Source organism: Gouania willdenowi, chromosome 15 (assembly GCF_900634775.1).
Source record: "Gouania willdenowi chromosome 15, fGouWil2.1, whole genome shotgun sequence".
Classification (NCBI taxonomy): domain Eukaryota; kingdom Metazoa; phylum Chordata; class Actinopteri; order Blenniiformes; family Gobiesocidae; genus Gouania; species Gouania willdenowi.
In genome coordinates, this window is record NC_041058.1 from 24,538,720 (window position 1) to 24,610,808 (window position 72,089).

Consider the following 72,089-nt stretch of genomic DNA (forward strand, 5'->3'; position numbering starts at 1 on the left):
TTTAAATATGAGGTTTTATCATACACAGAGATATCTTTAGACTCCTGTAGTAAGTTGTATTGATTTCACCTTTATCTCCTGATGAATCAGCACTGTGTTTCCACTGTTGGCACCGTAGTTTGGAAAAGTAATTACAGAACTGAGCCTCGCTCCAGAACGCAAGAAAGGGTTTCAAACAACAAGTCGTGCTCGTTGTTGGACGGCTTTAGCTAAACCCCCACAGCATATCCCAGGTAATGAATAACAGGAGTTCACAGTGTGATGCAGCTTCATTTCATTAACTGGATGGTCATTTCATGATGCACACACCACTCGACTTGATGATGAAGGACAAGCTGATGTGTGAATCCTGACATACTGTGCAGTAGAAGATGTGTAAATCACTGAAGTGGAGTGTCACTCACTCGGAAACCTGCAACAAACTGTATTTGAGTGTTGAATGTGTTAAGGGCTCAGGCTTATTAATGGGGCTTGTCTGATGAATTGGATTTGGGTAATTTCCTTGATTTTCCAATACAATGAGAGCAAGAGGCGGCGGTCCCATTAGTGACGCTCCTTTGTGGGCCCCGTGCATCTTGACCCCTATTAAAGCACCGTCACTTGGACAGCAGATGGTACCCACACACGAAGAAACAAGGACACAAAGAGGAGAAGTGGCCATGGCAACAGACTCAGATGTGTAGTGGAATCACTTGTTCTAATTTGTTAAGTACCGCCGTGTTTTTAATTAAATCCGTCCATTTTGTGCACAAAATCAAGAGGCATCAAAGAAATAAGCCATCTGCCCACAATGACGGGAAGGCTTCCTTTTTCCAGTGGTAAGATGGTTTAAACCAGACATTGGCAACTGGTGGCTCAGGGGCCACATGTGGCCCTCAGCCTAATTTTTTGTGGCACCAAAAGCAAATCCCCTAAAATTGTAATTCAATAAGTTGGAAGGAATATGAAACCCAACATAGTACACAAAAACACACAATAAAATACACAAAATGACTAAAACATGAAATGACAACAAAGACAGACACAACAACCACTTGAAAACAAACAAAAACACACGAAACAACAACACGCTACAGAATATCTCCAAACACACAAAGTGTTAACAAAATCATACAAAATGACAGGAAAATACAGAAAACAACAACAAAAAGACAAAAAGTGAACCCAAAAACACACAAATGGACAACGAAAATGTAGAAAATGACAGAAAAACACAGAAAAATACAAAAAACTTAGAAGAAAGAAGAAAAAAAAACACTCCAAAAATACAAAATGACTAAAAACTGACAAAACATAAAAACCACAAAAACAAAAAAAGACATAACATGAATATTGATCGTGTGGCATATACAATGAAATGTTTTTGGCCCTCACTGTGATAGAGTTGCCTATCATGGTTTAAACGATGAGTTTGAATTTGTATGTTACACTGAAGAAATAAAATTAAATAAAAAAACAACTTTAATTAATGTAGTTTTAGTATTCCATCAAAAACAAAAAAAAAAACAGAACAGGACAAAATGCTCATATTTTCAGGAAGAATTTCTTCCTGTACAGCATGTAGGCGATCAGCACCCACAGTGATGTACTCCACAGGCTTTGAAAGAGCCACTCCCAGTGGCTTGACTGGAAGCGCATCTCCCAGCTGAAGGGGAAGTAGAAGCCCAGGAGAGAGTGGCCGACATACACAAAGATGGAGTTCATCCCTGAGGAGGAAAGCAGGATAAACAAATGGTGACACATTGTGGAGGAAAATGTTGTCATTCCCATCATATTATTAGTTTTACTGGAAACACTGGCCACGTTTACGTGGGAGCTTTAATTCCTCTTTAAAGTGGAATAAAAGTTCATTCCTCTTTAACCTGACCTTGTAAACACATAATTCCTAATGCTAATTTAATTCCGAATTAGGTGGCTGGTTTATTCAGTTTTTTATTCCGAATTAGATCATTCCTCTTTCTTGTAAACACTTCACTTGCCTAATTCCGCTTTAAGTTAATTCTTGTCATTCTGCTGTTGCGCGACTTGCGGCGATGACGCGCGGATGACGACATAATCCAAGATGGCGGCGGCCCGGACTCCAGCCTAGACTATTTAATAAGGGCCTTAAAAGACATAGATATAATTAAGAGTGGATGGACAGAGGCATAAACATGCAGACTTTCACATGGACCTCGGTAAACACGGTAAATAGAACAGGCTTCACTGGAAGGCTGGCACAAGGACCCGGAGGCGGAGTAAATGCGTCCCCATACTGCTGCACAGGCTGTATTATCACCAGTTTATCATTTTACCAGTTGTTAGAGCTACTATCTTTACCAGGGAGCAAATGTTTATTCCTGGTGATTGTTTTCCAGAGGTTTACTGGTCTTTTTACCTGTGATTAGTTCCTATCTCTCTTACGCTCTGTGGTCTAAACTGAAACCATGTGTTATTGTTGAGCTGTTGCTTCAAAATTAAAATGTAAATAAAGGTGGAAACAGTTCTCATGTGTGGTCTGTGTTACAGCTGACAATAAAAGGTTTGTTGTGTTGTTTTTTCTGTCAAACGTCACGTTCTCCCCTTGTCCAATCAGAGCCTTCCCAACCCCCAGACCTAAAGCAGAATTAACTAAATAAACAAATAAACCAGTTTTCTATGTAAACCTCATTCGGGAATTACCATTTCCATGTAAACACAAAGCAGAACACTTTAATTCCAAATGATTTAATTCGGAATATGCTAAAAAAAAACATCATGTAACCATAGCCACTGAAGCTTCCATAAGATTTAAGAGGTATTTTAACTAATAATTGTATTATCATATTGAAGTTGAAAACACCAGGAAATATGTTTGATGATTACACCATGCTTGTGTTTCTGTGCTGAATAAATGGCAACAATGCGGAGCTTTCAAGGCCGTGGTGGACACTTGGTTCTCTTCCGTGTGGAGTTTGCATGTGCTCCCCGTGCTTACATGAGTTTTCTCTATGTAATATTCTTTCCTCCTGATATCCAAAATCATGGATTGAGTGGGGTCTCCAAAATAATTGCCTTTAGGAGTGGATGTGTGATAGAGTGGTGTAACTATAGCACCCATTGAATCGACAGTTTATTAATTTCTTTGAATTTTCATAAATTGTTAAAAATGCATCCCCCCAAAAAATAATTTTAGATTTAACTGACGCTGTTGTTTTATTGGGCAGACTCTATCACAGTGCAGCACCATTTTACATAAGGACGCAATAATGTGCTTAGAAATAGCAATTTCTACCATTTTTATTTTATTTTATTTTGTACTTTAATGCATATTTACTGACATGCTTAGCTTTTTTGTCATAGTTATGTTTTTTTTAAAGACAATATTAACATGACAATAAAGAGATAAAGATAACGTTTAAAAAAGCATGATATGCTATACAGTTTCAACCACGACTAGCAAAATGTTCCCTTGAAATCCACATTTATTGAGTGTATTTGAAATTTTAAAATGTAGCTACATGATATTGAATGAGTCTGTTTGTCCACCATTAAGCAGTACCTGGATAAATGAATGGCTGTCCCCTCCACCAGCCTTTGACATCAATGACAAAGAACATGACTCCCAGCAGCAGGAAGGAGAAGCAGCCCATACACGTCACGTATGACAAAGACCTGCACAAACACACCATCAGCATCACGTTTTTTTTAACCAGGAGCCACATTCGACTGTGTGCCGAGGTGTAGGCACCATTAAAATGTTAGCAGCTGGGTGTGAACAAGGGCGTAAACACCCTCTGTTCATCAATCCCCTGCTGCAGATAAATAACAATCAGGAGTCACAACCAGACCAGAAAACCATTCCACTGTGTGTTGGGAGGAAGGGTTTGAAGCATCACAAGTGAATCCTTGGCATTTGCTCCATGAAGCCGTGCCAACCAGTCATGTTCCTGTCCACTCCTAAGTGCTAGAATGGTTGATGAAATAGTAGCTTAATGTAAAATGGCCACACACCATAGTGAGCCTTTTTTCATTTATTTTTTTTTATTTTTTATTTTTTAAATCTTTGCTGATGTGGTGCCAAAAATGGCTCTTGGCTGGGAGCTAATTACTTCTAGACATCCAGGCAGGGACTTGTACTCCACAGCTCAATAACCTGTGCATGATGAACTGCCTATAAAAGCAAAGCAGGTAATAGTGAGGGATGAGTGTAGGCCCCAGAGGAACACTATCAAGCATTTGCTTACACATCACAGTTGAATCAGTGTTCTTCCTGCTGCAACATTAAAATGATTCACATCATTTTTACAGGGAAGGCATGAGCGGGACAAAATACGCTGAATGTAAAACAATCTGAGAGGCAGTGATTATAGGCCTTATTTAATGCAAAAAAACATTAAAAAAAACCCATTAATCAGCATGTTCTACTTTGTTGTTCAGGAATTTTTGCCAGCTGTTCCATTTCCCAGGTCACGATGCTTTTCCAATCACACAGTGTTGGTAAAACATGTAGTTCATCTGAGGTGGAGAGGGTCAGACATCTTTTATTCTGAAAGGGTGACCATGTGAGGAGGATGTGTAACCGCTGCGCCTCACACTCCAAACAGCTACGTGTGATTATTTACAGTCTTAGCTGTAGTTAGAGGTAAGTAAACGCGTGTTTTAGCAGCCTTGATTTGTGCCTGTTGGAAACCCATCCTTTCTTTTGTGAGGAGAAGTGGCTGTATTTAAAGGGTCAGGAAGCACTTACCAAAGGTTTTTATTGACAGGTATAAATCCTCCGTCTCGCGTGCACTTAGAAAGGATGGCTGCCGAGATTCCCTGAGGGTGGAAATGAAACAGATTTCAAATCGATGGAAGAAGATAAAGCAACCTGAGAAAAAAAAAAAAAAGAAAGGTTGGGCTGCTGAGTCTTCAGAGGCTGTGGATTAACCAATTCACACAGAGTGAGATGATCAGAGAACATCAGTTCAAATCAACAATGAGTAACAGAGGGTTAAACTGTTGATTTAAGGAATATAAACAAAGTTTATTGGTCCTAAGATTAATTAATCATACCCTGACAACCTTTGTGCTCTCATGGTTCTTTTAGGGACTGTATAATAAAGCTGGATTCTCTTATTGCGCTAACTTCCGGGATTTATTCAGTGTGTGGTGTACTACAACATTGGTTAACGTCTTACAGGGCTAAATCACCATGGTAACTTAGGCTGAACACCTAACTTGGTCGGAGCCAGGAATAGTCCCTCCTATCTCCTTTCCTATCTCCTTTCCTATCCACTGTTCCTTCCTTCCGATCCTCCAGTGTTTATGTAGCGGCCATGATAAAGAGCGTCCAAGTTCTCTTTAAGCTCAGGAAAAGAGGCTCAATGCTTCCTTTTTTACCTCCTTTAGCCTAGGAAACACTGATGCATCCTTTACCAAAGGAGACGAGATAATGCTGACCCACAATTCCTTGCGGCGACAACATTTAAAGGGAAACGCACACCCGAGCGCTCACGGAAAACTCACGATAAGTAACGGAGATCATGTAAGTTACCAAAGCAATAACATGCCTTGAACAACTTTAAATAAATAATCTAAAACAAATATTTTATGATATGTAAGACATATTGTCAGATTATAACTGACATAAAACAGACACTCTGTGGTTCAAGAAAAAGGGATCAGAGACATTTTTAGCCACTTTATGTTTTATCCAACATAATTCATATTTGTGAGTGGAAGGTGAGTGTGAGCAACCATTCTCAATGTGACGTTCTTTTAGTTTCATTGTGGTTCTTCGTAGCCTGGTAGCCTCTTTTCCTTTGATTTACATTCAAACCTTGTGTTTTTTTAGATTATATCAGTGGAAAGCCTTATAAATGTGCTTTTAGTCCATTTTCGGAAATTTGTAGTTTTTTTTTCACCACAACAGACGTCAACAACCTTCGCTGCCATCAGACAGTATTTCTGTCCAGGTCTGCGACCCACTCAGTAAAGGTCCGCAACCCACTTTTGGGTCCTAACCCACCAGTTGAGAATCGCTGCGCTATAGTGATGCAGACAGCCTTAGTAGGATCATACTACAGTGAAACAATGCGCTCTCATCCCAGTGTAAGGTTGTGCCTTGGTAAAGTTAAACTGATCAGTGCTGTCCATTTATCATCCCGTGGATTAATAGTGTATAATATTACGCTTTTATGCATTAACAGCGTCAGAAGTTTCCTGCCTGTGTTCTTTTCTTCCTGCTTTTTTTTTTTTTGCAGCAACAGTGTTGTTTTTTTCTGAATTATGGATTTTAATTCTTCGTATTTTTAAATAATTATCCCTCAATTGTGACATATGTTGCTCTACAGTTTGTCCCTGTTTGTGATTGGTCTCACACTGTAATGTCCACCCTTGTCACAGGAGTGCGCAGAATAAAATCACCTCGCTTAAAGGTATAGTGGACGATGTTTTTTCGGCTGGATAATCTAGATTATTGATCCTCCTAGTTGTCAATCATTCTGGTGATATGTTTACGTAAAGACGTCGTACGTGCTGGTGCCCGGCGCGCACCAGGTCCATTGAAAATGGATTTTCACTTACCAATGGCGAGTCTGACATAGTGGGAAAAGTGCAAATCTTCTTTTGGAAGGTAAGCTTGCATCAGCAATGCTTTAGTTTTCCAGAGCTGTGCACGAGGAAAATTGGGCTCGTGCACGCTCTCTCGCCCACGTAGGTAGTTCCCTCTTGGAAGCTGGTAGTGTGTTGTATGTGCAGAGGGTGTTTCTTTTCTAAACTTCCAGAAATTCGTCCACTATATTTTTAAGTGAATGTATTTATATCCTGTTTTGTAGTACAGGTGCTCTCTGACAGAGAACGCTTGGTTTGGTGAAGCCTGCTAACTTCTACTCATCCAGCTTCATAGTACAGGCCTTTGAAGGTCTACTTGTCTGTTGGAATCACATGGCTTTTATTTATTGTCTCGTCTGTTCATCTTTCCATATGTTTTATATAAACGAGGAAACATTGTGTGTTGCACAGAGGAAGCTGGATCCAAACGTGCTTGTTAAGTGGATATTCATCATGTGTATAGATGACAGAATCAATGGTGTGGAAATAGCAGGTTTGAGTCTCCAGGCTATCCAGGCAGCAGGATGCGGGACGGGGCTGGTATGTGGGGCAATCGCTCAATTCCAATCCTTCACTTGTGGGATCCTGATCGTTGGACTTTAATTAACAGTGCATGGCTGTTGTTGATGATGAGGAGGAGGAGGGGGAGGAGGATGCACGGCCATGTGGCCTCAGAACATTCTGCTGCCTCCAAGTTCACAAAACAGTAGTGAGCAAAGGCTGGTTTATCATTTACAAGAAAAACAATTCAAACTTTTGATATTGCTTACAGTCAATCCAATGCAGCATGATGCATTTATCCAAACACAGGAGACCAGCATGTCTGACAGACGAGGCGGTTCACCTCCCTCCTCTTTGTGCACAAATCGTAGAAAAGTCAATATCAAGAGCAGGCCAATCGCTAAAACTAATTTTGTCTTTTCTGTCGTTTTAAATTTTGGCCTGAAATAGGTTGAGTGAAAAAAAATCACCCCCAACAAGGTAAAGAATCAAAGCAGCACACACAGGTCCTGCAGGCAACTGTTGTTGTTTTGTTTTATTCCAAAAAATATATTAAACCTATTATTAACTAATGATCCATTACTAGTACTGTATCATTGTTTTCTCCAATATTATAATCAAGAGTAGCATCACATCATTAACATTTTTCATCTGCATTAGCTGCTGCAGAAGAAAAAAACATCAAAAGCCTAATGTTTATTTATTTCATCGCGTGTTACTTTATCACTCGGTGCCTCAGGGACAATTCAAATGGATCTAATTTATTTCATCTCACTCCAGACCTTCGCTGTACAATGATAGTCAATAAGGTTCAACATCAGCAGTCATAATAGAGAGAATTTGTCATTTAGGAATTGAGGGTAATGACCTGAAAATCTCATAACAGTATTTTCTTCTGTTCTCACGTATAAAAACTGGATTTTTCCTGGTTCATAAACTCAATGTGCCCAACTGGGTCCTTGGGGAGGATTTGAAAAATGATTATTAACAAGAGGTATAATAGTACACACACGCTCACACACACACACACACACACACACACGCATGCACACACCAGAGCTGCCCTAATTTGACATTACTATTCTTTATGTGTTTGTAATAATACAGAATTATGTATAACTTTACTATTAAACAGCCAATAAAAGGTAATTTAGAATAACATTTATTTATTATAATATCCAGTTTTAAGTATTTAGCAGAGTAACCACAGAACATCTATGCAAGCATAGGGAGAACATGCAAACTCTGCAGGAATAAAATTTACAGGCACCCAGGGTTTAATTCTTAAAACAGTTTAATGATTGAAAAGAATCGGTTGTTTTTTTCCTACTATGTCTGCATTTGTCATCATAGTTTAACACAACAATCATTTCGCAACATCTACGCATTTTTTTTCTTGCCAGAAATGAGATAATAAATGCATTATAGTGCATATACGTATATTGCATAATATATAGAGAAATAAATATCATAAATAAAATATTGCATGTACATAAATTTGTGCTCTTGTTTATACCACACATTGATGTAATAGATACACAGCTAGAGCTGCAGAATCCTGAGGTGAGTTGCTTCCTGTCCACAGAAAATAAACAAATGAAGAAGTAAAAAAGAAAGACGGAAATTAACTTTTTTTTCTTTTTAAAGAAGAAGGAATTAAAGAAACAAAATGAAAACGCAAACGATCTGACTTTTACTTTTTGATTCTAAAAACATTGGATAGTGATGAACCTTTAAAAAATGGGCTCACGTGTCAAATATTACCGTACCCCAGAAGTCCCCAGGGAGGTTAGAAAAGGAAGTGTTCATGTGTTTCAGGTGATATTACATCTCACCAAAAAAAACAGCAGAAGCAACTCTTACTTGTCTAAAAACCTTTTTTTATCCTCATGATTTATAAGATCAGAGCAAAACTTTTGGAAAGTATTATCATATTTAATGGAGAATTTATTTTTTATTTTTTTAAAGTACTTGTGAATTACTACTGAATATATTATCCACAAGGGCATTTTTTTTGCCTTAAAAAAAAGTTTTTGTTGCAATTCATTTATTTATTGTATAATTTTTTTGTCTTTTGTTGGCTTTGTCTGTAGAATTCCAAGGAGGAAATTAGACTTTGATCGTAGAATGAATCACAAGAGCTGCTTTTTCCCTGAATCTACGAGGGAAATACATTATATATAGTATGTAAAGGGTGTTCATTACATCACACCTGTCTAAAAGCTAAAACCAACCACAGTCCTTCAGAAACACACTAAGGCTGGTTTCAGACTGCAGACAAATGCAGCCAAAATCGGATTTATTTTCCTCATATGCGACCTGTATGCGATCTATTGAAAACATTTTTGAACAGCACAAATCCATTTTTTAAAAAATCCAACCCAGGCCACTTTCATATGTGCTCCTAAATCAAATACGTATCTGATATTTCATAATGCTGTGACCTGCTGTCTGAACAGCCAGGTCATATTTATCCAACCTTTTTGTCATGACAATGCAATAAACGTCACCATTCTGCGTCCCAGGAGGAGCGGCGAGGGGAGAGGAAGGAGTGGAAACAATGGAAGGAGAGTAAGGTCTTTGAATGTATAGCTATCTGTTATATTTTACATATTATCAGTGCCACACACACACGACGAGCGGATGCCTCAGTATTACCTCATGGCCTTTTATGCGCATGTGCAGAGTCAATTGCCCAAAAATCCAAAATGTGCATTAAGACTTGCTGTCTGAATGAGGACATTAGTGTAAATCTCTGGGACTGTAGGAATAATCAGGAACTCTCAGAATATATCTACTTTCAAGAGGACAAACCTCTATTAAAGGGCCCATGTTTTTCATTGATTCCCTCAATCGTTAGTTAGAGGGTGATTTGCTCCTTTCTTACTGCAGGGTGAGCCCAAACACCTCGCTCCGATTTTATGACGCGTTCCCACTTTGATGACCAATTTGACGCGGCACTGAGCTGGAGAAGCCACGCCTCCAGGAAGCGTGATTGCGTAAACATGACACGCCCACGAAAGTGAGCATTTCAGCGTCCTTCGCACAGCGCTGCCACAGTCTATCACCGCTGCACATCGAAGGCTGTTGTTGTTTCTGCTCGGCTAAGGAGTGGGTGGGAGGAGGGCGTGCCGTCCTCTGACCCTATGCCACCATGCGGGGAGGGGAGATGGACTCACACTCAATAGCAGCTTAAATATCTATGTGTTTTACTGTAATGTGCAGTTTTTTGGCAGAAAACAATCACTGTGTGTGGATGTGGTGATTACTGATCCCCATCGTAACAGAGCGAGATGCAGAGAAGTCAGTGTCCTGTCTATAGACACGCCCACTCATGAATATGCATTAGTAGGCTGCAAATCCGCCTGTTTATGTAGAGTTGCTTGGAAAGTGACTTTTCAGAGGAAAACTCGAAAACAGGCGAGTTTGGGAAAATAAACCTCAAATACTATGTTTTTGGGGTTCCTAGAACGAATGGAGATAAGGTGAAAAATAGCATGACATGGGACCTTTAAACACCATATATCTTCTTTGTCGGATATTGGCTGATTTCTGGAACAGTGATCCTGATCATGGTACCATGATCATTTACATTTTAAAGCTCTGAATGAATGAAACAAACAAACAAACAAATAAATAAATAAATGCCTGGTGAAAAGATGACCTCCTTGGTGAAGGTAAAGGAAACAGGGAGTTGTAAAACAGTACAAAGGAATAGCTTCAACTGCACACACACACACACACAACCTGAAACCATTCTCATGCCTCTGTGTGTGTTATTTTGCTGAAACTGAGTCCAGCTCTCCTTTCATCCAACTCAGTTTGATTTCAAAGGCCTGGTGCTGCAGCTCCTCTGGCTCCATCATCGCTTCAGGCCACAGGACTGTCACTTCAGGATGTCTGACTCCACAGCATGTAGGGCTCCCACTAACCCTGTTTCTCACAAACGACCTCCATCCCTGCAGCATCGCAACAACAAGAGCTCGCAAAAGCCTGCGCTTTTTGCAGGGGTGTCAAATTCTTTTAGTTTTGGGGCCAAATATGGAGCGGTTTGTTCTCAGATGGGCCGCACACTTTAGGTGTGAAAACGAGTCATTTCAAAATGAATGTGTCCTTGTTTAGAGTTCCACGTATAACTGATATATAAAGTATGTAAGACATGGACAATAACTAAGCAATACGTGACAGATATCAGTCCCTGCAGGATCTCCACTAAGATTTCTTTGATTTTGTGAACAATTTGTTATTTCATTTAGGGAAATTTTGTGGAATCATTTGGGGAAAATTGCAGGACTTTAGTAAAATTGAGTTTTCTTTCAACAATTTGAAATTGAAAAATGTCTGTCATGGATGCACTGGCATTAACCTTAGACACGTTGATCCCAAATATCACTTTTTGATATAACCCCTCACTCTTCAAGGCCACCACCATTATACTGTTCTTAAGCTGGGTGCTGTGTCACCTGCTTCAATTTCTCCACACTAGTCACCAGACTGGCTGAACAGATTATGCAACACAAAATTCACAACTGTGACATCACATCTCACTCTCACAGTCGACTCTTCCCACCCTTTCCATTTTCCTACCCTGACTCCCTTTTCCCTGTTCCCTTCCCCCTCACCTAGGTGTAACACTGGCCTCTCTTTTTATACCCTCACTAAAATACTGTTTCTGGTGATGGTCACAATTATGCAATAAAATAAATTCATTTTGTTCAATTGCAATAATAAAACATGCATTGCTGTCATGAAAAAGACTGCACTACATGTAGTATGTGCAGACAAGGTGCCGTCATGTGATATAAGCATGGGAAAACTATGAGCCCTGCATGTGAAGTTTAACTGAATTTGTGAGTTGTGATATCTACAGCTGAATTATTTACTAATTTATACAATGATTCATGTTTTCTCTGTCATTGTTACGTTCTCCTGCGGGCCAAATTGGATGCTCTAAAAGGCCGGATTTCACCCACGGTCCTTAAGTTTGACACCATGTGTTGGAGGAAACGAGCAGCCTGTCGCAGGTTTAGAAATGCAAAACAAACCCTCTCCTGTAACGCTTGGCTGGCCCCTGTGGGACGTTGGCCCCTTCTAAATGAAATAAAGGCCAGCTTTGCTCTTTGAGTGTAGCGACCACCCATATTGAACACAACTCTAAATCATATTTAGCAATAATGGTTATAATGCAATTATCAACATGTACTAGTGACTGTTCATGCATGAGGCCTAATTAATGAGAGCCTCATGCTCACATGGTTCCTTACTTGCAATAAACTGTAAATAATATGCAAAGCTCTTCTAATGTGTAACCACAGACAGGCAATAAGAGACAGTGTGTATCCCCCCGAGGTGCCGGATACTCATGTCTGCCCGGAAACACTGGCACACATGAATGTTGTTTGATTGTACTCAGATCACACATGTTGTCTTCTCCTAAATCCTCTTAATGAATGCCTTTGGTAGCTATGAGTAATATCCATATGGACAGATAATGTGTTTTTGTCTACCTGAGACGCTGTTTACCTGAAAGCACATTATAATAGTAAAGCTGGCCTCTGTATGAGTCACAGGAGCTGCATTACATTTGATGGTTTTTCACTACAATCCTCTGTGTGGCGTAACGTACCAGTACGATGGCCCAGATCAAGAACCTACACAGGATGTGGACATTCCTCCCTTTGAAGACAATGATAATTTTCCCTGCCTGTGATAAGAGTAAAAAGAGGAAGAGACACATTCAGGTTTAATCAGAAACAATCCAACATTAACATCAGTGTTCATGAACGAGTCCTTGGGAAAGTCAGGAGGTCTGGGATGTGGCTGTCGATGCCGTGTCCCTGATGTGGCGCTCACATTTCTCCTATCCTGTGGTGCCAGATGTGGCGTGTAATTCATCTGCACCCTCTGATTAATTTGGTGATGATGAATGTGTTTAGGCTGAGAGCACTAGCATGGACCAACACAGAGCAGGGCAGCAGACACCTGGTGTGTCGCTTAAGACGCGTTGATTGAAGGGCTCTGAACAAACCGCCCACCGGGAATTCAGCAATGTGGCTGCTGCTGCTTTTCTGCTTCCCACAAAGCTAAATTGTTATAAGTGACACCGCCACCATCAGTAGGGTCAAAAGACCAAAAGCTTTCCGCTCATTCTCGGTCTCGGATGGTGTTTGATGTGTAGAAAAGATGAGTTGTGCACGTACAGTTTACACTGTTTAATTTTTGAATTAATGTATATACACAAATAGTTGCACAACGTTTTTGTTGCATTGCCAAAATGACCTCAATGAATAAAAACTACTGAAGGGAAAGAGATAGAGACACAGCACAGTTAGCTGCACACAGAACAGAAGGGAGGGAGAGAGACTAGAGAGGAGCAGGACACTGGAAAGGTGAGGGAAATGAGTAAAAGAAAAATCATCAAAGTTTGGACACAACGTAGTTTTTGGACAGATAGACTGAGCTCTACACACACAGACTCAACAGGCTCCACAAAAAACCTGGCCTGAAAATTAAAGCTGATATCCAGAGTTTCTGAGGAATCTGTTTATCTTCCTTTTGAAATTCAAAAAAATGCTTAAAGAGTCTTTTACTATGGTCTACTGCTGGTGGTCAAGTCCCTCCTTCGTCCTATAGACCCCTATACAAATGGAAACGATCGCAGTGTGTGCACAGCCAATAGGCTTTGACTTCCTGTTTTTGAGACTGTCAATCAAAGGAACTGTGCACGGAAACAAGGCTGCGCGTCACAAGAGTAAAGAGGTAAATAAAATTACCTGACCCATAGACCTATATCAATGCTACCTTGTTATGTTCCACGATGCGCATGCAGAAAAGTAGAGGCGTGGCTTTCTGTAGATTGCAGAGGCAGTGGGAGGAAGTGGAGCTGTTGAGGGCGGGGCATCGAGACGTTTCTCAGAAACTCTGGGTATCAGCTTTAAGACCAGTCTCTTTATCACTGACATTGGACCAATTTAATTTTATAATTTGTTAATAATTTATTATATTATTATATTATTATTATAAATAACCTATACTTGATATAATTTATGCTTTAAAAAAGAAGAATTCTGTGTGTAATACCATCGGAAAGCTTAGAATACACACTGTAAATAACTCAAAACACCCCTGGTCGATATGTTCCTGCTCTCATGGCACGTCACATTTGTTCATGGAAAAGTGTGCGCAGGATGTCAACGTGCTTCATGACTTACACAGAAATGTAGTGCAGACTATGCCTGGAATATCCTTCTACAACGAGCAGAAAAAGGTGCAAAAAAACCTGTCATCCAGCTTTTGATAAGCATGCTAATAGCAGAGAAGCTACAACAAAACAGTCCAAGGAATAGAAACAGCTAATCACAGGATGAATCAGAGCGAGAGAGAGAAGTAGACATTATTCATTCACATCCGTTAATGTTTTTGAAATAGAGATAAAACAGTCAGAAGGACAGTGATGGTGATATTGATGTTGATGATGAGATTCTGTGGGATAACAGAGTATTTAGTGCTTTAATATAGTTAGTGTTGTGCGCGCTTTAAAATCTGTCATTTCGTTTGGTTTCTGTACATTTCATTAGAAAGCTTCATATTCTGTCAGGCTTTAAAGAACCGACATGTTGTTTTGCTATTTATATTCATTTAAAGTTTGATTTCATTCACAATGTGACATTATCCACGTATCCCTCCATTCTGTTCTCCCTGGAAAACATGTATTTAAAATCAGTGAACAGTGCACCAACCCAAGCATAGTGACCAAAACAGTTATGTGCACTTCTGATCATATTAACATCAAGGGTTCTGTTTAATGGGTGTTCCTATATTTGTAAATAATCAGTATATACCCACGAGGGCCTTGGTTCCCAAAGTGGGGTACGGGTACCCCCAGGGGTACGCAAATTGTCATAAGGGGTAACTGAATGAAAATTAAAAACGTTGTGACAACATTGGAAATTAGAATATAAATAAAGCAGCTAATGCTAATGCTAGGTTAATGCTAATGTCCGGCTAATGCTACTGCCAGGCTAATGCTACTGCCAGGCTAATGCTAAGTTGACGCTAATGTTAGGCTAATATTAATGCTAGGTTAATGCTATTGCTAGGTTAAAGCTAATGATAAGTCATTGCTATGTTAGGCTAATGCTAATGCTAATGCTAGGTAATTGTTATTGCTAGGTTAATGCTATTGCTAGATTAATGGTAATGCTAGGTTAAAGCTAATGCTAGGCTAGTGATATTATAGGCTAATGTTAATGAGAGGTTAATGCTAGCTAATGCTAATGCTAGCTAATGCTAAGCTAAGGCAGGACGACACGAGCCAGCACCTGCATCCTCACTTTCATTTTCTTCAGGAAATGCAAATATTGTAGTTATTATGTATTATTCCTCAACAGGAGGTAAAATTCAGGGACAAATTTCACTGTAGTTCTACATTGTATTTGACATTATGTTTATTAAGTGTGCAGGAGTAGGGGTACATGGCTTCAGGTTAAAGGTGTGAAGGGGTACGGGACTGTGAAAAGATGGAGAACCACTGCACTAGAGAGCATGAGCTGGGATCACACTGTTGTGATACTTGTACGTTTTGTTCACACTGGTGATGTGTAGTCGGTGTGATGATAAATATTTTAATACCACTTTAATAAATAGAGAGGAAAAACTAAGCTTGGTCATTTTCAATGAAGTCAGTATTAAAGTGCAGCCACAGACTACAAAAATCAATAAACTCTGCCACTTTGAAACTTTACTTTTGAATATTTACTTGGCTTTTAGAAGATAGAACTCTTTGTTCGCAGCCAAATGTTTCTCTTGGTGTTAGTGAGCAGGACTGTAGTCTGAGTGTTTAGGGTGGTCGGAGTTCCATGCAGACTGGAAGTTAGAGTGGCTGTGGGTAACGCTGAACTCCACCAGTATATCTGTTGCTGGGAATTAAATAATGCTTTATAAAGTGTTTTCATTTGCCAGGTAAAAATACTTCTGAGTCAAAAATGAGTTAATTTGACAAGAATTCTCTAACTGTAGTAAATGCAGTTCTGAACAGTGAGTGTGTACAGTGTAGGCTTTACTGTATATACAGTGTATAATGTATACAATATGTTTACCAAACATACCCCTCCATTTACCTAAATGTTTACTAAGTGTAAAAATATTCTGAATCTGTAATAAAAGTGTTTTGTGCAAAGCCTGTTATGTATTACATAAAAAATAAAATAAAATAAAAAGAGTTATTATTGATCCAACTCACCTGCATCCCTAAAAACCCTATGACAACTGAGTTGATTGTACCCAGAACCCCCTCTGGATCAAAGGGCTCAGTGGTTTGATACATTTCCTGAAAAAAAATAAGAAAATGAAAAATAAAAAAACAAGAACAAAACTGATCTTATTAAACTAATAAAAGTCAAGGAGCAAACTGCTAAAAATGTCAAAGACTTAGACTTAATTACCATGCATGTAGGATATCTGTACATGTTATCCCCAAACATCCACCTGTCAATGTAACCTGCAGCGCCTCCAGTGCATTTTGGGTAAAGACCGCCATCACCGATCCCTCCAGCTCCTAAATACCCTCTGAAAAGATAGAAAAACATCATTAAAGTGGTCATCACGACATAAGAATCAACACATTTAGCCAAACTTGGCTCAGTCCTCTCACACGCGCACACACATGCGTACACACACACACACACACACACACAGGCAGAGGACGCAGAGCGAGGAAGATGGATCCTCTGCTTCAACTCCTCATATTGCACATGGCAGCCTGAGATTGGCTAATTATGCCCTCTGAAGCATCTTCCACAGGCTCATAAATCACTGCAGTGCACATCACCTCAGCAGGAAGCGAGGTGTGCAACTGATGCTTTTTGTCGGTGTGAACAGCAGACTTACGTAGGACAGTTGGATACGGGCATGAGGAAGGTGATGCACAGCCACAGAGTCTCCAACAGGATGATGATGATCCACTGTGGCCAGTAGAGGAAAACATCCTGAACCTGGTTCCACCAGTGATGCTGCATCAAAACACACAATCTGATTTTAATAACAATTTAAACGAAAGCTTTTCATTTAAGTAGCACAAATGATAACAATAAGAAAGTTTACCTATACGACTAAATAAAAAGGACTGAAGCAATAAGAGAAAATAAGAACAAATGTTGTCTATTACTCAACCTTATGATAATTGCTGATGAGTGGTTGCCTTATGCTAGTTTATATTTGGAAACACACTCAAATTTTCTATTTAGATTAAATAAAAAAAGTTACAGTATAAACATTTATTAATATCATTATTATTGTGTTTTTGCTTTGACTTTAGCAAAATCAGGAATTTTAAATAAAAGCAATGAAATGATGATTTTACATGACAAATTGTGAGTAGCCTAACCATTAAAGAATACAAGGAAGATGGGATTGTTAATATCATATGTAACATCTTTTTTTGAAATACCATTTAAAAGTTACATCAATTATTTATTTATTTATTTTTAATAAAAACTATATTAAAATGGAATAATTATAATGCAATGTGTACTTAATATTTACAATTTCAAGAGAACAAGCAAGAGAACAAACCAACATACGAAATGAATAAATAAATTAGTCAATTGGCATCTTTTGCTTTTGTCTGCAATAAATTAATACATTTCTAATGTAAAGATTTATTACATTTTGGTGACTGAATACTGTATTTCAGAGAGAGCAGGCATTTAAGTAAAGTCAATAAATAACTTTGATCTATAACAAACCAAAGACTGATGAGGAATGAATTGAATGTCAATGTCAATAAAATGACATGATATTTAACCTGAGGCCGTGCTATAAGGTCCAGTATCTTCTCTCCTTGTCAAAATTAGAGGATTAATGAAATGTCCTCATGCTGTTCTAATACAGAGCTGATCTGGTCTTAGAGGTACTTTAGTCATTTATTTGTAAAAGCTTAAAATAGGTGCATTGTATTTCAAAAGAATAATTTTAGTGCCGTGTCATCTTGTGCCAAAATTGGTTTAGAGTTTAGTGTTTTAATAAGACAAGGGTTGCTTTAGTCCTTAAAGCCTCAGATAAAGGTCTGCAGTGCATCCATTGACAAAGTTGATCACGATTTATTGCTACAAAGACTAGAAAATGTTATTGGGATTAAAGGCAGGGTTTAAATTCTACTTAACTTAAAGAACCTGCTTTGTTCATAATAATAATCTCTTCTCATTGCATGCCAGAGTTAATCAGTTCAGTTTTAGGATAAATACTGTTTACAATATAAATGCCTTCACTGGGCAACACTATTGGGAAGCATAGTTTAAATATTCACTGTTACGCGGATGATACACATCTCTATTTATCTATGAGCTTAATGAAACTAATGGGGAAATGTTGGGGTGGGTTTTTTTTCCCCCTATTAAAACACATCTTTATGTTTTGTGATGAGTGCCATGAGATGACTTGTTGTATTTGGTGCTATATAAATAAAGTTAAATTGAATTGAGATGGCATGGCTTAATGCCTATGTTTTGTTTAAAGTCTATGAGCATGATTTTAAAAAAATAGGCTAAATTGGGTGCGATGGCAAATAGATTGCACATGTTGTGCGTGATTCACTAAGATTCCCTGACAACAGACGTGAAAATGGTGGAGACCGTTCTATCTAAACAAAGATTAGTGTGTTCAACATGGAGAATTTTAGAGGCAGAACAGCAGAGGAAGTCTGAAGAAACAATGAATAGATCTAAGAATGGGGAGCAAAAAAAAAAATAAATAAATCACAAGAAACGTAAAACACAAAATATTGAATCGTGTATAAAATATATGTTGTCTTAGTCTCCTCGAAACATCTGTCAACTTCTGCCATCTGTGCGTGAAACAGTGGGCGCGCACTGTATCTGCTCCCACTCAATGTTCTTGAAGCCAATACGTACAATGTTTTTTACACGTTCTGGCAGAAACACTCGTCACAGATTCAATACAGTAGAGGCAAATGCACTGAATAGATCGCTTGTGTTATTTTACATGTTTGACAGATAGTGTTGTTTCCAGATTGAAATATGTGTTTGCAGGTGCTGTCGAGTTTTTATGTTTTTGTACTCGAACATCTTTTGTGAATCAAGCCCACAGTATTTACGCCAAGTTTCTGCAGCAGGTGTTTTAGATATACTGGCATTTTTGAAAATAACAGTGAATGATGTCACTTTTGTCCTATTATTTAGGTTCCGTCTTTCTTCTTCTTCTTCTTCTTCTTCTTCTTCTTGTATTTTAAATATTCTGCACTATATTGATCTGAAGCTCTGAAGCATTCCAACCATCTCACTGCTGTACCTGCTTACCCAGATTAGAGTCACTCTGTGGATGCCACAAACAACCACAAGCACATTCACTCTTCACCTAAGTGGGGGGGAAAAAATCAAAGACTCTTAATGGATTTTGGTGTAAATAATTATTTAGAACTAATTGCTCAGTGAACTCCTCTGAGTAAGGCTGGGAACTGGACTCATAACTTCTCATCTAAACGCCACCACTGCTGTTTCAGGTTGGAACTTGTGTGTTTTTTTTTTTGTTTTTTTTTATTTACTCTTTTCTTCCTGTGTTTAATGGCAGATGAGAGTAAATGTGACAGAGTTGCTCACCGCTCTCACTGGGATTTCTTTCTGGCCCCAGAAAGTTTGCAGCAGAGACAGAACGAAGTAGGTGAAGCCCAGACGCTGCAGAACCCCAGGGAACCTCAGCCAGGATAGCGACACTGGAACACAAGCAGCAACTATACATGATAAATGACTCAATATTTAAATATATACAAACAATTTAATTAATGAGAAATCTTCTCTATCTTCCAGCTGCTGCTTTGAGAAAAACGACTTCTGACTGAAAGCATGAAGCCGTCGGAAACGGTGTCAACCTCCATGAAATGAACCTGTCAGGAATGTGGGAAGCTAATCAAAGATTCCTGGTTATCTTCCGATCCCGACAAATTGGGAGGAACAGGATTGACTCCTGGCTCAGAGATTGATGGTAATCTGCACATTAGTTAATTGAAAACCTCTTCGCCCTACAAAGTGCCGTAAAAACAATATGATCCCAATCATTGATCCACCACAAATCAAATAAGAGGCGGAAATCTCGCCTTTCACGGCAAAAGAGGAAGCTTATACTAATGACACTTGCATGTTACATCCACACAATGATAGTTCATCATCTCTAGCACCTTCAGAATCTGCAAGAAAGAGTTTTCCACCTTTGATTTTATTTCTTGTGTGAAATCACACTTTGAGATGTTTTATATTATTGCTCTCAGTCTCTGATTTATCATTAGGATGTGTTGGGAGTCTTTAATCAAGTAACTGATTGTTTACAAGAACAGAAAGATTTGTTGAATGACTCACAGTGGAAAAACAAATTATTGGATATTTTAGCCTTTTAACATAAAATCTTGAAACACCTATTCCTAAAATTGGTTAAAATATCTTAGTTTGGTGTCGTTTTGATAAGGAATCAGACATCTAACCACAGCCAGATTTATTAGAAGTGACTCATAGCCGATGTTAGAGTTTAACCATGTTTTCTCTCTCTTTTGGCATTGAAAAGGTTTTCCATATCAAGCTGCTATGACTCCATTCTCTTATTAGATCAGAGCCTGGGACTGAACAGCCAAGGACGTCCTTGGAGACAAAGGGTAAAGCCGCCGTTTATGTTAAAAGTCATGGTGCTGTTATGTTGGGCTTCAGCTGCAGAGCTGAGAGCAGCTGTGCCCTGCTGAAGGGTGTAACACTATCTGTTTGTAATTGACCATTACCACACCGCTTGTATTTGCACATTCTGCCTCTGGTAAAGGTCCCCTGGTGCCGGATTTTTGAGGCCGCACACACAACAATATTTTTGTTAACCCTGTTACTAAAGACCATTAGCACTACTGGAAGCTAATGTGTGCACTAGGGCTTCTCTTTGCCTCCCATTTGTAATTTTGAACGTATTTCCCATTTTGGCTGTGTTCTAGCCCAGGATCTTTATCACAATCTGTCCTTTTACAATCTATGTAAATAACACTTTATTTGAAAAATATATATATAAAATAAAGTATATATAATAATAATAATAATAATAATAATAATAATAATAATAATAATAATAATAATAATAATAATAATTATTATTATTATTATTATTATTATTATTATTATTATTATTATTATTATTATTACCCATAACGACGGTTCCGGGTAATATCACGATACTGATAGCCTTTTTTTTTAATTACTGAAGCTAGTTTTTTTAAATTATTATTATTATTATTATTATTATTATTATTATGAACTGCAATGTATTTGTACAAGTTAGAAATACTTATTAATTACTTAGTGTTGTTTGGTGCATGATAAGAGTACATGAACAAAAGCATATAAGCAATAAAAAACTAATAAATGAAGTTAGAATGTATATGGTTGAAATTAAAAAAATAATCATTCAGTTTCCTTTGCACATCAATTTATGTGTAACTAATATAAATAATCAACTTAGGATAACAAATCCACTGTCTTTTAAAAAAAAATCTATTGACAATAATGCTTGTTCTCCAACATAATAAACCATAGAGGATAAAATACAATAAACAGAAACTGATTCCCTGAGAAAACTACATTTGTATGCATTTTCTGGGTGACGTCACTGGTTTGTTATGAGGTTGGATGGGATCCCTCCTGTGGCTCCTATAGCTTGGTGACAGCGCCTGCACAGTGGATTTCCTATTGCTTTATCGTTTCTGCCTCGTTTAAAGCCAAAATAGTTCCAAATGGGACTTTTGGAGTCTGGTTTTTTGAGCAAAATTAGTGATGCCACTGACGACGACACCACGGCAGACTCACCGCTCAGACCCGGTGCTTCTGCCACGTGTTGTCTCGTGTTTGTGACTGTAAGCCGTGCACGCGTCCAGGCGAGACAGAACTCTAACTTGTTGTTTGGTTTGAAGCGAGTTTCTGTCAAAGCGGAGCTGTCTTCATGGAGTTCGTTCTTGCCGGCAGAAACACACGAACAGTCAATTAGCTAACAGAAGGCTGGACCCAGAGTGCGGAAACAGCCTATCATATCTCACCAGTGACAGGCAAACAGCCAATCATTCAGCAGCTATGTAGTTCGGTTGCAGTAGGTGCCATGTTGGTTCGTTTTCAAGTGAGTAGCGTGTAGTGAGTTTAGACTGTGCAGTGAGAAGCTGGGAGGAGAGCAGAGGCAGTCGCTATGTAGCGGAAACTGGCACTACTGTGCGTACTACCAAAAGATGAATTTTTGCTAAAAAATTAATTCATTTTTGTTTGTTTTTTTAAAGTAAATGGACGTGTTTTATTTGTTTATTGGATTATGTTAGGGTTAGGTTAGGTTTAGGATTATAATCTCAGCATGGAGGTAAACTCAGACCGTGACCGTGATTGTGGAAGGAAGACAGTGAACACACAGAGAGAGCTAGAGGGATGAAAACATGCAAACTCTACAAACTTGTTTAGGCAAAGACAGAGTACATCACTAGCACATGCACTGTTTCTTTTGCTGTGAACCTTTCACCTACGCGGTCCATCTCTGGGTGAGTAGTTCAGGAAGCAGAAGCCGAGCCCCAGCAGGACCGCTGTCCTCCAGGTGATTTTCTTCAGCAGCTGCAGCCGACTCACGCCTCGTCTCTGCATGGATCGAAAAGCCAGAACCACTGACGTCCCAATAACGAACACAAACCTGAAAGAAATTCATATTTGTTGTCCATAAAACATGCTTAGAAAAACATTATCACACTGGGTTAGCATAAAAAACTGCACCAAACTTACCATGGCATGACAAGGTCTGCCACGGTCAGACCTGCAACACAATCACGTGCATTGTTAAAACGGATACACTGGCAGTTACTTTAATCTATTGTGAGTGAGGGCCAGTGTTGCCTTCACACATTATAAAAGTGCCACTTCTTACAACAAATTTCCTCTTTGAGGAAGTCTGATTAATAAATATCTACGTTACTGCGACAGCAACAGCCTTTCAGCCAAGAGAAGATTAATCAGTCTCTGCTGCGATCGATGCCTGTGGCAAAGAGTCCTCAGGAACTTTAAATTAAAAACACCCATAAACAGAAAGATTCATTTTTATTGAATCAAAGACTGTAGCTCTTTTGTGTGCGGGGAAAAAACAAAAAAAAACACCTCACTACCTAGTCCACTCAAACATGTCTTAACTTTTCTCACAGGCACATCAACAACAAAGGGAGACTAATCAGTCATTCAAAGCCTCATCCTGCCTCATCTCCTCCTAATCTCCTCCCAGGTTGTTAATAACAATAAAATCTATGGATCACACTTTATATCTGACTATATGAACATATGAAGAATGACTTCCTGCATGGGTGTGTTTGTTATGGTTGCTGCATTCCTCTTAATAAGCATCAACAAGTCACTAATCACAAAGTCATAGATCAAAGCCCCCTGCAGAAAGTGCACAGCAAGATTCTAGGGGTGGGGTCATTCAATCCAAGCTACGAAATGCAGTGAGAGCTAGTTTGATTTTGCTCATTTTATGTTGCCTTAAATTTTACCATTCCAGGGTGCATGCTGAAAAAACCAGTAGCCTCCTCCACCGTAGTTTACAAACACCATAACCGTCAAAGAAAACCTGAGGAAAAGGAAATAAATCACTGATTAGCAAAGTTGCACCGGCAGATATGTAGCTATATTATGGTAAGATGTTCACTTCTGGAAATTTGTACATGGGTATATTTTTTTAGTATTACTAAATCTATTTTTTATGGGATCCACACTGGCAATCCACTGAAAATCAAGGAATCCAAGATGGCCACCATCCGTATTGGCAATTTGGATATTTTGTCATAACTTTGGTTCTATTTGACATAGAAGCATGATCTCAGTGGTGAATTATAGGTTTTCAGGGTCAAGGAATCAAATAATATATCTTAAAATACTGTAAATTGTGCCCAGAGCAAGATCAAAGATGGCGTCCATCCGTATCACGGATGTCAATCTTATTATAACTTCGGTTCTGTTAGATGGACAATCCTTGTCCCCAAAAACCTACATTTTGCCACAAAGATCATGTTTCTACGTCAAACGGAACCAAAGTTATGGTAAGATTAAAAAACGCAATATAGATGGCGGCCATCTTGGATCGTGCTCCGAACACAATGTACAGTATTTTAAGAAATATTGTTGAATTATTTGACCCTAAAAATCATTCACCGCTGATATCATTTTCATGCTTTCTTCCAGAAGTGAACATCTTTTTGACATATCTGCCAGGCTAAAGTGAAGTGATGTAAATGAACACATGTCACATGTGTTTATGAAAAATTTTGAAAAAAGATTAGTGTTAAAATCGTAATTTTAATATTTACCTTTGGAATTAAAAACAACATGGTCACCATGCATATAAAAAGCAAGGTGATGCAGTCCACGTATATGAATCACTCAGGAAATGAAAACGTGTCCTCTGGATCTCCTCGAGCAGTACTGCTGACTACAGACTTTTGTACTGCCTAATATATGACACACTTTATACTTTAGCTCTGCCCATTGCTGCTGAAACCCAGCACACGTGATGAAGTAGCTCACTGAGTCAAATGCGCTCGGTGGCGTTTGCCACAGAAAGCAGTGGAAGGCCTTTGCGCGAAACAGAAAGTTGCAGGAAGAAGTGAGAGGTTTGCTCTGTATGGGATACAATCTTCCCACCATCTTAAATGTACAAATTTATGATTTCTTTTATTGGATTTAAAAGGCATCATACATGAGTATTCTGGCCCCGTAAAGAGGTTAGGAGAGAAAAAGACGGGCTGATAAGGTTCTCTGTATTTACCTCTGCCTCCTCTTGTTTTTCTACATAGATTCAATTAAGAGGTGCACCAAAGCCATTACTGCTCTTTGAGCCCCAACGTGCTGATACAAGATTTTAATCACTCACTATCATCTCAAAAGGGCTATTAAAGCAGAGTAGACCCCCGGAGCATGTGTCCATGTACGCAGACACACTGAAACGCATGCACCCCCCCCCCACTATCATTTAAATTTTGACAAACATATCCATTAGTTGCCATAGTAACAAAGACAAAGGTTAAATCACCAGCCAGATGAGCCCTAGTAAAAATCACTTCCAGTATCATGGCGTGTATTGGTCATCTTTTTAATTAAAACCCTGGGCTTTCTGAGGGCAGACAAACACAACTAGAACACAACGTGTCAACACAGGCAGCTAATCATGACCGAGGGATGCTAAATATACTTAATTAAGATAAAGCCTGGTAACAAATCTATGTTTAGTGTCACATTGAGGTTGATATTGCTGTGAAATCACTGCAGATGTTTGTATTGTTGTTGTTTCTTATTAGGTCATGGCTGGTAATCTGTCGGCAAAGCTCGCCAATAAATATTTGTCACCTCACACTTAATTCATGCCTGGAAACCAGTATCTGTGATTTATAGCTCATAGATTACATTACGGTCAGACCGATCACTCCTGCAAGGATTACAACTCACTTAGGGTGTTCTCTGAATTTAATAATTGCACAAGCATTACTAAATAGTAGGGATGGGACGATACGATATGATAAATGAGACTGGATTCACAATAACGATACGTGATGATATTTTTTGAAAATTTAAAAAAGACTAAAAAAAAAAGGCTATCAGAAAAACTTTTCATTTCATTAGGTTCAATAGAAATAAATGAGACCAATTTTTCCTATTCAAAGTGCAAAAAGTGCCACAAACACACAAAAAGAGTGACTAACAATTCACGCCAGTATAAAATTAAAGCCACATCATCATGACATTCTTAAAAAACTTATTTTTAATAATTCGTTTTTAAAACATGGTCCACATTTAAAATATGAACATGTTCTTTTTCAACAATATTAGCATGAGTATGGAAAGAAATACCAGGATGTGTGCACTGTGGGCACACTCGTTATACTCAACCGCCCCATGAGTGGAACGTAAAATCGTCCTGGGACCGGCTTCATGCTAAAAGTAAAACAACCCCCTTTCAAAACAAAAGCATCTCTTCTTGTCTTCCATTAATTTTTTAACCCTTTTGAAGTTAGCTGTTTTGTCAGTAGCACAATGGCGGGTCCCCAAAAATCTATGAAATGTCGGCATGAAATGTGTTTTTGCGAGTTTTATGGATCAAATGACCACATATTGACTTCTACTTGGTCACTTTCTCACTTAAAATGCTTTCAGAACTTTTAAAGGTGGAGAATCAACGAAAATATTTAGCCTCATTGTGCTTCAGGTTTTTGTCGTTGGAGGTTTGAAATGCATCTTGGGAAAGTAACCATACTTGACTTGGGACAGATGTAGCAATATCGTGATACCATTCGTAATGGTGAGAATATATCGTGTGACGTTTTAATATCGAAATATTTTGTTGCATAATACATCGTCCCACCCTGACTAATTACAGTATTAAGCCCTATTTTTACAGGATTAGTTTTACCTCGGGACCACATGCGATTTGTAATAATTGCGGAGAATGTCTGTGATGTTAATCCCGTGCAAATCAGCCATGTCAGTAATTTGTAAATTAAAAACTCCCACGCAAATTACCTAGTATATTTTGCTGAACTCCAAGGTCCTGTGATAATACTAATCCAATGCAAATAGGTCTCTCTGTGATTTGGACAGAAATGGGCGGGATTTGATGTGTGATTACGCGTTCTTTTGTTCACCTCGTACTGAGATAGATTATGAGCATAAATGCCCAGATGCTACCCTAACCCTAACCCTAATCCAGGGGTCTGCAACCTTTACTTTCAAAAGGAGCCATTTTTCCTAATTTCGACCGGATTAAAGTCCTTCCAGAGCCGGAAAAAAAATACCTTCTCAATGAAGTCAATACAGTGTATAACATTCTATACAGTTAAAATAGTATCTAATAATTTTTTGAGTTAATGAATTTGAAGGGCTATAAAAATAACTTGAATTTGATAACACATGATAATCTCCATTAATACATGCTAATTTCTTGCAACATATCAGGCATGCATATTAAACTGGCATGTTGGCAATTAAATAAATCTTTCCCCACACAGTTGATAACTCTATTTTCTTCCAGAATAGCTTTTTTTTGTTAGTTTAGTTATCTTAAGGTTAGCCACAGGTGTAAGGAAAGTTAATGATTTAGGAGGGTGGCTGAGTCATTGCACAATGTGATTTATTTTTAGGTTAACCAATTGTTTCATCATAATTTTATTTGAAGTTAAAGTCATTAATCATCAGTACCCTCTAAGAAATAAGTCATTATTTTGTTTTTTTATTTTTTTTAAAGTTACAGGGAGCCATTGTGAAAGAGTCAAAGAGCCACATGAGGCTCCAGAGCTGCAGGCTGCAGACCCCTGCCCTAACCTAATCCAATAAACTAATAAAACGCATGTCCGTTCACTTTGAAAACAAAAATAAACAAAACTGAATTATAATTTTTTTTTAGCAAATTCATTTTCCGGGAGTGCGCATGTTCATGTATATGAAACACAGAACGGGACACCGTGATGTATGTTTATTTACTTTTGGTGAAGAATGGAGGCTGCATTGGAATGTTTAGAAAACCTTTTGGGTCCCGGGCCAGCAAAACCTTATCGGCCCGTAATGTACGGCAACAAAAAGAGAAGGAGCGATATCAGAAGCAAGTGGTAGATCACGTCCTGCTTTGCAATGTGCGACAAGAATCTTTTTTTTTTTTTGGTTTTTCTGCGTTTGTAGTTTTCTATTTAAAACAGCTGGCTAACGCTAACACTGTTCCACGTTTTCAGATGTCCGTAAATTTCAGCAACATCTCATCAGGCTTCGGTTATCCCGTGCTAATGCGTCACATAAAAAGCAGACGTTGGGGGGTCATTTATTAATTACATGTGGTCCCCATAGGTAAAACTACTCCCGTGTGAATAGGGCTTTAGCTTAGTACGCTCCTCCATTACTATAGCAGCTAGTCTATTACCTAACATTACTGCATTACTCAGTGTGCTCGTTGCAACGTGCACATGGACATATAATATAGTCATAAAGTAAAATAAATTACTGCTCATGAAAGAAATGCCAAGGCTCCTCTTTTTGTAGCAGAAAGCAAATCACATGACGACTTTGGTCCCAGTCACAATAAGGCCCATAATGAGTCAGCCACCTGGTGGAAAATGTAACCCATAATTCTCTGTGTTGTACCGTAATGGTTGTTTTGTCTGTCTATGCCACTGCTAACAACTAACAGCGATTTCAGTAAAAAAAAAAAAAAGAGGCAAAATGCTTTTAGTTCTGCGACGCAAGATTAAAATCTGAATCCTTTTAGAAAAATTAACGTGCAGCCATATGCCACGGTTCTCTGTATATCATGTCAGTGGAGGCCTGAGCAATGATCAGGAAAAGCTTTCAGCTGAGAAGAAAAGCCGTTTTGCCTTCAGAAATGTCTCAGCATTTATAGTTGGTGACGGATGTGTTTGTTCTCTGCAGAACGTTGTTATGTATCAGGGCTACGGATCATAAGTCACAAAAGCTGAGAAGCTGCGTGATTGAGTGCTGAGTCACAGTTTGATGAAATACTCGGCCAAGATATCAGAGTGTTACAAATCTGGGGCATCAAAACGCGACAGGTAACTCGTTAAAGGCAACAAAAAAAAAAAAGTATATGAAGTGTAGCCTTTAGATGAACCCAATGAGAACTTTAGTGAAAATGTAATCACTTCAGCTTTGACTAAATTCAATCATCCAGGTTTTGGCTCAGAGTCTCTGAGGTTCAGATGGGTTTCAATCCAAAAGGAAGCCACAGAAAGAAAGATGTCTAATCATCTGCAGGATTTCCTCTCCGTCTTCACTCTGGCAGAGGATCGAGGGCTGTGTGGATGTGTGCTGATATGTTGACGGTATTATTACATCAATTATTTGGCAAGGGGGAGGTCAAAGCCACACCAGCATCCTGTTTCCAGAGAGATGTGCTTTGTCTCTACCCTCAGGCTGCAATTAAGGCGAGCAGGGAGCCCAGATTCAATCACATGCATCAGTCGTGGCCAACAGAAACACACTGTTCCAAACCCGAGACATGCTGATATCAGAAATCATGCCCAGAGCTACACTGCCTGATAACAGCCTGGGGGTGCATGTGTCCAGACTGTGACCCCTGTAATCTGTCATTATTGGGGTGGGTGTGCATCGTCATCATTATGCCCTGGGCTGCATTAAAAACAATTAGCATGTGAATAAGCAGCATGCAGATTTAGACCCATAACCAGGATGTTTTAGGTGTACATGCCCTCGGAAAGCATCCAGAGAGAGCAGACGTGTTGGTTTAGCTTTACTGGTGTCGTTCCCAGTTCCACAAGCATCTGTTTCGTCCTGCAGAAACAACAAGGAGGAAAAACATGGTCAGCACTGCATGAGCACCACACACCAGGGTTGGTGTCAATTACATTTTTCAATTACAATTGCGTCTTCAGTTATCCATGTTCAATTATAACTCAATTATGATTACGGTGGTTTTCCAATTATAATTCAAATTAACATTTTCCCCTGAAAGTCAATTACAATTACGTTCTTAATTACTAAAGTTCAATAACAATTACTGAGAATTTAATAAATCACTCTCCGTAAAACATGACCTTCCAATTGTGTTAGCTTTCTGTTAGCATTTGTTATGATAACGCTGGGGTGTCAAACTCAGTTTAGTTAAGGGGCCAAATACGGACTAGTTTAATCTCAAGTAAGCTGCAGATCATAGGCAATAAAACGAGCAATTTGATCCTTTTTTTGCCCTAGTTTTTACTTTCACGTATAATAATATTTAAGGCACCGACAATATTCAAGTAATAAATGACATATTTCAGTCTCTGCAGGATATTCAATTTCCTTGATTTTGTGACCAATTTTTATTTAATTCTAGCAATTCTTGGAGAATCATTTGTATGGTTTTGGAAGAATTGAAAGTACTTGCAACAATTTTTTCATTAAAGATAACTACCATCATGTGATATAGGCATGGGACATTTAGAATCCCTGAGAAAAGAATATAGTTTCATTGAATTTGTGTGTTTGTAGGTGCTGAGATATCTACAACTGAATTAGTTGGCGATTTTTACAATGAGTCATGTTTTTGCTATCATTTTGACTTTCTCCTGTAGGCCGAATTGGGAGTTTTAAAGGGCCGGATTTGGCCCCCGGGCCTTAAGTTTGACACATATGATAACGGGTCAGTTTGACGCACGTCTTAAATCAGCTGTAAAATACACAAACGTTATTATCTATCATATAATAATTTGTTTGTCATCTGTTACCTTCTTACGCTTCCTGATCAATGAAAATATTGGTAATAATATTTTTGGTCTGTTATTACAGCTGCTAATTTAAATGTTTTTAAATGGTAATATGAACCTAAAGATAAGTGACAGATAGTGGAAAATCTTGATCTGAAACATATGTTTATATGTATTAACTAAAGTGTATGTATGCATAAGCCATAGAACTGTAACATGGTTCCACAGGTTTGCATGTAATTACAATGTAAGTGACATTTTTTAATAGAATTTCCATGCCAATTACAATTACAAAGTCAATTATCTAAACTCAATTACCATTCAATTATGTTTACAACAACACATTTTTAAAATCACAATTACAATTATGATTATGTCATAATTTTAGTTGACAGAGACACTGCTTATATTCTGGTGGATTGGGAGGGTTCATAGTTTGCATTTAGTGACTTTATATGGCTAGTTGGCATTTCATTATGTAACACTTATTTGATGCTTTTTTTTATAAGTCATCATGCAGATTTAAGCGGTGGAAACAGGGAAAACATGCATAGCTGTAGCCCAGGAACTGCCCACCCCTGGCCTTTCCAGTAGCTGCCTCTCCCTGTAAAAAGGCTGGTGAAATATTACTGTACATTTAGCAAACTTTAATTTATGCATGAGTTTAAAGCTTAGCCATTCCCGTCCCAGAAGATACAGACGTGAATAATAGTCTGTATAATAAAGTGAGTACAGCAGCATTTCTTCAAGACTTATGGTGCAGTTGTAAAAAATCAAATAGCTGATTAAAGGAAACTCTTTTACTGGATGTGTGTCATAACATCATTTTTTTTTTTAAAAAAACATATTTTTTAACTACATGAAAAACAAACTGAGGTGAGTGCGCAAGGGTCACTTTTGCAGAAACATCAGATGTTTTTTTTTACAAACTACAAAAGTTTTAAGACGATCAGATATCTACAGGCTATCTGGATGTAAACAGATGTTTTATCTCTAGTTCTCTGTGATGGCAGTATTTTGATGACTGACCTGTTGCCCTCACTGTTGGATTAGCCTGGTTCACTGGCCTCTGTGCAGCAGCCAGAGCAGGAAGAGACCAGCGCTAATACAATATGATGGATTTGAGTGCCATTCAGTCAGCATATGGAAGCCAGAGACATGTTGAGCAGAAGAATGAAGGAGCTATTCATGCTCACCTCTGGACACACAGCAGCTCTCTCCATGTGACGATATGATTGGCTCTATCTCTTGTATGCAAGTCTGCCCTTGAAGCAGCTCTGCTAACATTTGTATCAATCATTCTATTAGTGTCTCCCTAATGGCTCGACAACTGGAGTCTCAGAACAATTTTGGTATGTATCACAGGCTACAATATAGCCAATGAACACAGATCCTCGCGACTTCTAGAGCTGCACAGTGTTGTCGTGCATGTTTTTACACAAATATAACAATTCATTTTGTCACTTTTGTCACCACCACCTTGATTTTTATGCGACTTATAACAATACTTTGAAGCAAAGAATTTCAAAAAAGTTAAAAGAATTTGTCAGACTTTGTTTTAGGCTTGTGCATCAATACACAATTCTCTCTTTTTTTTTTTTTTTTTTTTACTTTTGATGGATTTGTAACTTTTTACACTCTGACTCAAGGGTGTCAAACTCATTTTAGTTCAGGGGCCAAATACAGAGCAGTTTGATCTCAAGATCAAAGGTGGCAGCAGCACACCTTTAGATGAGAGATTAGCCACTGATGCTACCATTAGCTAAGGAGGGAGAAGCAGGGACGAGGGAGATTATGGCGCTATGAAGTGATATTGTGAAGTATCCAGCATCTCTACAATCTGTGTGATGTGACGACACAATAAAACAATGAACATGTATATGAACTGTCTCATGAAAATAAAGATTTTGTAAAATACATTAACCGCTTGGCCACTGCATCAGCTCTCGATCCTCATCTCCACATAGCGTTTACCTATATTTAAACAAGGAGAATCACTCTCTATGACTATTTTTCTTCATAAATGACTCTAACAACATTTTTCAAACAGGCTGTGGAGGCAAATTTCAGCATTCTGCATTTACAGTGAAGAAAAATGACTTTGTTTCGGTGATATCACCGGCTGCTGAGCTAATAAGACACAGCGCTCTGTCTCCAAATCCTCGCTTCTGATTGGTCAATCCCACACACGAGGGAGCGGGGAGGGGAGGGGCCATTTCTACGAGCATAAATCATTTTTGCTACAGACGTCTCGCAAAATGTGTTGCAAAACTCAAGCAGCGCAGATTCACACGAGAAAAGTAGCTTGTGCATCTGTAGCGGTAGATTGGAGAAGTTGTAACCGGAGAGTTGTGGTTGTAGACGATAATTTATGCAAGAAATAAAAAAACGTGAATAAATATTGGATTACAAATTTGCAGCTGTCATTTTGTGTGTAAATATCAGTCTATACATTTTTTCCCATCATTTGTGACATTAAATTTATTTCACGTGTGTGAATTTTTTATACACAAGCTCACATCAAATTCTACAAGTTCCCACATTGATTTTGCAACATATCTACCTTCATACTAGCGCCCCTAGTGGCCAAAAGTTACACAATGTAACTTTAAGGAAAATGTGACGATATAATTTGAGGAAAATTAAAAAACTTTGGAAGGATTTTGAGGTTTCTTTCAACAGTTTAACACAAAAAATGACTGCAATCATGTGATATAAGCACCAGGAAAACCACGAGCCCTTCCAAATATTGTTGAGTTTCATTTACACAATGATTTATGTTTTTTCTGTCATTTTTAATTTCTCTTGTAGGCCAAAATTGGATGCTCCAAAAAGTCGGATTTGGCCCCCAGGCCTTGAGTTTGACACGCGCAGTACAAGCTGCATTTTACTTACATTATCCAGTGAGTACTGGGAGCCTTGGCAGCAAATGGTCTGAACTAAAGTTGATGTGAAACGCCTCCTGTAAGGGGAGCAGGGTTTAGGTTACTGGTAGAATAAGCACAGAATGGTTATTTGCTTGAGGTTAATGTAAAAACCATACCTGTGAATGTAGGGCACCAGAATAAAAAGAAGAGCAATAACAGCCAGTGAAAGAGCTGCTACCAGTATAGCTGAAAATAAGACCATAAGTGTGGATTACATAAGCAACGTTCCCTTAGTGCTGTCATTGTGTATCCAGCATCCAGATGTACTGTGTGTGTCTGTGGAGCTCACTGGTCAAAGAGGCTGATTGCCAGTTTAAACTACCCCCCCCCCCCCCCCCCCCCCCCATGCTCCTGTGAACCCCTGTCAGTCAGGCAGCCTCAGAGGGATCCCCACAGTATAACTAACATAATGGAAAAGTCTTGGTAAATCCATCAGGGACAAATCAGTCAGGACGATCTAACCTTAGGGCCGTCTAAAAAAAACGTGTAAAGCGAGAATATGAAAACAGAATGAGTGAGGGGTACAGCAGTGAATTAAAATGGGTTTAACGTAGATGAGTTTTGCAGGACAAGTGATGTTAAACAGAGCCAAAGTTTGAAAAAACACATATGTGTATTTAAAAGGTAGAGAAATGGTTTCCAAAGACAGCAATAGAATAGAAAACACGTATATTTAGAGAAAACACGATAATTATGGAATTAGTTTAGATTTTTGTTAAGTAAAGCGCAAGTAAAATAAATGAAATATATTACATTAAAATAAATTTAATGTATTTTGTCATGATTTAAAATAAAGAAATCATGACAAATATTTTTCAACATGTCTTCAATTATATAGGAAATGTATATAAGCTGATTAGGGCTTGAAAACAAACATCTATGATAAAATCCTTAGAGGATAGATGCATACAGGAATATACAGGCCTATTAATACTGAAATATGTGTTTCTTTTCTTTCATTTTTTTTTTTTACAAAAGAACTGTTGACATGAATGTTTCTCTACATGCTGCTAAATGTAATATCAAACAAGAGGTCCTACTGTATCTATATAAGGTAGATGCTCACATTTATATATCCAGACGAAAAAAAAAACATTTTTACTTTAAAGCAGCTTATGTTTAATACATTAATACTAAAACCATAGGGAAAAATAATAATTTCTTGCATATGTCTGAACATAAAGTGATCCGTGTCATCTGAATATAAAGCTTTAAGTGACAGACTCTTATCTTCTTGTGTCAAAGACGAGGAAATACGCAAACAGTGTATGCTTTGTGTTTGATCTCACTGGAAAAACAAACAAGAGGATGTAATTTATCCAGACCTCAACACATGATCACACATGCACTCTGAGCAAAGCATGATCACTTAACAGCCTTGGAAAAATCTATACGTACACAAGGAACTACAGTAACTACAATAAGAGTTTAATGCACAACATGAAACAAAGACAAGAACCTCTGCAGCAGCCACAGTTACCCAGAGGTGAAAGTAACGGATTACAAGTACTCACGTTACTGTAACTGAGTTGCCTTGATGTGTATTTGTACATTTTTGAGTATATTTCTAAATTAGAAATTTTACTTGTGCTTAAGTACATTTTAAAATAAGTGATTTGTTACATTTCTACACCCAACCGTTACTGAGTAAATTGTTATATTTTGTTTTAAAATGATCAACGGACTGTGTAAAACCACAAAAAAATTAAATGACCAGACGACAATCAAGTGCATCACGTCATAGCCGACCAATCAGATTAAACGTAATGCACAGCGACAAAAACAGCATTGAATGCTGGTTATTTTCTCAGTTTTAGAGTTCAGAAAATTAGCTAGACTAAGATAATAGATATAGATTATTTTTTATTAATTATTATTATTTTATTCAAATAATGATTGTACATTTTGACAAACCTTTTATTTTATACAGATGCCTTTGTGGAAAATAAACTAAGTTTTAATTGTGCAAGATTTCATCTCTCGATGAACCACGTATGAATGACTTACTTGTACTTGAGTACAATTTTAATCAAGTTACAGTACTTCTGCTTGAGTAAGATAAATCAGTACTCTTTACACCTCCTTTAACTTATGGCAGAACAAATAGAAAATGAATGGAAACATCTGAGGAGCTAAATTAAGTTGACTTCACTGATACACTTGGTTGAGTCGATCAAACACTTAATAATAGTCTTTATGAGCGTTAGAGGCTGAGCAGGTGACTTGTGGTTTGTGGTACAGTGCAGAATACAGTACTAACACGATTAAAGGATGCATCTTAGCATCTGCACAGAAACATGTGACCCGAGAGCACAAGGCCGAGCAGATGACCTGAGGAAGCCCTGCAGCAGATCCATCGCCATCTCACACTCTGAAGTAAACTTTGAAATTCTCCAGCATGCAGCGGGGCTACGCCTACCTGGCCTGAGCTGCTGACCAGACCATTACTTAAGCTGAGCAAGTCCTATGGGGACTTTGTATAATCACCGGTCTGTGAAGCTAATGGAAGCTCATCATACTCTGAGAGGTACAGTCCCACTGACCAGAACAGATAATGGCTACTTGGCCTTAAAAGTCTGATCTACAACATAATCTGCAATATTGTTAAGTAGAGTGTACATTATGGAGGGAGATGCTTTCAGAATCCCATTACGTCCTAATCCTTCTACACTCCCTAATGTATTACCCACAATCCTCCATACACAGGGTCTAGGCCTTCTAAACAAGCAAAAAAAAAGCTTTTCTTTTATCCCTTTTTAAGACAACTCGCCTTATTTGATCAATACACACCTCGTCCCAGGAGATGGATGAAGACTACAGGAGTGATTCTCCTCCTCGCTGACTCAGATCAGTAGAGAATGGATCAAAGAGCCTGTGTTCGCTCACAGCTGTGCTACAGCAGTGATCATTTTCAGCTTCAGTCAACTCAATGACATTAAGAATTTAGTTCTGAAAATCTGTTTCAGATGTAGTCGAATAAAATTAACAGGAAAAGAGTTAATGCGTTTAAAAAAAATATATTCAGTTACCATTTATCAACCTGATATGGGATGGGATGGCATTAATGTTTGTATATTCACTAATATATTATGATTATATTGTTATTAAAGAAAAATAATAAAGTTTAAATTAGAAAAAAATAAGAATAAATAAAAATAATAAGTAATAAGTAATATAAATAAATAAATACAAAACAAATAATTGACCTGCCTGTGTTATATATAAGCATTTAAACTTTAAAAACAAGTCATTGCGCACACAGACTATTTTATTGACGGACTTGTGAAATGACTGAAAATGAATGAATATTTTTTATTATTTTGGAAATAAATTCTGAATTTTTCACGTACCCCCTGCAATGTGCTCACATACCCCTAGGGTTACGCGTACCCCTGGTTGGGAAACACTAGTCTAAGTGCCTGACTCAAGAATTCTTCCTTTGGGTTGGAATCACGCTTTTGTCATATATATTTTTTCATTTCAACATATTTAACACTGCAAATCTTCACTTTTAAAAATACATATTTTCAGGGTATTTCCTGGGTTAGTAGGGTTAGGGATAGGTTTAGGGTTTAGGGTTAGGGTTAGTGTTAGGGTTAGGGTTAGGGTTAGTGTTAGGGTAAGGGATATCAATAGGGTTAGGGTTAGGGATAAAATAAAAGGGTTAGCGGGGTAGCTAAAAATAAATGTGAGCTAAAATAAAACTGATGGAACCTTAAGTCACGTGGTGCACCTATCACGTCACCTAAACTGGCCAATGAGGGGCAGTCTATTCATATGTTTCCGTATGAATAGCCACGGCCTTGTATTTTGTAATTAGCCATAGCCTTATTGTCATTTTTAAAAAGTTGTCGACAAAAATGATGATGAAAATGTTTAGTCACTGCTCTAGAGATATGGTCACCTATAGCATTTGTACAACAGCGTATTGATCATGTGATCAGAGGTGCAAAGAGTGCTGATATTCTATTGATAGTCTACTCAAGTAGAACTGTTACTTGATTGAAATTGTACAAATAAGTCATACATAAAATATTCAAGTACAGTAAAAAGTAGCTCAATTAAATAGTTACTTTCATCCCACATGGTTGTTCTTGGTAATACATCTTGATACTGTACCCTTGCATACAGTAAACATCTTATGTAAAAACATAAAAAGGTAGACAAAGTTTGCATTGCATTATGATACTGTTGCCTGTACTATGTCTAAATGCAAATATGTCAGAAAGATGTCTGTGACGGTATATATATAAATATATTTATTAGGGATGTAACGATTAATCGTAAGGCAGTTAAAAATCGATTCATAGGTATTACGATTCACATCGATGCTGTGAAAATTGAATCGCAGTACTTCTTTAACCAATAGAGGGCGCTACCCAGAAGTGTTGGCGGCGAGCGAAATCTGCGAATACTTTCTTTCTGGCCATCTTCTACTCTTAAACATATTCATAAATGATTCCTTACCCCTTTAGCACCGAAAGAATATCTGTAATATTATGTGAATATCTGTAAAAGTCACGTTTTTCTATTAGCTCTGTCTGCTAGCATAGCATCTCTTCTTCACTGCAAAATATCTGCATGCCAACTGACCACTGGGGTACCAGCGCCCTCTGCTGGTTCAAACAAATATCTGACCTAAATACAGTAAAATGACTGTTTTTTTTTTTTTTTTTTTTTTTTTCAGTTGCACTTTTAAAAAGAAAAAGAACTATTATGCAGTTTCGTATTGTTTACTATAGAACCAGAATTTAAATAATAAGCTTATTCTTCATTTGTATTATTCCTTTATTTATGTCATTCAAGATTTGTTTTTAGTTAAATTGCATTGTTTTGAATAGTTTATCAAGGTATTCTTTTGACAATGAAAAATAGTACAGTATTTTCCCAAAAAAAATAAAGGAACATTTTTCAGTCATAATTTTTCTACAGTCCCATTTTGTAAAATAAATTGTGAGAAAATCGTATCGTGAACCCAGTATCGTGAATCGAATCGTATCGGGAGTTGAGTGAATCGTTACATCCCTAATATTTATATATTTATGTAAATAACTGGCATTCAATGCTGTTTTGCATTATGTTTAATCTGATTGGTCAGCTATGATGTGATGCATTTGATTGTTGTCTGGTCACTTAATAAGTATTACATTAAGTATTACAATGTCTGCTGATCATTTTAAAACAAAAAATAATCATTGGATGTGGAAATGCAGTGTTGGGTAATTTACTCTAAACTTGTAATATATTAATATATTACCACTTTTCACTTTTATAATGAGTTACAATACTGAGTTCCTTCAATTTACTGTAATATATTACAAAAATAACTAGTTACTCCCAACACTGTAGAAATGTGATGAATAACGTAACTTCTTTCGAAGTATACTCAAAAATGTACAGTTAGCCATAAAAGCAACTGAATTACAGTAACGTGAGTACTTGTAATCCATTGCTGTAGTTTCACCTCTGCAAGTTATATATGATATAAATATAATTTCCTATATAAACACTGTATTTATAGACTCTTATTCGATTAAAATACTTGTTATTGTTGATCTTCATGATTTTTTATCACCTAAGCATTGGGAGGGGGGAGGGGGGAGGGGGGGCTACATCATCCCATCATATAATTACAAATTATAGTCCACTACAGTCTCATTTTGCAACCTTCTACCACCTGCTGATGTGGAAGATTAATTAATTACCTTCACTATATTGCATTCCAAAGTAAAACAGATGAATGAATGCATAGAGTAATATTATTTTGATGTGCACAGAGGCTAAAAACACAGTGTAGCTTACAGTAAATGTCACTATACATAATGAACAGAATTAAAGTGCAATGTTTTCTTCATTATTGATGTTTACTTACGAAGGTATTCATTGTTTGGTGTTTTATCCACAATATGAACACAGCTGGCCTCGACCTCTGACATGTGGATCCAAACTGAGTAATGACCACCTTCTCCATATTTATGACTCCACCTGCATCAAAAACAATAAATTACGCTTTTTTTCCTCAGAAGAGCACAACACACAAATATTTTCTGGGAAACTGAGGTTACTTCAGTTTCCTGTGTTGTTCATCTGAATCATCCAAAGTCTGCTGATTGCTTTTAGCTCATGAGCACCACCTAGTGTCTGTAAACATTAAGGTTTCATCCTCCAGTCCTTTCATCAGTTCCCATTTCAGGCCTCAAAGAACATACATTACATGCTGCTATTGATCCCCTGTGAGGATGACATACTAGCTATCACTTGGAGTGTTTTTTTCCCAAAGAGGAAAAGAGAATCAATAAGCTCAGCCTGGTTAGAGACCTCTGCATTCAGGTATTGATTTTAGGAATCCAAACCTCTAAGAAAGCACAAAACAAAGCATCAACAGAAGCTTGTCACATTGTAATAACATGTTTGATTCTCATGTTGACAGGTGACCCTGGGTTCAAAAAGCCCTGCCCTGGTGTCCGATCAGCTATGAGGTTAGGTGTCTTCACTGGTCACATCTTTACCAAGGCTTCTGTAAGACATGTGGCTCTCAAGCTTTTAATGAGCCCTTTTCATCAATATCACTATGTCAAGCCTGATTAACCCCAAAAAAGCTCCTGATCAATACTGGGCGATGTGGGTTAAAGAGGGGGGACATCACTCAGGTCCACAAAGCAGGTCAGGATTAGTTCCTCAGACCTGTAAATAATCTTCCAGACTGCTGACGCAATCGTCGTCGGATGCTTCTGCACAAAATGACCTCTGCAGACAGCATCAGTACACACTACATAAACACAGGTGATACACAGATGAGTATTTTACATTCTTGTTACCTGCAGATGGATGTGTTTCTGTGTAGCTGCACCTGGAGCTCGAGGGTGAACTTAGTGCTGATTTTTGCAGATGCATTGCTGCTAGGCTCCACAGAGAGCAACAGCTGGGGCACACACTGAAAACAGAACAGGTCAAACTGTGGTTCAAAGTCTTCGGACACAAAGGTGGAGATATTATTATATAACCATTCAAATATTATTCCATATTTTATGACAAAAAAAAGAAGCAGGGGTTTAACATCTGGATGCACATTTAAAATAATGTACAGCCAGGTGTAGAACCCACTATGTTTTCAAATGGGGATCAAACTAACAATCAAATGGATTTTTTGCATGAATGCAAAATCATTTTTTACATATAAAGTGCTCACAGCGACCATCTGTGCTTATTCACTTTACCAGCATATCAGGAAGGCCCTGGGTTTCACCTTTCTGTGGGAAGTTTGAATGTTCTTCCCATGTTTCTACATAGGTTTTCCCCTATAGGTTCAACTGTTTTCTTTTTTTTTACTACAGTCCAAAAACATTTAGATGAGGTTTGTTGGAGCCTCTAAATTGCTCACAGGAGTGATTTTGTTTAAGATTTCCTCTATGTTTATGTTTATCGAACATAGTCTTCAACTCTTCACCTGCAGTCATATCACTCAGAGGGTGTTAGACCAGTGGTTCCCAAACGGTGTGCCGCAGCACACTAATGTGCCGTGAGGCAAGTGTGGAACAACCATACATTATTGCAATATACAACTACACAGAAAAAGAAAATAATAATAATTTACTACTTTGTATGTACTCATTTCATGATTCAGAGGCAAACTCGATACCTATATGTTTTTTTCTTTAATATTTTGTTAATAAATACTTCATGAGTACATATATATATATATATATATGACATTCACTTTAATTTGTATTTGTAATTTGCACCTTTAATGTCTGCATTGACTGTTTATTGTCTGTTCGTGTATATTATATACGGAAGGGAGGGAGGACAGCGGCTATTTGTTTGTTTTATTATTTTATTGTTTACTTTTTACTTTTACTGTTTACTGTTTATTGTACTTGTGTCTTTTATACTGCTACTATCTATTTATCTATCTATCTAGATAGATAGATAGATAGATAGATAGATAGATAGTAAATAGCAGATATCTATTTATTCTTTTTCCAAAACAAAGAGATTGTTTCACACTGAAAATGCCAGTAGGCTAATTAATTAAGGGATAATTCTGAATAGGATGTTTTCTTGTGTGCTAACAGATTATTATCATTCTTTTTATTATATATTATTCCTCAACAGAACAGGCAAAATTCAGAGACAAATTTCACTGTAGGAATACATTGTATATGTAAATTATACATGATAAATGATTACTCGTAGGGAGAACATGGCTTCAGGCTAAATATCTGAAGGGGAGTGTGAAAAGTTTGGGAGCCACTGATTTAGACAGAGTTGAATAAACTGTACCTTGTAGCAGAAATCTGACGTGTAGAGAACGTTCACTCCCTCTGTTAGTCGGTTGTGAAAAGTCAGCAAAGCCTGGTCCATTTTTAGTTGAGGCTCTGCAGAGAATCCAAAAAGAGTTTATTTACAACTAGAACATCTTGTGCATTATAATAATTGATAGTATCAGAACATCATATAAATCACAGGCTTCATCAGATAAAGTCAGAAAGTTAAAAAGTCATTTTTGGTCGTTACCATTTCAACCAGAATGATCAACTGTAGCCAGCAGATAGCTCACCATTTTCAACTTGTCCTTCACAGCTGTTGAAAAGGATCAACAAAGCTAGGTGTGTAAACAACACTCTCCTGCACTCCATTTTGCTATTTATTAAAACGTCCTCTCCACTGCTCATCTTTATTACTCAGGCATCAATAAAAACATGGTCAAAGTTCAGAATGAATATACTGTATAGATAATTCCCTGTGATATCCATAATGAGCTGACATGGCCAACCAGCCCTCTGTTTCATTTTGTGCATTTAAGTTAACACTCAAAATGACTCCAACAACACACACAACTGCAAAAATACACAAGATTACACAAAAACATACTACTGTGCAGAAACCAACGTAAATGCACAAATTTACCCTTAAATCACACAAAAAAACTAAAAAAAATAAACAAGACAATAGCAAAGATGTGTCCAAAATGTGAACAAAAATACACAAAACTCTAAGTTGTAATAATTACAACAGCAACAACAATAAATCCTTCTAATTAGAGCTTAAAGTGTTTGATGCTAAATATCTAAAACTTTGTGGGAGTTTTGAGACAAAATGGCTGTAGTAGTTCCACCAAGATTCATTTTATCTTCTTTTTGAATAGTATGTTAAGCTAAGGTTTCGTTTTATCTCCGAACATATTTCAATTGGGGGGGGCACGGTGGTTTAGTGGTTAGCACGTCCGCCTCACAGCAAGAACGTCCTGGGTTCAAGCCCTGGGGTGGACACTTGGCTCCTTTCTGTGTGGAGTTTGCATGTTCTCCCCGTGCTGCATGGGATTCCTCTGGGTACTCCGGCTTTCTCCCACAATCAAAAAACATGACTGTTAGGTTGAATGGAGTCTCTAACTTGCCAGTAGCAGTCAATGTGAGTGTGGGTGGTTGTCTTGGCAGACCCCCACGACCCTGAAAAACAGGAACAAATGGGTCTGAAAATGGATGGATGCACGTTTGGACTGTCAACTGCCAGTCTTCGTCAGAGGAGTTCACCATCAGAGGCGATCAGCAGAACTGGCTGTGTAATAATCAATTGTCATTGCATGGGAAAAGGGATGCTTTACTAAAAACGTGTTCATATTTAAATGTGCATTTCTCCATCCACTTACGTGTGAGCGTTGACGGTCACATCCTCTGCCTGTTTTCATTCCATTATCCAGTTTATTTCCTTGATCACATGCTGTGACTGAGTTCAACAGGGCAGGAGCTGCTCATTAACCTTTGACATTAAGATAAGACACACTAACACTAACCTCTGCAATGCTGTGTGACCAAGTACTCTGAGACACAACAGACAGAGCATCATTTCTTTAAGGAAACACAGTCAAGGGCCTTTATTTTGGTGCATTTGGTCAGAGGTGAAAGTCACAGATTACACGTACTCATATTACTGTAATTGAGTTGCTTTTATGGGTACGTGTACTTTTCTGAGTATATTTCTAAATCAGTCATTTTACTTGTACTAAAGAACATTATAAAAGAAGTAAAGTCATTTCATTTCTACACCCAGCCGTTACTGAGTACATTTTTATTTTAATTTTTTTAAATGATCAACAGACATTCTGAAACTACAAAAAATGAAATGACCACACGACAATCAAATGCATTACATCATAGCCGACCAATCAGATTAAATATAATGCATGGTGCCAAAACGGCATTGTATGCCGGTTATTACATTTTTTTTTTTTTTTTGGGTGTTAATTTACTTAAAAAATAAATGTACATTTTGACAAACCTTTTATTTTATACAGATACCTTTGTGGAAAAATAAACTGAGATCCAATCGTGCAAAAAATTGAACTCTTCCTTTTTAAGTTTATTCATGAGATGTTTACTGTATTTTCCTTTTTGATCTTCAATTAATAGTTTGTTCAATATTTTCATTTGTCTTTCGATGTTCATATTTGTGAAGTCTGTTTATATATTAGTTTCCACTTATATCAAAGATTTATTGTGCATTTTTTTTTTAACCTCATGACCTTCTACGTCTCTATTAGCCTTTATTGTTTGTGTTTATTGAAAGGGGAGGAGCTCTTGTACAAGCCCAATGGGCTTCACTCCCTCCTTGCACCTTAAATGTTTGTTTTTTCATGTGTGCTAAATAAATAAATGAAACGAAAACGTAATGAAATGCAAGGAAACCAATGCAAAATTTATTACCAAAAATAAACGCGAGGGGGTGAACGTAACGAGTAACTTTTACTTTGAGTACTATTAAATTGAGCTATGATTTACTTGTACTTTCAATTTCAATCAAGTAACAGTACTTCTACACCTCTGCATTTGGTCCTATAACTTTATTAACCTTTTTAGCATATGATTAAATCCTTGTCATGAAGCATTCTTGATGAGATTTGAAATAGTTTTTTTTTTCATCTTAGTTTTAATCATCTCGTGTTGGACTGAACACGTACGTCTGCCTTTGTGCTGAATCGTCTTACAATCACCGGCCTGGAGGCCTGCAACACATGACAGTTTATGATTAAACCTATCCTGACAAGAGGGCAGAGCAGCCAATCAGTGGGGAGGATTTCTGCTCAGGCTTTCTGCAGGGGCCACCACACACAGGACCCAAAGGTGGGTGGATTCATTCTCACTGATCTGCCTTTCTGCCACAGCAGGTTGTTCTTTGTACAACTGGGAGAGCAGAGCACTGTAAACATGGTGAGTACACAACCTGTCAGCTCTGACACACACACACAGGTCGCTCACTGCACTCACACACACACACAGCTAGTAAAAACATTAAGAATTTGATCGACTAATTGATTATTTTAAAGAGCTAATGTTCCCACTTCATGTGTTTGAATACTAAATGCACATGCATGTGCTTTGAGCGTGTGTTTGATGAGCAGGAAGCTGTCTTTGTGCAGCACATGCCTCACAGATTGAGTAGATTAGAGCGTTGCTATGATACCTGTTGATGTCACAGCTGTTTGCAGCCGAAGCCTTGACATCTTTTTTTTTTTTTTATCTTAATAGAAGCTGATGATGAGTAGGATTGCTCATCTGTATCTGACACGCTGCTATTTAGTCCATGTCGGCAGATATGAGTTCAGATCTAAAGTCGGGTCTGTAAGGGTGAATGAACTGACCTCACATCATGTGACTGTGCATCATGTGTGAAGATTTAAGCCCAACAACATCACAAACCCTTAGAGCAGCTCTTTTCTAAAAACCAGGAATGCAGCGTTTCATTGTTTCCAGATGAGGATCCGGAGCAGCCAATCACAGTTGGTGTTTGTGAAGCTGCCCCTTCACAAATGCACTGTGACGCAGCAATGTTCTCTTATCCTTTCCAGGCCGGTCAGATCCAGAATCTAAACGAAGAGGAGCGAGCACATCTACTGCCACTGCTACACAGCGCTCAGTGGGTGGAGGTGGTTGGACGTGACGCCATCTACAAAGAGTTCGTTTTCAAAGACTTCAACCAGGTTCTTACAAAAGAAACGACAACCATGAGGCAGATGATGGGCGTTATGTGCACATGACAGCATCACTGGCTTTCTTACAGGCTTTTGGCTTCATGTCTCGTGTGGCTTTACAAGCTGAGAAGATGGATCATCACCCTGAGTGGTTCAATGTCTACAATAAGGTATAAAGGAGCAGTGATGTCATTTCAAGAAGATGCAAAACTCCTCTTTGTGTGTGTCTGTCCTTCATTACCTAAAAGAAGTGTCTCCTAGTACGTAATACTTATCCATATACCGGCATTCTATCCGTACGAAAGATGACGTTACCGGAAGTCACATTAGGGTTATGGTTAGGGTTAGTCTGTAACTTAGGTTAGGATTAGGGTTAGGTGAAGGGTTAGGGTTAGTTAGTCCATAACATAGTTTAGGGTTACGGTTAGGGTTAGTCCGTAACATAGGTTAGGGTTATGGTTAGGGAAGTACAAGTGCATAGCATTGGCCAGATATGTGCACCTTTCAAATTTAGTGCACCTATCACATGACTTAAACTGGCCAATGAGGGGTGTATGAATAGAATGCCAGTATATGGATACATGTTACATATTGACAGCCACTGCCTTACCTAAATCAGTGGTTCTCAAACTTTTTTTTGGCTCAAGGGAGTGACTTGAAACAGTAAAATTCTTGAGAGCAATTCCTGAGTGGGACATGAAAATGAAGGTGCAAATGAATATACCAAAATTTAAAAAACTTTAGTGACTGAAAAATGTTTTGGTATGAATGTGTAGGCAGCTACAAGTCCACAGCACTATGAACTACATATCCAGTATGAAAGCATTGGACTTCAAAGTTCATGTAAAAACTGATGGTGTTAATTGCATTGTCAAACATTGTGTTTTTAAAGGTGCAGTCCACAACTCTCAGATCCCTCTCTCCCACTCCCTCCCCACTGCTCTCTTGCCTTGCCTCCAAACTTTCCCTCAGAGGAGCTAACAAGCTAACGTTAGTCCGACAGCAACATCACAGTAATATAACATGCTCTGTTAAAAGCTTATTACTGCAGCGCTTCTCTCTCTCAATGTGCACACACCGCAGCATCACCAGCAACAACTGTCACTCACAGCAGCTCACACGGAGGCTGCTGCGCACACATGAACAACACATTCACCACAGAGTTCTAGTGTAACAATTACAAATCAAACATCATGTAAATCAAGCAGCAGTAATTACCTTTTAAACAGAAAAGTCACCAATTCCATCTTCTACTCCTCCACCCCATACACTTTAAAAAAAAAAAAGACAGCGCTCTAGCTGCAGGAAAGGGGCGGGGCCTGTGAGCAACCGCTGTCAGACAGCCCATCAAACACAATCCTGGCTCTGATTGGGTGTTTTTGCTCGGTCGTGGTGCATTCTGGCAATCTGCCAAAGGCTGCAGGAGCAGCAGGAGGGAGTCAATGAGTCTGTTTTTTTCACACAAACTACTAGTTTGATGTAAAGCTGTCCTTACATAGTGACAGCTTTAGCAAATATGACAAAAAAGTTACTTTTATAAGAGTTGCAGACTGCACCTTTAAACAGCGTGACTAGTTAGTATACTATTTTTTTTTTTTTTAATTTGTGTTTACAATAAGATTTTTTTGGGGGGTGACAACTTCATTGAATGGGAACACACGACCTCTGTGACCCCCCGGGATTTTGCGCCCCTGCCTCTTTTGTCAAACTACAATACTTTACTGCAGATTACTGTAAAAAAAAAAAACATTTATAAAGCATCAAAGCTTCATTTTTTCAGTTCATGTTCTAATCCAGATCATTTCCATCATCATTATTAATAATTATTTTTTGTTTTTTTTAAACTAAAAATAAACATTATAAATCTTCATATTTGTAATGCTGTTCCACTAATTCTCTGTAGTGCCATTGCGTACCCCTAGGGTGTCTGTACATTTGATCCTTCACACTCGTAATTTACATCACTGATTTTTCCATTATGTCGTTGCCTGTTCTGCATATATTTTGTCTTATACATGTTTCCGTGTCCCGCCTCAGGTCCAGATCACTCTGAGCACACATGACTGTGGAGGTCTGTCCCAGCGAGACATCACTTTGGCCACTTTCATAGACCAGGCTTCTCTGATGTGAGCAGTGATGCAATAATCCAATGTTACAGAAAATCACCTTCTACCAGAGAAGCTTTTTGTTGATGAAACAATATTCAAACTCACTTTAATTCACTGTGAAAAAAAAAAACAAAAACCTTTGAAGGTGCCTTTGTGTGTGACGTTTGTGCTGTTATTGATCTGTTTGAAGTGGAAACCAACTGTAGGAAACTATATTGTTATTGGAGCTGATTATGGGTCTACTTATGTCATTTTTCTTTATCATTTTTGATCCTCAACTGAAGTTACTGTAGCTCCTGTTTTCTGATCACACCAATTTAAAAACCTCATATAATTCAAGACGCATCTGGTCAATGCTGGGCTGAGGAGCTGGAAAACATTTATCAAGGCATGTCAATTCTATTGATCATATGCTTGGACAGTACACTGACTTGTCCTGCATGTATCAATGAGGGAAACCCTTGAACTTGGTAAAAAAATGTTTTTTAAAAAAAAATCAACAAATACACAGAGAAAACATGCAAAAAGCATTTCCAAGAACTTCTTTCAGCTAAACTTGTTTTGGGACCCACCAGTAGACCTTTATGAGCAGACTATATTTATTAGACTATACAATAGACAGACCATAGTACAACTGCAATTCAGGATATCACACTATGGAAACATTTGCAGATTATGATGCTATTAGAGCAAATCATTTTGTTTTACTCTTCATCTGCTGCTTTTTATTCCGAACCATGAAGTACTTCTTTCCAAGTAGGTCAATACCATTAAAAGTGCTCTGAAAACATTTATCTGTTTGTCTCACTTTTGCTTGACATTCTGCACTGTAGCATCTAACCATGTAAAGATAGGACACTAATAGTCTTTAGTTTAAAAAAAAAAGAAAAAAGAAAATTTATGATTTTTTTGGAAATTGCAAAACCCACTTAATAACTCAGGTAAGCTTCAAGATAGAAGACGTGGATTTAGAGTAAAGAGAGAGACCTTTTTTAGGGGTAATAATAGATCACAGATAACATTGGAAACCACAGATAATCAATAAGATCTAAAATTAATATTCCAATGCATCGTTGTGGAGAATAAAGTCAACTTCAGGTCTATTTTCTTCATGTGTATACTTATATGCTGGGATTTATTAATGTATGCATACATTCTATATAGGTGTGCATGTGTGTATATGCTCCTTGCTTTGATGGATCATTTTTATCCCCCGCCACCAAGTGTGGAAGAGGGATATTGGTTTGAGCTCCGTCCATCTGTCCGTCCAAGTTAAAGGGGACACTTTTCTCAGAAACCGTTTAAGATAGTTTGAAAATGATAAGTGCACAATTATTTCTTCTTGAGTTATTGCCCTTGTTCTGTTTTTCTTTACTCTGAGGTATCTTCAAAGAGGACAGCTTTTCTTAGAAACAGTTTAACAGTCATTTTATATTGTGATGTGATAATATTTTATGTATACATCTAAGTTAGATTTAAGACTTTTAGGAAAAGGTTGAGAGTTATGACAACCAATCAGGTGGGGGATGTTGATGACCAAGTCTTATTTTTTTTCTTCCCTTGCATTAGGGAGAAGTTATGTAAAGTTGTAAACCCTGCTCATTTTAAATACGTGACAGCTTCACTACAGGTTAAAGTAATTTTCAAGCTTTAACTTGGGACAGTAGAGCAATGGAAATAAACTCCTAATTTTGGACTTGTAAAAAAAATGCTGACGGACACATTAAAACATCCTTTCAAATAACTACATACATATCTACTTTCAATAAACACATTGTGGAGATTTCAGCCAATCAAAGAATAAACGAATCACGTGAGGAAAAGCAGTTTATTGTTTGCAGGTGTTTCAACACCTGTCAATGGGCACAATAAATGTATACAGAAAAACATGGTTTGATTATAAGATGCTGCTTAATAATTTAACGCAGCACTGATTGTAGAACTGTAGCATGTCATAGACTGCTACAGATGAATGCAGTGTACACACAAACTTAAGTGCCATTTAAAATGCTGGTATTTACTTCTCTTCCTCTAATAACGGACATTCAAAGAGAATTTATGGTCTTTATTGCACAAATAAAATCACTTTAAAACAACTTAAGCATATAAAAACAGGCTTGTTTGATGTTACAGTACACAGCTTGTTAGAACTGTTAATCTAAACATATCCAGAGTCTGAATTGTTAATCAAAAACCTTTATCACAGTGACATTAAGAGAATTAAAATAAAAGCCCTCACTCTTATATTTCTGGTTAGAAGTGAACATCAGTGACTTTGTTAGAACAGATTGAAGTGGATGAATGCCTATTGCAAAGAGCAGAAACTGAGGTAGATTGAATTAGAAAATAAACAAACTGTTTTACAGATGAAAACACACCTAGCAAGATACAACAATTTCTGTAGGGATCTGTGCTCCCAGCCTGACATGTTAGACATGGACTGGAAATAATCTTTCAAATGATTAAATATGTCAAAGTAGCCACTTCTAAAAAATTTAAACTGGTCCCGTTTTCAGAATTCAAGACCATTTTGTTCAACATGACTCCCAAAATTTCATTAATTCTCCGACTGCTCATAAATACAACCACAGTAGGGCCACAAATGTTCATCTAAAATATTAATATTAAGTGCTTTAAAAGGATAGGAGCATCAGTTCAGGCTGGAAAGCAAAGTTCTACCATCAAATCAAAACCTGTAGTTTCAAGTGACTGACATTTGTACCTGAGCCTTTTGTCAGGGCATTGCAGTGCATTAACGTGTAAAAAGCGTGTCCTGATTTGATAACATCCACATCCAGTCCAGAGCAGTACACTCAGTTTGATACTAGAGGGCGACACAGCGTTACTAATAAGATCTCAGTGGTATTGTTTTTGATGAGTCATCACATGCAGTAAGCTGAAATGGTTGGCTATTAAAAAATTAGTCGTATTTATGCAATCAATGAATGCTGGAAGACGTGTCAAAAGAGAAGCTGACATTGAAATGAATTTCTAAAATGAGAGAAAACCCTCAGAAGTGAACACAATAAAATTCAAACCAAAATAAAAGTCTAAACCTTGTGAGGAGTCATTTGTCCTCTGCTGCTAAGGCACTGCGAGAGGCTGATTAAACTACTGACCACTTGTGCTTCAAAACATCTTTGTGGATTTCCTCCGTACGATGTGGATTCAGTGAAATAAGGCCACGGTTTGGTGAGACAATCAGAGCATTGGAAGGAGGCGATTGATTCCCTGTTTGCCACGGTGACGGATGAACCCGGTTCAATGGGCTTTGCCGTTGCCGTTCATGTGGCTGGTGTTCAACTTGGGCACTTCAGTGCTGTAAAGACAGTCCAGGAAACCCCGAGAAATCTCCGTCACCATAGATCTGTCTGGGATGGACTGGGCCATGCCGTAGATCGCTCCCTGGAAAGAACAACACGTGAGGCTCTGGAGCCGGCTGCCATGTGGACAATCATAACAAATAAAATGCTTCACTGTGGGAAAACAACTTGTATTTAATTTTCAATGCTCCTCAAGCACTAGCATTCTTCCTCCCTGCTTGGAGCTTTGTTTTGTTTTTATTTGTGACATGCAAATGATGGCAAGGACTCATTCAATTCTCTCAAGTGGTGCACTCTGAAGTGTGATCTTTGCTGCCAACTCGTCCACCATGCACAACAACGCACTCTCGTGCCAAGTAGGTGGAGCTTGCATACTTGTTAAGTGCTGGGACCTGAAATAGCAGCTTGAGTCGACTTAAATTAACAGTTCAACAACAACAATAACAACACATGTCACATGTGCCAACAGCATAGTAAACAGAGAGGACTGCCAAATAGTTCTCACGATTGTTTGGCATGACGCCATATGTAAACTATAAGAATAATGATCAGTACATCTGCGATTGCAATTGGGACCAGTGGTTCCCAAACAGGAGCACCACATTTTCAGCCCTGGGTACAAACCATCTTTTTGGGCCTCTACGGTAAGTATGCATGTAAAAAAATAAATTAAAAAAATTGCCTGGAAAATATACTAGTATTCTTGCATTATGATACAAGATTTATACGTTTTCTTCACAATAACCTAATGATTCCATAGCCATTGCAAGTATTTTATAAATCTATTCTACTATATTTTAGTGGTTTATTGAATATTATGTTTGTGATACAATTTAGTGGCGGCTGGTAAAAAAACACAAATTTTTTGGGGTGGGGAGGGGGACATAAAAAAAATGTATATGTATATATATTAAAAGCACATTTATAACACTTTCCGCTGATATAATCTCAATTACCACAAGGTTTGAATGTAAACCAGAATGGTTGCTCACACTCACCTTTCACTCAGAAATATGAATTATGTTGGATAAAATATAATGTGGCTAAAAATGTCTTTGATCCCTTTTTCTTGAACCACAGTGTGTCTGTTTTATGTCAGTTATAATATGATCATGTCTGACATATAATAATATATGGGTTTTAGAACTTACATGATCTTCGATACTTGTCAGCGCTCGGGTGTGCGCGCGTTGTCGCCGCAAGGAATTGTGGGTCAGCATTATCTCCTTTGGTAAAGGATGAGTCAGTGTTTCAAAGGCTAAAGGAGGTTATAAAGGAAGCATTGCGCCTCTTTTCCTAAGCTTAAAGAGAACTTGGACACTCTTTAACATGGCCACCACTTAAACACTTTCGGGGGTGAAGGAACAGTGGATAGGAAAGGAGATAGGAGAGACTGGTCGGACGCAGTCCTGGTTTTCCTTTCTTGAGGAGAGACATGGTTTCCTGCTGCTGTCTATCTCCCGCTCACATCTACAGTTCAGACTACCTGCCACAGCAGAAGCACATGTGGGTCGTACCATTTGCACAGTTTTAAAGGGGGTGGTAGTTAAGGCCCTGACGCAATATGAAAATAAGCTGGTTAAGCACAGTTTTGCACTAAAGACAATTATTCACACAGGAACCTTTTCATTCCCATATAAATAATCTAAAAATGTTTACTGTCCATATAAAACAGACTTCTGAGGCCCCCCCTACCTTGGGCCCTCGAGTCAGTACCCTTTACTCCCTAGTCTAGGGCTGAAACGATTCCTCGAGTAACTCGAGTAATTCGAATACAAAAAAGCCTCGAGGCAAATTTTCTGCCTCGAGGCTTCGTTTAATTCACGTTGCCATGGTATCACTCCCGCTTTGAAGACCACTCCGCAGCTCCGAGATCATTCTTTCACACGGACTGTAATACTGACGCGCATTTAACAAGTGGCGGTATTTATTTTGCTCACACACAAACAATGGCCGAAAATGAAAGAAGTTCTTTTAAAAGACAGAAAATGTCCAAGGTGTGGAATCATTTTACGCTGCGTAAAGCGGACAACATGGTGCAGTGTATTTACTGCAAAACGGACCTGGCGTACCATAACAGTACATCCTCGATGCTGCAGCACCTGAATAGAAAGCACCCCCACGTTAACAGTGCTTCTCCGAGCGGACTCGGCCCGTCAACAAGGTAACGTATTTTTACGATTACTAACTGACACTATCGCTTTTCAGAATATTTGTGCAGTGCTTGTAATTATTAATAGCCTGTCATGAGCTGACAGTGCCAACAAGGCATGACAAATAACGAGAGAGAAAATGCACCAAAATCTCATTAATTTATCCCTCCTCACCGCAAACTCCGCTCGCGGGCACATGCACGCGCGCGCGAGCACACACACACACCAGTGGCGGCTGCTGGTCTTTCATGCAGGGGAAGCTCATTTTCTGCCTACTTCAGAAAATTTATCTGTTTATTTAAATGTGAATTCTAGTAGAATTCACATTTTGTTGTCAACAACTATTTGTAGATTATCGCACGCGCGTAGCTGCTGCGCGCTGGAGTGTGAGTGTTTGGTCAAAAGTCTCACAACACAAGCAGTAACAGTCTCCACAAACACCAAAAACAGACACTAGGTTTGTCAGAAGTTGATTCGCTATGAGAGGATCAGCAAAGTCTCCGTGTCAACACAGAGCAACGGACTGAAATATTTGAAAAACCCGCCTGTGTGCTTACAACGTCATACTCTCTGATTGGCTCATTTCGCTGTCAATCAAAATTGAATTAGCCTGAGACAGATCATCCAATCATCATCCATTATTCCAGCGTCCGGAACAGACAGATCCAGCCCACTGCTCCATAGACCTCCTGTGAAGCCCGGCGTCCGATGGGCGGGACTAAGTGCGTCATAACCGAGCATTTATCCAATGAGCGTCTAGTTTGACTGCAGTGGATAAACCCCTAAATACTCTCCCAACCACCATTTGCTCGTTTAAAGGCTTGCACATGCAAGTTCTCTTTTTTTTCTGTTTTGTACCTGTACATTTTTTGTTATTTATTTTTTGTCCTCATATGGGCTTTCACAGAAAGATTTGTTAAACAGGCTTAGTTTTGGAGCCAATTGTTAAGCGTGAAGTGTTGAGTTTAAATAAAAACGCTTTTTGAGAGGAATAACAGTCAATTGCATGCTCATTTTAAGAGGCCTTTCATGTTGCATTACACACTATTGATATAGTTATTTAAAAACACAAAAGTGTAATTTATTCGATTACTCGATTAATCGATGGAAAAATCGACAGAATACTCGATTCCAAAATTATTCGATAGTTGCAGCCCTACCCTAGTCCAATGCTAATGACTAGAGGTACAGAAGCACATTGCAGGGGGTACTAGGAATGATTGAACAATTATTTTAAAAATAGTCATGAAAGATTCCTAGTTCTTTTTAGGCTATTTTTTTAACAAATTCACCACAAACTAACAAACTTTTGCTTAATAAAATACTATATTTTCTTGTAATTTTTTTGAAACAGGATTATTTCATGCTGTAAATTATGGAGAGGGCACTTATGATATAAAGAGGGGGTACACATGATTTGACCAAAATTCAAGGTACAGAGGGAAAAAAAAAAGATTGGGAACCACTGGTGTGGACTGAAACTGTCGGTAGCATCGTGTTAGAACAGTACTCACCATCCCTGTGGTCTTCTCTGAAGGATTCTTCATGATGATAGCCACCTGCTCTCTGACATCACCAATAAATTGATCTGCTACCCCGGGCTGGGTGTGCAGAACTGTGCAACAAATATGGATGCTGTGAAGGAGGACAGGGCACAGACATAAAGATCAGAACCCATTTTATAATCCATCTGTCATATTGCTCTGGTTGGACTGAGGTTTACCTAGATGGGAACTGCAGGGTGTTTAGATTCCAGCCCTTCGACGTTAATGCATTAGAAAGACGGAAAATATCGAAAACATCGGAACCAATGGCCACCACCGACACCTCCGGATTCCCAAACACATACACTCCTTCAATCTGGTTAATTCTGTCAGAGGGAAATAAAGTTGGATGGAATATTAAAGTAATAAGACAAGCCAAACTCAGGAAAGACAACACCAGCCTAAATAATTAAAACATTTCCACTTAACCCCAAACTGCCTGAACACTGGTCAGATAAATAAGGAGGGCCAATGAATTAAAATCACCCTGTATTATACTATTAGATACATTTCGATCAACTTTTAAAAATGAAAACTAAGTTTTTTTTTGCACATTGACCTATTTTGGCACATCTACAATATCTGCAAATAGCACCAAGAGCCTGAAACACACACACATTGGGAATCACCAGTTTTAAGTAGTGACGTTCCATACCCCAATATTGTCCAACTCTAAATTTCCGAGATTAACCTATACAGATGTCCGCTTCCCCAAAACCAATTTTAGGTCACATAATACGCATCTCCATTCTAAAAGTGCTTAATCTGCAAGAGTCTAAATTCTAACGAGTGACTAGCTTTTAAAATTGCTTCTTTTTCTTGACATGTCTATGACGGCTCATAATTATCCAGGTCAGGAAACCGGACTTGCTTGAACTTGCGGTTCTTTGCTTAGTTTTAGATTAAAACAAAATTGAAAGTGATCAGACGGATTTGTGACCTGCTACAATAAGCACTTGTACTTCTTCATGGGGAATGATCATGTACTTTCCTCCTCTAGTTTAAAGAGCAACTAAACCCCTGGTTTTGTCATTCAAAGTGTTGATACTGAAAACACTATAGTATTGTTTGTTTTTTAGCACTCAAGGGCACTAACATTTTACAACTAAAACGCTACATTTACATACTTTGACTAAAATGTAGAGTGGGACTTGGATCAATAAACTACATTACTTCATACCTACTCTATGTATTCAGCAGGAAAAACTGCTTTTGGGGTTAAGTGTTTGCTTTCTCACTTTCAGGACGTATAAAAGACCTTCCTACTTGCATCAAAGTCACTTGAGTGCCGTCAAATTTCTTCACAAATCAAAACAAGATGAACACAAGGTAAGTAAAGGTGTGAAAGAAAAATAAACAAAATAAATTCAGTTACAGTTACTTTGACGTTTAATGTCTATCAGTTCTGAAAGTACTGGTGAAGCCTCATGAACTAGTGATTTAATGTCTTACACAGAAAGCAAGCGGCAATACTATTTACTGCAACATAACTGGCTAGAAACCCATCAACTATATATCAGTAATCAATAGGGATGAACCGAAATTAAAATTTGTGGCTGAAGCCGGATAAAATATAAACGCTTGGTCGAAAATCGAATACGTTTTTCACTACTTTTTCTTAATAGTGCATAAATAGCCAAGAATAAATTTTTAGTCTTGTTTTTTAAAGAAAGTAAATGTTTATTGAATATTCTGACATTTTTTAGATATTCCAGTAGCCTTTGCTTTTCAAAGAAAGCACAAAGTTTTCAGTTATATTAGCCCTTCCAATAAAACAAACCATGCATTCCAAAAAAAAAAAAAAAAAAAAACTAAAGTGCATTAAAGGTGAGGTATGATAAAAAAATAAATCACTTTCTAATGGTTTTGCTACAGTGACATACATCCCTTTAGCCTCATTCAGAGGGTCAAAGTTGAAAAACTTCTGTTTCCTCCCTCCCTTGTTATTCCACATTTAATAAAAACAAGTCCGCTGCAAACGGGCGAGTTGGATTTTTCCCACGTTGGTAGGTGACGTCAATTAACACACCTCCTAGAATGTGAGCTCCTCCCTCTCCAACTATCTAACAGCTAAAACAAACACTGCAGTTAAATATAGAATATATATTATACTTTATTGCCATATATGTAAATGCAAACTGCACTACTGGATGCCCAAACTGCACTACTTTTTCTGCTGCCGATCGTGTTGGGAGTCACTGCTATTTTGCTTTGTTTCTTAGTTATAATACCAAATGCCCACCCTTTGTGCTGTTGGATGTGGACATAATTCTATTCGAGACAATAGGGTTTATAAACTATTTTGAATAACAGCATTTATAAAAAACCAAAGAGAAAAGACAAGAGAATTGTCAGAGCGCCAAAGACGTCTATGGCTGTCAAATATAAACAGAGCAGACTTAGACGAAGAAAAAACTAAATACACACGGGTTTGCAGAGACCATTTTATCAGTGGCTATAGATACTATAATGGTCTAGCATGCTCACAAGATCAAAAGACGAAGTTGGTTTTATTTTCATCTGACTGGGCAAAAAACTTGACATTTGCAAAACACTAAGCCTTTGTTCCGATGATGATTTGCTGGGGAAAGCTGCTACACTGTATGATGAATGCTCATCAGACTGGGCTCCAACTCCAATCCTTGGCCATGACAAAGTAAAGGAAAGTTTAAAGTCACTTGATCGAGATTATAGACATGTCACGAGAAAGAGAAAAAAAAGACAAAAACTTGCTGCAGATGAGTCAAAATAACAATAAGCTTTGTCATCCCACAGTGAGTTTTAATACGCGATTGTGCTACACCAGCTAATAACTATCATATCGACTTTAGCTGTTATTCTTTTAATTGATCAATATATTGAAAATATGAAAAATTGTGGCTTTGCTTGTTTTTGAATATTCACACAATATTCACACGTTTATGCCTCCATGCAGCCACACTTTTCATTATATCCATGTCTTTTAAGGCTCTTATTACATAAATAGTCTCGGCCATCCTGGACTATATCGTCAACAGCAAGTCGCGCATGCGCAGAATGACCGGAATTAATTTACAGTGGAATTAAGTGTTTGAGAAAGAGGACGTATTTAATTCGGCATTAAAATCAAAATAAACCAGTCACCTAATTTGGATTTAAGTTTAATCGCAATTAAATTTGCATTAGGAATTAAGTGTTTACAAGTTCAGTTTAAAGAGGAATTAACTTTCATTCTGAATTAAAGTTCCCATGTAAACATGGCCACTGTAACCTCTAACCCTCCTCCTGGTTCATTCTTACCCAGTTATGATCTTGCGTGCTGTGCTGATGATCTTCTTTGTGGTCTCAATGTATCCGTCCTCTCCCATGTGCATCATTGTCGCCCAACAGGCTGCGATGATTCCTCCAGGCCTGGAGCCGGCGATAGAGGGCGAGGCGTAGATGCCGCCCTGCCAATCCGGAGCAACAAAGTACTGATACTGTCTGTACTTTGTATCACTGTAGAGGATCACTGAGGAGCCTTTGGGGGCATAACCGTACTGTTGGAGAAATTATACACAAAGAATGCTGCATTGAAATTACTTGATATTATACTTTAAGCTGATCATGGCGTCATCTTGAAGGACATGTAGAAATGCGTAAACCCAAAAATGTTTAGGTTGGATTCAGCTTACCTTGTGCGTGTCAGCAGAAATGCTGGTAACACCTTTGACACTGAAGTCAAACGGGGCCAGTGTGTAACCAGCCTTCTCCATAAAAACAATCAGAAAACCACCAAGACAGGCATCCACGTGCAGCGGGAGGTTGTAGCGCACAGCCAGCTGCAACACACACACAAAACGCATCACATTTGGCCTCATGCTTCTCATATTACATGATTGAAGGAAAAACTTTCCTAACCTCCGCCACTTCCTCAACAGGGTCCATGATCCCATGAGGAAACTGAGGTGCAGAGCAGACCAGCATGGCTGTGTTCCCATTGATGGCTCTCTTCATAGCCTCAAGAGGAAACAAAAAAAACTCTTTCAAAAGGTATGTAAGGAAACATCAATAACACACACACTGCAGTTAAGATAACTTCCTTACCTTCACGTCTACTTTCATGGTGTTATTGACAAGAGGAATGTGAACGAGCTTCATCCCAAAGTAATGTGCTGCTTTGTCAAAGGCTGCGTGGACGCTCACAGGTGCAAGGCTGCAGGAGGAGGAACACACACCAAAATACATTTAATGACCCATTTAAAGCTGAGAATGAGTCATGCACACAGAAGCAGGTGTGATAAAGTCATCCTTACATTTCAGGGTATTTGACACCTCGTTCATGAGCCATGTCTCTGTACGCCTTACAAGCCATTAGTATGCTCTCAGTTCCACCTGAAGTAACCTGGAAAGAGAAGAATACACATTTAAATAAGTGACTTATGTCTAACATTACCAGTAACACTACATTCGCTCACTGTTCCACAGGATTTAGGTCCTCCATTAAAGAGTGTGCAGGACATTCTCACGACTTCAGCTTCCATCTTCCTCACGCAGGGGAAGATGTCAGGGTGGAGAGGGTTACTCCACGCAAAGTCTCCATAAACCTGAGAGAGAAAAATCAAAAACAGAAGAGGATAGATCACTTCCAATTAACCAAAACAGTTTAAAGAAATTATAATGTTAATAAATCAAATTGTTGTTGATCTTTGTTTTCTGAATTAAAAAAAAAACAAAACCTTCAAACTCCAAGACTCTGTCCCACAATTACATTTTTGGTCAATGCATACCAACGTTTATCTGAATTCACACAATATTAACATTTATTTTCTGTTTTGCATTTGCTGGTTCTGCTGCATGTTACTTTTATTCGATATTTATTATTTCCACCAAGGAGTATTTTCACTGTTTGTTAGCAGGTTTACATCAAACGTACTGACAGATTGACCTGACAATTTTAACCAAATATAAACCTTACGCCAGTAAATTTGGGGTCAAGATCCTTTTTCTCAATGGAAAAGTTTCAAATATTCGTACCTCGGAAATTTGACTCAGTTTTGTCAGGTTGGTTCCTCAATTACCTCAACAAGTTTCATACAGATCAAACCCGTATTGTGCATTTCATTTTCTAAAAACAAGAGAGGCCATACATTTAGACCTACTGTATCATAGTACTGTGATCAGGATCGCTGATTCAAATAACTGACAATATCTAGCAGGATATGTGGGGCTAGGTGGAGGTTTGTGCTCTCAGTGCTTATGACAATATAATCTCTTTTTGCTTTGTGTGATTTTCTGACAGTTTTACCACACATACATTCACCACTACACAAAAATAGTCCCACCTTTGATTTAGAGCAGTGGTTTCAAACTGAGGGAAACTGAAGTAAATGATTATTCCCTATCTCAATCTTGAGACGCTGACTCCATATTTTCACTTGTAAATATTTTGTTTAAGTTTCAGTACTGTTACATAATGGTAATACTATTACTAATATGCATACACTCTCCCTTTGGACCATGCCAAAGGGAGACGTACGCCACAATCACTAACAAGGAGTTCATCTTTTTCTTACAGGTGTCATCTGATTTGGTAAAAACTTCGGAGCAAGATTTGGACACTTGAAGGAGTTACATCCGTGTTATGCCTGTTGTAAGGTTTATTACAAATAAACATACCTTAACCAGAAATTTTGTCAGAGACTCATCGCCCCAGTACACAGCACCGGACACGCGTCCTTTTTCCCATTGAACCTCGTCTGAAACAATATCAAAAGTTCACCAATATTATAAAATCAAAAGAAAAAAAACAAACAAACTTGAAAATAGAGGCTACATGTTTCTTATTACTAATAAACTCAAAATGTCTCAAACGAATAAGAAAACAGATCCCTCAGGCTGATGAATCATGCTTACTCAGCGTCTCGTACTCTCTGATTCTGTCCATCACTTGGCTCTGGGAGAGGCCTTTGGATGGCAGCTGTTTGGTGTAGCTCATCCCCTCCTTCAGGGTGCACAGACTAAGAGACATGTCATCCAAAGCTTTGTTCAGCTGGTTCTGAATCTAACACACACACACACACACACACACACACACACACACACACACACACACACACACACACACACACACACACACACACACACACACACACACACACACACACACACACACACACACACACACACACACACACACACACACACACACACACACACACACACACACACACACACACACACACACACACACACACAAGGGTGTTATAACTTTTGTTAAGTATGCCAAAGGTTTCTCACTTCCTACTGCATAGTCATATGAGAGGGTGACTCATGACAAAGAGCGACAACACCAAAGCCGTCAGAAAAGGGAAGAGATTCACCACTAATACTTACTGATGCACCAACAAAGGGGATTTTTCTGATGAGTCGAAAGCACTGCTTCTTCACTCGGGATGTGAGACCTATCAGCCAGTGAAAGAATGACAAAAGACACTGGTGACAAACCAGCACAAACACCCAGCTGATTGAGTGCTGTGATCACGAGTGGACAATTATCCACAAAGCATTTCATTTTTAAGAGCTGCTTTCCACTGTAAAACTTTGCTCTGAATGTGCCTCTCTGAGAGCTGGATCTACCGTACATGGGTTGTTGTTGAGGAATTTTGTCAGTGATTTATGAACAACACATTTAGAAAGATTTGTTGATCGAGTTAGGTTATCTGTCAAGATACAAGCTGCACAGATAGCGACTGTGAGGCATGACTGGACTAGAAAAGGACACCATCTCATTCCACTGTCCAACACAACACTTTCAACCATCAAAGGAAAAAAAGGTAAATAATGCAGTGTGAGAGCCAAATATTCAAACAGGATTTCTAGAGAACTTGCTTCATGTGTGATCAACTCAAAATCCAGTCTCTTTGAACCCATGTGTGATGTGTGACTGATTACTTTCTTGCTGGAAGAGAACGCCTTTGATGTAGACAGCTCCCAGTGTGGTAATGACAGACGCTCCAATGATCTGCCATGGCTCCAGGTCAGCGCAGTGGGAGTTCACTTGTCGTTGGCCCTCCTTAACGTACAGCAGCACAGTCTCCTTATACACCTCCAGGGCACTCTGGACACAAAATGAGTGGGGGAAAAAAAGACAGATTCACCAAATCCTTTCATCACAGTCCACTTTAAAGTTCAACCGCAGCTACTAATAAAATTAACATTTGCTGGTTTAATGATTAACCAAATATAGTTTTACACAACAGTCCTAATATATGCTGCAAAACATTTAAGCAATACAATACTTAACGACAGTCTGCAAATCTCTAGCAGTCCATTAGAATTCCATTTATTGACAAATATCTGAAGTTGATAGGTGTGCATTGCCACGAATCGGATGATACATTACAATTCATGACACAATATATCACAATATCAATAAATAGTACAAAAAGGTATGAAATACTTTTTTTTTTTAACTTGCGAGAACAAGTAAATTGTAACTAACTCAAGAACCAATATCAAAGTCAAATTACATTTTTCAGAAAAGTTTCACTTTTGCTTCTACAACAGATTCTGATTAGTTCTTAAATTATTTTAACACACATTTATAAAAGTGCCCAGTATGTTTTATAAAAATGAAGTGCAAACAACTTCTAAGCTAAAATGCATTGAGTAGTGAGGTAGTTCAATAAGGTCTGATGCGGTTCACTGACACCTAGTGACTGGGCGTTTACATGCTATGTATATGTTGGCGACAATTGTTTTTGTAAAAAAAAAATTTTTAAAAAATCAATTCGACATTTTAGGAATCGATAATTGCGCTGTCAAATATTGCGATATATCACAAAATTGATTTTTTTCTTACACCCTTAATAATTAATAGGGGTGTACCGATCCAATATTGATATTAGAAAACGAATATTGGATTTTATCGGACTAGAATACTGTAGATATTATGTTTCTTAATGTATGTAACCAATTGGTTCATAATAAATGGGTCAGCTTTTCTCATACCTACTGTTGCTGACTATTGTTCTCTGTTTGAGTAAGTAATAAAAGTATCTATGATTTGTGGCAATATCATATTGGGTCGATATCGACCAATACTCAAAGCTGCAATATGAGTATCGTATCGGAAGTGAAAAAGTTATCGAGACATCCTTAATAATTAATCAATGCCATGCACTGCTACTAGCCAATAAAAAGAATATTCTGTGCCAAATCCTCCTGCATGTTTTAGTTCTGGGATGAATATGGTTGAGCTCAAACAGGCCTTCAGTATCTATGAGGTAAAAAAAAAAAAAAACAATAATAATAATCACTAAGGCATGTAGTTGTAAATATGGTTTTGTAATTAGTGTAAGTATTGTGAGGGTGTCCTCGACCAATGTGCTCCCTCTTATAAGTGTATCATTCCAGTAGAAACTCCATCCCCTCCTTCAACATGATGTGGAAAACACAGTCAGAACCAGCACACAAAAACTTAAATTGATTAGATCTTTCAATGTATTTCAAACATGTTAACAGAATATCATAATAAAAAAAAAAAAAAACTAAAATATTCCCAACATAATTCAGTTTACATTTCTTAAAAGGAGTGGAAGAAATACCCATTTAAACCCAACCCCTATCCATAAATCCCATTTTGTTCATTAACTAGGTTCTCATAACAACAACATTAACACTTAATTTCACCTTACAAAGATTATTTCAAATGACATGTTCACAGTCAACATAATTTTTAAGTAAGAAACAAACATCACCATATGTAGGCTAAACAAATAGAAAATGACGATGAATTACTTACATTTGAAGACATTGTGAGCTTTACAGAGACCTAAACCTTGCTGTCACCTTTCCACGCTGTCAACTGATAGCTACGACACCGCTTTATTTGCAAGGTAAGAGTAAGAAAACACTCTTGGCTAATTGGTCAGCTGCCAATGAAACTCCTCCCACCACCCAAACAATGCTGAGTGAATGTTTTGCAATCTCTCGTGATCGGACAAGAAAAAAGCTCTGTGAACGCCAGGTATGAGATGTAATCAAACATTTAAGCCCAAACCTAAATAACTAGTTAGTTCTGTTGTCAACCTGAGAGTAAATAAAGAGTTTTCCACACCCTGAGGAGGTTTGACTCAACCTCAATCCCAGCAAAGTCACAGTCAAATCCCTGCGACTGTGATTGCTAAGGTTCACAAAATTATCATTCCATTATCTTGTCCTGCTGGCGTATTTATGACACAATAGTAGGTGCACCTTATCCACAATCAGAACAGGTAAGCTTAAGGTTCAAAAGACTGTATGTTAAGTAATCATGGCCAGCACGGCCTAAAATAAAGCCACATAATCACAGAGAGAGACACGTAGGTAGTACAATAAAGCTCAGTTTTAATCTGCACAGGTGAGGTTTATCTTTCAAATCATTGTTAGTGTGGAATTCAACTGGATTTAAAGTTTAAAATAAATGTTTTAAGAGTCGTCCCTGCTCAAGTGTTTGGACAACATGCTCTCCGTCGTATACAGGTTAGACAAGATCAACTGCAAAGAGCCGACTGGGAACTAATGGAAAAATAAAGTGACTAAAACAGAAGAATGGACCTGGGGACTCCCATTAGGTGTAGCATGTACGTGGGTAAAGCTCAGCCACTGTCACCGCCATTTATCTGATAAAGAAATGACTGCACCGCGTTATCTGAGACAGTTACAAAGGCTAAGTCCATCCCTTTAGATACGATCTACATTGTGTTATCCAACATCATTTTAGACTGTTTCAACACCTGATCCACCCACGCAGTTTAAAACCTTTTCTTTGTTTCAGGGGAAACTTAAACCAACACCCAACAATGGCTCATGTGCTACTATTGTCTTCTTCGTTAGGCAAAGGATTTATACTCCCAAGTTTTGACTAACGAGAGCTTTTGTTGTCTGAAAGGAGAGGTTGTGTTCTCATGGAAATGCCCTGGGTGGGAGTTGGTTGTTCATGGAAACATAAAAGCGAAAACAGTCAGAAGGGAACTCAACCACAGCTGTGGGGTCATTACAGGGCATATCTCACATTAATAGCAGAACTACAAGTGTTCATATTCACCCATTGTTGCACTTTGAGATATGTTTCAAATATAAAGTGCATCATAAATACAATGTATTATTAAAACTGTAGCATTAGCTGAATGACTGAGAACATAGACACATCTGTTTCTGAGGTATGCTTCAGCCTTTTGTCTTTTACTGACTGTACATCACATGTGTCAAAGTCCTGGCCCGTGGGCCAAATCCGGCCCTTTGGAGCATTCAATTCAGCCCGAAGGAGAAAGTGAAAAATGACAGAAAAAATATTACTCATTGTGTCAATGCAACTCAACAATATTTGCAGTTTTCCCAGTGCATATATCGCATGATGGCAGTCATTTTGGGAAAAATAAAATAAATTTTAAAAAAAAAATTTAAAAAGAAAAAAAAAACAGTTGAAAAAAACTGCAAAATTCTTAAAAAATCCTTCAATTTTCCTCAAATTATTACATAATATTTCCCTTGAACAAATAGAAATTGGTTATACAATCTAATGAAGAGCCTGTCGGGACTGATATCTATTACTTAATGGTTGGATAATGTCAGTCTCTTAAATATTTTGTATTATATATATATATATATATAAAATTAAACTGGGCTTTTAAGCCTATTTTCGTCATGTATATATGTTGTTACATAAAAATGAAATTTGTCTTCTGCAATTGAACCCATCCCATGGGGGGCAGTTATATATATATATATATACACACATATACACATAAGTGTAAACAAGGGCACAATAATGATGAAACTGCTGATTATTTGGCCCCTGAACTAAAATGAGTTTACCAGCCCTGCTGTACATAATGATATACATAAGGGCTCCCCAGTGACTCAGGGCTTTGTCTGTGTCCTGTGGCTTCATGTTGAGAAGGATGTTAGTTTGAACCGTTAATAAACAAAAAACAGGAAACATTTCACTCTACAGAAAGGGTTAAACTAAGAATAAAAGCCTGGGGACCGTGTGCCAACTTTAACACTTTGTGACAAGGAAAGTGTGGACAATGTCAGTGGAGTTGGATACGGACAGACCGTCAGTACAGGCTTAAATCTAATTAAACAACAACAGCACGTGTGCAAGGTGGACTCTAACGTTAATGGCCGGTTTTGTAGTTCTGGACTGAGAGGTAAACAGATAAACAGGTCGAGTCTGAGCTCATAAACAAGTCATCGCCTCTTCCAGCGTCTGTCACCATCCTACAGACATATACATGAACAAACACATACCCTGTAGTCCATGTCGTCGAGGCAAACCCTCACCAAAAGGCCAGAGTTTTGTGTTCGCTTCCCGGTAAAGTGACTTTAGTCAGCGGCTCTGAGTCCTCGTCTGTCAGCGTCTACATGCTACTACCTAACAACGAGCTAACCCGGGTTAGGAAGCAGCCACAGGCCTCCACTGCGCATGTGCAGATCTGAGGAAAACTTTATCAGAGGGAGCTGACACAGCTGCGGGCAATGATTTATACATCTGCTAATCTGTGTTTTTGAAATGTCAAACACTTATAATAATAATAATAATAATAATAATAATAATAATAATAATAATAATAATAATAATAATAATAATAATAATTGATTATTAAATAAATAATAATAATGAGATGCTAAGTCATAATTATCTACAACATATTATGACGTAGTATCTCATAATTATGACTTAATTAAGATTTTTTAATTGTTATTTCAGGGTTAGGGCTAGGGTTCTTCAGTTTTTGGACAAATTTTTTTTTCTTCTGTTTTTTGGAATAATTATTGTCATTTTTTTTTCAGTTTTTCGTAAACATTTTTTTTTTTTTTCTGTTTTTGTGTTAATTTTCCCCATTTTTCAGACTAGTTTTTTCCTAAGCTTTGAGGACATTTGAAACAACAGATGCATTTATTTCTTCATCAAGAGCAAACATCTTCGTACTGTTTTCAAATAGATATTACATTAATTGTTTAATTTATTTAGTTATTATAAATAACAATCTCATCGTATCCATAAAGCAAGGAACCCCTGTCTGTGTGTCTCTGTGTGTGTGTCTGTGTCTCAAATATCTCTGCGAATCAGGCTCAGATTGGCCTGAGACTTTCAACATGGCTGCTGCTTGGTTCAAGGGTGTGCAATGTTGGATTTGTTTAGACTGGAATGATATTGTTCATGAGTTTTTTCCATAACATTTTCTTAAATTCAGCTTTGCAGAACAGCTCAATGTTGACAGGTAGTCATGGTAACTCAGGATAAGTTAGAAAACACCCCGTAAATATTAACCAGCAGGTGTCCTCAGTGAGTAACGTTTGCAACTAAGGTGAGTAATAATAATAATAATAATAATAATAATAATAATAATAATAATAATAATAAATGTGTGTATTGTGCGATTCAGAATTAAATTTGAATTAGGAATTGAGTGTTTACAAGGTCAGTTCAAAGACTATTTAACTTTTACTCTGAATTAAAGAGGAATTAAAGCTCCTATCTAAACCATCCATGAAAAACCTACTTAACCTCTCACTTTTCTATAGCAAGACATACTTCCTACGGGGACTGCACTAGTATATTCTATTTTCAAACAGGTTAAAAACAGGCTCCCTCCTAACTACATCACCTTAGTTTGTCTGAAATTTGTGAACAAATACTAACCCCATTATTTCACATTTCTTACCAAACAAAAAAGGAGAGAGATAAAGTTATTTCTAAGACAGATACCAGGGGTTTCCGGTGTCACATACTGAGTTTACCTCCGTACTAGATTGTGACCCTAACCCTAGCCCTAACATAATCCAATAAACAAATAAAACATGTGTCCGTTCACTTTGAAAACAAAAATAAACAAAAATTAATTATTATATATTTAGCAAAAATTAATTTTCCGGTACTGCGCATGTGCATGCATGCGCATATATACGCATATACAATCTCAGTACGATGCAAACTCAGTACATGACACCGGTTCAATACTGCCTCTCAGGTTGGATGTTGAACTACACCTCCAGCTGGATGTCAAGAAATCAATGTAAATTTCCTGAAAAACATTGTCTGAATAAATGAAACCTCAACATAGTATTTCAAAAAAGAAGACAAAACAAATTTATTGGAATGTGTTTTTACATTACATTTTTTGTGCTGTTTTACATTTCTGCTTTGGCCATTTTAAATTGATAGATATTGCATGTCCTTGAATGCCTCATCCCTTATAGACCCCTTTGTCATGTACAAGTGTGCATCGTACTGAGATTGTATATGCGCATGCGCGCACATGCGCACTACCGGTGTCACGATCTGAGTTTACCTCCGTACTGAAATTATAACCCTAACCCTAACTTGTATATATCTTTGTATATAATGTGAATTTGCAAAAAAATGTTTTTGAAAATAATTTTTTCAAAACAAACCCACCTACTTCCACCTCATTACTTGCCTGACGACCACCGCTCCTTCCTCCCACAAAATTTATAATTTATTAATTAACAGAAAGAATTTTAATCCGGTTCTGCAATTGGGGAGCAGTTAATTTTTAAACCGTAACATAATTCAATAAATAAATGAATTATATATATATATATATATATATATATATATATATATATATATATATATATACCTGTTTATCTATCTATTTTATTTATTTATCGTTTTAAAGCCATATACGCCTTACCATTTCACCCTTTTAATTTTAAATTTTTTAATTACTTAATTTTTAATACATGAATTCAAGTTTTTAATTTTTTAACTTTTATAACAATTAATGAGATGGAGGGACGCGGGGAATGCCACCCAACAGGAGCAGGACCATGAGAGAGGAAGGGAGCAGGATTTTCTCCCAAATATGCTTTGTTGTAAATATGATTTGTCTTTGGTTTTATTGTATTGAAAAATTGTGTATGCTTTTAATTCCTCCCTCATGATATACCTTGACATTCCCCTGACACCCTTCCTTAACCTTTCTTCCAGATTCCTTCCCTAACCCTAACCCCAAAACTACCCTCCCCCAATCCTAACCTCAACCCCCTTCCCTTACCCTAACCCTTCCTCCCTTACCTAATCCTAAACCTTCCTCCCCTTCCTTCCTAACCCTGACCCTTCCCAAACCTAACCCTAACCCCCTGACCTAACCCTAACCCTTCCTCCCTTACCTAATCCTAACCCTCCCCTACCCCAACCCCCCTTCCTAATCCTAACCTTAAACCTCCCTAACCCTAAACCTAACCCCACCTCCCTTACCTCAATCCTAACCCTAACCTTGACCCTAACCCTAACCCTAATCCTAAACCCTTCCTCTTTTACCTAACCCTAAACCTTCCTCCCTTATCGAACCCTACCTTCACCCTCACCCCATCCATTCCCCCTCCCCCTTCCCAAATATAATCTTAAACTCTTTTATCTTAAATTATTTTATGAATTTTTACTTGGCTTTTGGAGGTTTTTAGGTTGTTTTCTTGTAAACTTTAAAAATTCAAATTGTGTTTGGACTGCTGCGTTTGGACCTTGCCTTCCTCTTCCCCTTTCTCATGGAGATCCTGGCCTCTGCTCATCATCTTTTTTATGGGTGTCTTATTGCTTGAATTGTTTTAAATTTTATTTTTTATCTTTTTAATTATTTAATTTTTATTATTTTTATCTTTTTATTTTTTTTTTTATTTATTATTTTTTTTACATTTGTTTATGATTAAAGGAAAACCCCTCCTCAAGACTACATTAAAATAACAAAATGGGATTTTTTATTGGGGGCGGAAAAGATATCCTGAGCCCGTGCTACTTTTACTAACCCTAACCTAACATCACCTAACCTAACCTAACATCACCTAACCTAACCTAACCTAACCTAACATCACCTAACCTAACCTAACCTAACCTAACCTAACCTAACCTAACCCTAACATCACCTAACCTAACCTAACCTAACCCTAACATCACCTAACCTAACCTAACCCTAACATCACCTAACCTAACCTAACCTAACCTAACCTAACCTAACCTAACCTAACCTAACCTAACCTAACCTAACCTAACCCTAACCCTAACATAATCCAATAAACAAATAAAACACGTGTCCGTTCACTTTGAAAACAAAAATAAACAAAAACGAATTTAATGTTTTTGAGCAAAAATTCATTTTTTGGTAGTGCGCATGTGCGCACATGCACATATACAATCTCAGTACGATGTGAACTCAGTACGTGACACTGGAAAATGAATTTTTGTTAAAAAAAAAAAAAAAAAAAAAAATCAGTTTTGTTTATTTTTGTTTTCAAAGTGAAAGGACACGTGATTTGTTTATTGGATTAGGTTAGGTTATGGTTAGGGATTATAATCTCAGCCCACGTCACGAGTGCCTCCAGGCTAAGCCCCGCCCAACAAAACGTCACAATTTTTACAAACAATTACGGGTCTATTATGACTTTTCTTTATTCACGTTTGAAACAGCGCCACTTAGTGGGTGAGTTCTGCACTTACACCATAACGAGGTTTTATATATTTACATAAAACTTAAATATGTGAAGCATTCACGCATCTAAGATTGTGGTTTAATCGCCAAATTGGCTTTTATTTAATTTTTATTTTATTTACAAGTTAGCCCAAAAATGCAACAGCCTACACTGATACAATAATAAAAAAAAACACCTGCAGCTGCAGCCAATGAATAATGAACAATGAACAATGAACAACCCCAATGCCTGACACATCATAATGAACACATGCTGCAAATATCTATAATCAAATATTGTCAAATAATAACATATTTAGCAAGTTTTTTTTTTTTCATTGAGGAATTTGATCAGATTGAAATAAGAAGTGATTTCATTTATTTTCGTGGAACTTAAAAAGTCAATAAAGTTTTTCCGACAACAATGCCAACATTTGACCAATTTTATTTTGTTTGTTTAATGGAACAAATAATTTGTCTTTGAATGTCTTTGTTCATGGGCGACTGCCAAAGTGGTCAAATAGTAATTTTTTTTCATTTCCATTTCTTTTTAATCATATTTTCATCTTTGCAAAAGGACAAAAAATATCACATTTTATACATATCATCATATTCCCTGTTAAATTCCATGGTCGGCTGATTACAAATGCACTATAAAATAAAAGGAAATGTTCAACCATCATATTGTTTCATCAATATATATATATATATATATATATATATATATATAATTTAATCTGATTGTACTCATTAGTACATTTCAAATTATTTCACAAAATGTAAAAGTTGTTAAAGATCTGCCATTTCTTTACATGTTCACAGCATTATTTGCTTGTTATAAATCTAATTGATTTAAACAATAGTACAAAGAAATGGAAATTGCCTGTGCCACTGATTTCAAAATTAACACACAAAAACAAAAAGAAAAGTAAAATCATATTCTTTTAAATGTGTTATTGGTTTGACCCGTACCCTGTAAATGAGGTGTTGAGTGCACTGCAGGAAATTTCCTCTCCAAAGAAAGTTTAATTATCCTTTTGTTCTTCGTGAAAATGAGGCTCTTGCATTGTAAACAAGCTATCTAAAAAATACACAAAGTAAAGCACTCAGCTGGTTTGGATAAATGAAAAGGAGCGACTTGCAGCTCCAGCTCTTGTTTGTGCTTGAAGCCTTATTTGAAACTCTTTAAAAAGACAAACTGTCTTTAAAGGACATGCTATTCCACTGTAATTGGTGTCCACTGCCTTCAAAAGCTGGGGTGAGAGCTACAATGCAGTGCCTTGTGAAAGGAAACTCCAAAGCACATTAAAAGTAAATTACTTCTTGTGTAAAGTGTGTTCGGGGTCATGGTGGTCACGACGCGCGCACCTCTCCAAAAGCGCACACGTCTCCAAAGGCGCACTCCATATTCTCTAAAAGGCAGTCACATTGTTGAGGGGTCTCACAAGAGGTGTACATATGGCATCCGGGTTGCAATTAAATGTTTTTAAGATGTTTTTCCTTTCTTGAAGAAGTTTCATTTTTCTTGTTCCTCTCCCGGTGGCTCTTTGGCAGAAAGAACAAGAGGAGGGGGGCGCATTGAAAGGCTTCGCTGGCTGGTTTGGGATGACAACAATCTGGTCAGCGAGTTGTTGGACTTTGATTGTCCCCTTCAAAACGTCCTTCAAACAAAACGCTGAGGACGAAAATAATGCCCCACCTGGTACTTCTGTTTGCTAAAATAAGAATAAATAGATTATGTATTATAAATAGGAAAAGGAGACAGTAAAGTGAAGTAGCGGATGAAGTACTAATCAGGAGCATCGGGCAGGTATCACCTGCTCTGGAGCGTGCATAGTTTATTGTTAATTATTGTTAAATCACTTTTCTGAACCAAGTCTGCCCTGATATCTGCCATTTCCACAGCAACCAGGCGTCTATGTTTGCCTATACTTTGCATAACAAGCAGGACCACTACAGCACCAAGATAAAAATCAAAGAAACACTCACAACTTCAACCTGCACCTGTCCACGATATCCCAATATGGATCGGGGATTATTTGTAAAGTGGTAATATTCCGTTTACTTTGGACTTTTTCTGCCTTTTTATAACAGCAGGCCACCATCTCATATCTCACAAGTATATTTGTCTAGTTTATTGAAAGCATATGGTTATCAGAATGTTACCAAAACACATATTTAGACAGAACGTTTTAAGGAGAGCTTTTGGGGACTCTTTTGTTGGTGATTGTAAATCATATTTGAGCCGTGCCACACTCCCCCTCTGCTCCACACCGACACCAAAGACGTGTCAGCGTCTGTTACTCACTTTACAAACCTCGG

General features: G+C 37.8%; 3 protein-coding genes across 5 annotated transcripts; 1 reads left to right on the plus strand and 2 right to left on the minus strand.

The window, feature by feature from the left end:
• Positions 1–1,524: 1,524 nt before the first annotated feature.
• On the minus strand, positions 1,525–42,114 carry LOC114477018 (heparan-alpha-glucosaminide N-acetyltransferase). 2 transcript variants are annotated; one of them, XM_028469055.1, is made up of 18 exons: positions 41,752–42,114; positions 41,518–41,612; positions 40,053–40,168; positions 39,107–39,219; positions 33,351–33,420; positions 33,203–33,269; positions 29,311–29,393; positions 23,603–23,679; positions 22,845–22,875; positions 22,595–22,755; positions 19,671–19,783; positions 16,945–17,066; positions 16,500–16,623; positions 16,298–16,384; positions 12,683–12,760; positions 4,709–4,779; positions 3,521–3,633; positions 1,525–1,706 (listed from the first exon to the last, which is right to left on the minus strand). In XM_028469055.1, the coding sequence occupies exons 2-18, from the start codon at positions 41,596–41,598 to the stop codon at positions 1,525–1,527; spliced, it is 1,689 nt and encodes a 562-aa protein (XP_028324856.1). In that variant the 5' UTR covers positions 41,599–41,612; positions 41,752–42,114. The 2 variants fall into 2 exon arrangements, with proteins under 2 accessions (XP_028324856.1, XP_028324855.1); XM_028469054.1 differs by having other exon boundaries at positions 41,795–42,108.
• A 2,158-nt stretch (positions 42,115–44,272) lies between these two features.
• On the plus strand, positions 44,273–47,471 carry pcbd1 (pterin-4 alpha-carbinolamine dehydratase/dimerization cofactor of hepatocyte nuclear factor 1 alpha). Its single transcript, XM_028469056.1, has 4 exons — positions 44,273–44,441; positions 45,080–45,211; positions 45,292–45,372; positions 47,240–47,471. The coding sequence occupies exons 1-4, from the start codon at positions 44,439–44,441 to the stop codon at positions 47,330–47,332; spliced, it is 309 nt and encodes a 102-aa protein (XP_028324857.1). The 5' UTR covers positions 44,273–44,438; the 3' UTR covers positions 47,333–47,471.
• A 1,648-nt stretch (positions 47,472–49,119) lies between these two features.
• On the minus strand, positions 49,120–65,760 carry sgpl1 (sphingosine-1-phosphate lyase 1). Of its 2 annotated transcripts, none has more exons than XM_028469057.1 (14): positions 65,587–65,760; positions 61,243–61,408; positions 60,685–60,752; positions 60,205–60,352; positions 59,968–60,047; positions 58,767–58,895; positions 58,605–58,693; positions 58,396–58,504; positions 58,210–58,308; positions 57,984–58,130; positions 57,610–57,848; positions 54,510–54,656; positions 54,301–54,421; positions 49,120–50,715 (listed from the first exon to the last, which is right to left on the minus strand). In XM_028469057.1, exons 1-14 carry the CDS (start codon positions 65,596–65,598, stop codon positions 50,572–50,574), a joined length of 1,698 nt encoding a protein of 565 aa, XP_028324858.1. In that variant the 5' UTR covers positions 65,599–65,760; the 3' UTR covers positions 49,120–50,571. The 2 variants fall into 2 exon arrangements, with proteins under 2 accessions (XP_028324858.1, XP_028324859.1); XM_028469058.1 differs by lacking the exon at positions 65,587–65,760 and adding an exon at positions 63,095–63,491.
• Between the last annotated feature and the right edge of the window lie 6,329 nt (positions 65,761–72,089).

What these genes read in the sequence shown, in the direction of transcription:
- sgpl1 (XM_028469057.1), bottom strand. An exon ending in GACCTAAATCCTGTGGAACA is followed by an intron (nt 58,694 to 58,766) that starts GTGAGCGAATGT and finishes TTCTCTTTCCAG; the next exon opens with GTTACTTCAGGTGGAACTGA. An exon ending in CTGTTGAGGAAGTGGCGGAG is followed by an intron (nt 58,131 to 58,209) that starts GTTAGGAAAGTT and finishes TGTGTGTTGCAG; the next exon opens with CTGGCTGTGCGCTACAACCT.
- pcbd1 (XM_028469056.1), top strand. An exon ending in TTTTCAAAGACTTCAACCAG is followed by an intron (nt 45,212 to 45,291) that starts GTTCTTACAAAA and finishes GCTTTCTTACAG; the next exon opens with GCTTTTGGCTTCATGTCTCG. An exon ending in GGTTCAATGTCTACAATAAG is followed by an intron (nt 45,373 to 47,239) that starts GTATAAAGGAGC and finishes GTCCCGCCTCAG; the next exon opens with GTCCAGATCACTCTGAGCAC.
- LOC114477018 (XM_028469054.1), bottom strand. Translation starts at nt 41,909, where the DNA reads ATGAGCAGTGGAGAGGACGTTTTAATAAATAGCAAAATGGAGTGCAGG. An exon ending in CCCGTATCCAACTGTCCTAC is followed by an intron (nt 16,624 to 16,944) that starts GTAAGTCTGCTG and finishes CTATCTTTTCAG; the next exon opens with AGGGTATTTAGGAGCTGGAG. An exon ending in CCTGTCAATAAAAACCTTTG is followed by an intron (nt 3,634 to 4,708) that starts GTAAGTGCTTCC and finishes GTGTTTGTGCAG; the next exon opens with GTCTTTGTCATACGTGACGT.